At 49.8% G+C, this 69,684-nt stretch overlaps 3 protein-coding genes across 4 annotated transcripts in view; all 3 read left to right on the top strand.

Annotated features, from left to right (window-relative positions):
* EIF3D (eukaryotic translation initiation factor 3 subunit D) overlaps window positions 1-13,802 on the top strand; it is a 15,248-nt gene extending 1,446 nt beyond the window's left edge. The window contains exons 2-15 of the mRNA XM_004279433.3: window positions 1,602-1,734; window positions 2,029-2,074; window positions 2,954-3,090; window positions 4,159-4,244; window positions 4,784-4,856; window positions 5,819-5,931; window positions 7,095-7,227; window positions 7,746-7,893; window positions 8,648-8,778; window positions 9,509-9,594; window positions 9,688-9,817; window positions 12,589-12,731; window positions 12,928-13,211; window positions 13,650-13,802. Coding sequence (XP_004279481.2) covers window positions 1,612-1,734; window positions 2,029-2,074; window positions 2,954-3,090; window positions 4,159-4,244; window positions 4,784-4,856; window positions 5,819-5,931; window positions 7,095-7,227; window positions 7,746-7,893; window positions 8,648-8,778; window positions 9,509-9,594; window positions 9,688-9,817; window positions 12,589-12,731; window positions 12,928-13,211; window positions 13,650-13,663 — 1,647 coding nt within the window. The 5' untranslated portion in view covers window positions 1,602-1,611 and the 3' untranslated portion in view covers window positions 13,664-13,802. The remainder of the gene's footprint in view (window positions 1-1,601; window positions 1,735-2,028; window positions 2,075-2,953; window positions 3,091-4,158; window positions 4,245-4,783; window positions 4,857-5,818; window positions 5,932-7,094; window positions 7,228-7,745; window positions 7,894-8,647; window positions 8,779-9,508; window positions 9,595-9,687; window positions 9,818-12,588; window positions 12,732-12,927; window positions 13,212-13,649) is intronic.
* Window positions 13,803-17,387: 3,585 nt separating this feature from the next.
* FOXRED2 (FAD dependent oxidoreductase domain containing 2) lies at window positions 17,388-32,923 on the top strand. The gene is made up of 9 exons (XM_004279432.3): window positions 17,388-17,471; window positions 18,096-18,644; window positions 20,360-20,611; window positions 20,736-20,999; window positions 21,358-21,524; window positions 24,336-24,501; window positions 26,201-26,442; window positions 27,639-27,809; window positions 30,632-32,923. The coding sequence occupies exons 2-9, from the start codon at window positions 18,097-18,099 to the stop codon at window positions 30,883-30,885; spliced, it is 2,064 nt and encodes a 687-aa protein (XP_004279480.1). The 5' UTR covers window positions 17,388-17,471; window position 18,096; the 3' UTR covers window positions 30,886-32,923.
* A 21,790-nt stretch (window positions 32,924-54,713) lies between these two features.
* Window positions 54,714-65,082, top strand: TXN2 (thioredoxin 2). Of its 2 annotated transcripts, none has more exons than XM_004279431.4 (4): window positions 54,714-54,867; window positions 55,347-55,609; window positions 57,446-57,569; window positions 64,453-65,082. In XM_004279431.4, exons 2-4 carry the CDS (start codon window positions 55,347-55,349, stop codon window positions 64,564-64,566), a joined length of 501 nt encoding a protein of 166 aa, XP_004279479.1. In that variant the 5' UTR covers window positions 54,714-54,867; the 3' UTR covers window positions 64,567-65,082. The 2 variants fall into 2 exon arrangements, with proteins under 2 accessions (XP_004279479.1, XP_033260864.1); XM_033404973.2 differs by having other exon boundaries at window positions 54,801-54,821.
* The last annotated feature ends 4,602 nt before the right edge of the window (window positions 65,083-69,684 follow it).

The following is a 69,684-nucleotide window of genomic DNA, read 5'->3' as shown; positions in this document are numbered from 1 at the left end:
CATCTGACACGTGTAGGAGCCTGATAAATATTTAATGTGAATTGTTTTGAGACCACCACTGCTTCCCTCAGTCCGCTTCCTGTAGTGTAACTTAAGTTCAAGCTGCAGGATGGAGCTCCCAGGTCATTCCCTGTTGCTGTCACCCAAGTGTCCCCTCTGTAGGAAGCCTTAATCTCCCTATCGTTGAACAATTAAGAGAGTTTCCTAAATTTAGTACCCTGCACTCTTTGATTGCTGTCCAGACTCCAGAAATGTTTGTGTAATGAATTTTCCCCTGGGAACTCAGCTTCTGAGCATTTGCAGGGGATTACAGTGGATGATAAATGCGTAAGCTTTTGATAGGACCTGTCAGGCGAACATCTGTCTGGAGCCAGTTTGCCTGGGTTCAAATTTTTCGTCCATTAGTGTTGTGACTTCGGGCAATTTCTTGATTTCTCTGTGCCTCAGTTTTTTTATCTGGAAAGTGGGGCTAATACTGGCCCTACCTTGGGATTGTTGGGAGGAGTTAATGAATTTATGTGTGGTAAGCACTAAGAACGTGCCTTGGGCTTCCCTGGTGGCGCAGTGGTTGAGAGTCCGCCTGCCGATGCAGGGGACACGGGATCGTGCCCGGGTCTGGGAAGATCCCATATGCCGCGGAGCGGCTGGGCCCGTGAGCCATGGCCGCTGAGCCTGCGTGTCCGGAGCCTGTGCTCCGCAATGGGAGAGGCCACAACAGTGAGAGAGAGGCCCGCGTACCCCAAAAAAAAAAAAAAAAAAAAAAAAGAACATGCCTGGTACTCATAATGTTTATGAACATTGGCTGTATGGCCACTTTTATGAACTAAGGTTTCTGGTGGCTTCCTCAGCCTTCTGGCGGGCCTTTTACCTGACCCTGTGTCTACTTGCTCTGCATAAGGATTTTCATTGACAGAAAATCAGAAGAACAACAAAGGAAAGTTACATTTCAGGATATATTCACGGACCCTTGTTTTCTTCTCAGCACTGTGTGTAAATGTATTTTTGCAAGACTCAGGAGTAATTGTGCAGTGTTTTACAATGGAATCATTTCCAAATACGTTAATTAATACATACGGCTTTCACAATGATTCTCTGATAGAAATAAAACAAGGATCTTATGTATTTGACAGATGAAGAGACTGAGGCTTAGGGATTAAATATTGTATGCCTGGTGAAGGTGAGAAGGAGAACTACAACATACTTATTACACTTGAGAAAAAGTTACTACGTTTCGTCAAATATGTGAGGTACCACTCATTTTAAGAAGCACAATTATTTCATGTAACACCAAGAAAGAAAAACTGCCAATTACGATATGACACCCCATCAAGCAGAAGGTGCAGACTCATTTCAGAGGTGGTACAGTGAAGAAAAAATCAATGAAATATGATACCTCAATTTTGTTAGCAGTCTTCTGAGTTTTAAGTATTCACAACATTATTTACACGAAGACATTGAATGGGGAGTAGCTCACCAGTTGAGGGTTCTGTTTTACATTCTTAATTTTGTCATTCATGTCTTAGCTTACCTCAAATGGAAGGCTTTTTTTTTAGTTTGAGGCTGTTCTTCATGGAGCTACTTATATTATTTGTATTTTTAAGGTTTTAGAAGATGGCAAAGTTCATGACACCCGTGATCCAGGACAACCCCTCAGGCTGGGGTCCCTGTGCGGTTCCCGAGCAGTTTCGGGATATGCCCTACCAGCCATTCAGCAAAGGAGATCGGCTAGGAAAGGTACTTTCCTGTCAGCAGGGGTCTGAATCTTTTAACCTGTGGCTGCTCCTCCAAGTTCGTTTCAATTTTATTCTCTCAAAAGCATCAGGGTTATATGTATCCATTATATAGTATATATAGTATCCATCTGGATACTTCCAGCGATCATAGAAGAGATGGGCTCTTAAAAAGCCATCCTGAGCCAGTCCTGACACTTCCGCACACCGTGTCCTCACTTTGGGGGGTTTCTGAGTGAACAGAAACCCACCTGGCTGACCCGTGCTCCATGTCTTCTTCCCTTGTTGCTCTCACTAGGTTGCAGACTGGACGGGGGCCACGTACCAAGATAAGAGGTACACAAGTAAGTGTCCTCCGCCTGACTGCCCGGATCAGGGCCTTGGGGGATTGTTAGTTTTTCTAGTAACCTCCACCTGAAAGCATTCGAGGATGGGAACAAAAGGCTGATAATGATTCATAGTATTTCAGGGCATATTCTGGACTGTGGAAACAATCCACATTCTTTTTGGAAATATCCTCAACTTAGACTGTTCATTAAAGAGGTTCGGCCTATTATAGTGGGTTCCCCCCCCACTTTTGGGGAGCCACGGCCCCTTTTACAAATCTGGTGAACATGTTCCCATTTTTCATTTCACTGCAGTTTATTGAACCTACGAGGCCAATCAATGCATCCCAGTTTTAAAACTCCGGGTGTTAAGATCCTGGTACAGTAAATTGGTTTCTTCCCTCTGTGCCAGTTGAGAGAGCTGGAAGTGGCTCCCTGGAATACCGAGTTAAGATTATCTGAGTCTGAGGTCAGCAAGAAAGTCAGTCGTAGCCCATTAGCCACGTCTGCCTTGGGCACCTGATGATGACAGTGACGATACTTGGACCGCATACTTGCCTCTCCTGAGAGAGTAGATTTTAACTCATATTCTTACAGACTAAGGCAGAGAGTGAAATGCGCTTGACTTAAGTTCCTCAGACTCTGTCTTGACTTAGAAAGTTCTTTGGACCAGAGCTTTTCAAACTTGAATGTGCATATGAATCAGCTGGGGATCTTATTAAAATGCTGATTCTGATTCCGTGGGTCTGGGGTGAGGCTGTGAGTCTGTACATCTAAGATGATCCCAGCCGATGGGGCAGGTCCTGGGACCACACTTTAAATAGCAGGCCTTTAGACCACCATGTATTTGTAAAATCTGTAGGCAGCGTTGTTACACGCTGTCACCTTTGCCTCCAGATAAGTACTCCTCTCAGTTTGGAGGTGGGAGTCAGTACGCTTACTTCCATGAGGAGGATGAAACTAGTTTCCAGCTGGTGGATACCGCACGCACACAGAAGACCGCCTACCAGCGGAATCGGATGCGATTTGCACAGGTAGGCCAAGAGCCAGCAATCTGACCGTCTTGGGGCTGTCACCTGCTGCTAAAAATGCTACCGTGTAGTGCTGCTGAGAGGAGAGCATGTTATTGTGGGTCTTCTAGTGAATTCCAAGTAGCTATTCAGTGACAGTTGTGCTAAAATAAATGGGTACTAAGTCCAGGGATGCATTTAAATAGTTTAGCTTTCTGTTGACCAGTAGCAAGGACATCTGTGCTAAGGATGGATGTTAGCGCTGGATTAACAAGGTGATCTGTCTGTTGCCTCACTTCATTACTATGTCCAGGATTTATTAAGTAGATCGTCCAGTTGGGCTGCATCTTCTTACATAAAGAGGCAAACTCAACAACTCTAATAAGAGCCAGTAAACCTACTTCAGTAAAAACTGCATGTGGATATAAATCTAATTCCAAGTACAAACATACGTCATTTTATTGTGCTTTGCAGATTTTTTTTTTTTTTTTTTTTTTACAAATGGAAGGTTTGTGGCAACCCTGAATTGAGCAAGTCTTTTGGCGCCTTTTTTTCCAACAGCATTTGGCTCACTTCATGTCTCTGTGTCACATTTAAGTAATTCTCACGATATTTCAAACTTTTTCGTTACTATTACATTTGTTATGGTGATCTATGATCCGTGATGGCTAATGTTACTACTCACTGAAGGCTCAGATGGTGGTTAACGTTTGTTGGCAATAAAGTGTTTTTTTAATTAAGGTGTATACATTGTTTTTTTTTAGAAATAGTGGTATCGCACACTAATAGTCTGCAGTGTAGTGTAAACTATACGTATAGCATAACTTTTACATGCACTGGTAAAGCAAAAGATTTGTGTGACCGGCTTTATTGTGATACTTTATTGTGGAGGTCTGGAACCAAATCCAGAATATCTCTGAGGTATGCCTGTGCATACTTGTAACCCCCCGGATGTTGATTCTATAAAAGCAGAGTAAAATGTGCGATTTGGGTTTGCATCCTAAACTAACTCTAATGGCCTCCCATTAGGCACTGCCAGTTGTAAGCCAGATCTCCAAGATTTTAACATGGATGTTTTTTCCTGCTTCCCAGCGGAACCTCCGCAGAGACAAGGATCGACGGAACATGTTGCAGTTCAACCTGCAGACCTTGCCTAAGAGCGCCAAGCAGAAGGAGAGGTGAGGTGCCCATCCTGCCAGAACAAGATATTCTTCCAGGACCGACTGCACTCTGACGGCAGGAGGCCAGAGCAGAATAGTCGTCTTCCCCACCGTTGCAGGAAAACCAGAAAGTCTTCCCAGGGCCAGTTAAGCCACTGTCTCAGCCCTGGGGTCGTTCTCGAAGAGCTGTTAACAGCAGAGAGCATGGGCAGGAAACTTGCAGAGGATGTGACTACTGAAGGGAAGCAAAGGCAGATAGGAGGCAACTTTGGAGCTTACCTAGGCTTGGGTCTGCTGTGGCACAACTCCGGGGAGCCCCATTCACGCTGGGGCCTGTGAGTCCCTGGAGCTGTGTAGGATAGTAGCCCTGCCCAAGCTGGGGCTGCCAGTGGACAGGTGGATAGATGGAGTAAAATATATGCATAATACTGGTCAGTAGCGGGGGCAGTATGCCTCTCTAGCATGTCTAGTGTGCGCCCTGTTGGTCTGTTCTTTTTTTTAAGCCCCTGTTTTCCTTAAAAATCTGCACTGAAAGCACAGTTTTCCTGTCTTTCCAGAGAACGCATACGACTGCAGAAAAAATTCCAGAAACAATTTGGAGTGAGGCAGAAATGGGACCAGAAATCACAGGTAGTATATCCATATCAGAATTCTGTCCAGGAATTTGATTTTGTTTATTTGTTTGTTTGGTTTTATAACAGCTTTAGTGAGGTATAGTGCACACACTATGCACGTCACCCATTTAAAGTGTACATTTCGGTGATCTGTAGTGTATTGACAGAGTGCTGCAACCGTTATTACAGTCCATGTCAGAAGGTTTTCATCACTCTGAAAAGAAGCCCGGTACCCTGTGCCAGTCAGCCCCTCTCCTCCCCAGCCCTAGGCTGCCCCTTATCTATTTTCTGTCTCCAGGTTTGCCTGCCCAGACATTTCATATAAATGAGTCACAGTGGAATGATCTTTTGTGACTGGCTCCTTTCACCAAGCATCATGTTTTCAAGGCTAATCCATGATGTAGCACATGTCAGCACTTCATTCCTTTTTATCGCCACGTTCCGTTAGATGGATAGACCACATTGTTTATCCGTTCACCACTGATGGACACTGGGGCGGTTTTACTCTGGGGCATATTAGGAATGATGCCCCTGTGGGCATTCCTGTACAAGTGTTTGTGTGGGCGTGGTGAGAGTAGAAGACATGTAAGCAAGCGTGAAGGTACAACTGTGGAAGTTACATTTTGCTGGACATGGTGCTTGCTGTAACAGCAAGAATAAATAGCTGATACCCTGAGAGAAATATAAAGGAGCTGTTACAGCTCCTGTATAAAATGTAGGAATATAGAAGAGCTGATGTTCCCAGGGTGGCATCGTTACTGAGGAGTAGAATTCCCATTTGTTTCTGAGCTCTTGTCCCTTCGGTCCTCTTCTAGATTGTAAGCTCCTAGGAGTCAGGGACGCTGCTGGAAAACAGCCAGCACGTAGTAAATGTTCTGGATATATTTATTGAGTAAAAGCCTTCGTACTGTTAACCTGCCTTTTGCTTACGTTTTGCACTGGCTGTCATTTTTCCCCTCCAATGGTTTCCCCCAACAGAAGCCCCGAGACTCCTCGGTGGAAGTCCGCAGTGACTGGGAGGTGAAGGAAGAGATGGACTTTCCTCAGTTAATGAAGATGCGCTACTTGGAAGTGTCAGAGCCCCAGGACATGTAGGTGATGTCTTTTACTACTGTCCACCACACTCTTGTGTGTGTGCACCAGCTGGTGATGACTGTTGGCCTAAGCCCTAGTATTTCCAAAGGTGTTGCATAAGATTGACAAACAGGTTTTAAAAAGCAATGCCAAGAGGGGGAAAGCAGAAAGAAGTTTACTGATATTAAAACTTCATCTCCTCGGGAATTCCCTGGCGGTCCAGTGGTTAGGACTCCGCACTTTGACTGCCAAGGGCACGGGTTCAATCCCTAGTCAGGGGACTAGAATCCCACAGGCTGTACGGCACGGCCAAAAAGAAAAAAAAACTTCAGCTCTCTTTGAACTTCCAGGCATTGTGAGCAAAAGAAGAATTAAGTGGGCTTGCCTGGTGGCGCAGTGGTTGAGAATCTGCCTGCCAATGCAGGGGGCACGGGTTCGAACCCTGGTCTGGGAAGGTCCCACTTGCTGCGGAGCAACTGGGCTCGTGAGCCACAACTACTGAGCCTGCGCATCTGGAGCCTGTGCTCCGCAGCGGGAGAGGCCACGATAGTGAGAGGCCCGCGCACCGCAACTAGAGAAAGCCTTTGCACAGAAACGAAGACCCAACACGGCCATAAATAAATAAATTTATAAAAAGAAGAATTAAGTTACAGAAATCTTGTTGGCAGAAAGAAATTTGCTGTTAAACTCCAGATTTCTTTCCACTTCCTGAAATCCTGAGCAAAAGGAAAAATTAAGTTCTATAGCTCTGAGGGCAGAAAGAGAAAGATAGCAGTTCTTCAAGAGTCATGAAGCTTTTGCTTACATTTCAAAGAGCTCCTCACCTCAAAGGGCCAGTAGATGGAAATAACTTAGCGGGGACCTGGGGCACCAGACGGGGTCAGTGTGCCTGCCGCGGGCTCTGTAACTGCCGCTCTCCCTGTCTTGGCCTCAGCCTCCCTGTCTTGGCCTCAGCCTCCCTGTCTTTAAAATGGGGAGGCAGAGCAGAATCAGTTGTGTCCTCACTGTTCTGTGGAGCCACATCAGGAGCTGAGGGGGCAGGGCCCGGAGCAGGCACTGAGCCGAGTCAGAGAATGTTTTCATCTCTCATACTCTAGACTTTGGATCCGTGTCTTAGCAGAAAAGAAGTAGGTGGTCTTCTTCCCCTTCACTTAGCGCGTGTTGCCTGCTCTCCCCTCAGCGAGTGCTGCGGGGCCCTGGAGTACTATGATAAAGCCTTCGACCGCATCACCACGAGGAGCGAGAAGCCGCTGCGGAGCATCAAGCGCATCTTCCACACTGTCACCACCACGGACGACCCCGTCATCCGGAAGGTGGGCGCCCCCTGCCCCGCACCTGCCCGCCCACGGGGAGCGTTGAGGCCTCAGGACAGAGATGTGGGGATGTGTGTGAATCGGTTGGGCCTCGGAAGCCCCTGTAGATACGACTCTTCTGAATCGACTTAGGATTAGATGAAAATAAGAGCACTTTGCTGGCCAGACCATAAGTGTTGATGTTAGGTGAAGCTGGGCCCGGGTCCCAGCTCTGCCGCGCTTCCTGGCTTCACCTCTCTGAGGCCTTAGCTTTCTTACCTGTAAATCGGGGTAAATGTACTTACCACGGGCCGCTGGGGTGAGGAGGGCAGCATCGGGCAGTGCTCTCCTGGGATACAGCAGGTGCTCAGGGAGCTGCCGTTCCTTGGACCCCAGGACACAAGTTTGCTGGCTGGCTTGCTGCGGCCTTGCTCAGACAAGGGTGTGGGTGTGAACGCACCTTACAGAGGAGTCCTTCCCCTGCTGTGAATGGCCAGTTCAACCCTGAAGTAGCCTCATCTCTCTTCTGTCCTCTGCAGCTGGCAAAAACTCAGGGGAACGTGTTTGCCACCGATGCCATTCTGGCCACACTGATGAGCTGCACCCGCTCCGTGTATTCCTGGGACATCGTCGTCCAGAGAGTCGGGTCCAAGCTCTTCTTTGACAAGAGGGACAACTCTGACTTTGGTAAGAAGCCTGTTTGGGAACAACACAGAGGTGCTGAGTGTCCTTGTTGGTTCAGAGCCATTCCCTGGTCTAGAGAATGGGTAGAAGAGGGTCTGTCTCCTCACAGGCGTCAACAGCCATGTCAGAATCCCACTCAGCCTCCTCAGCGACAGGGGAAGGGACTGTCACCGCAGTCCCTCTTGGGGCGTCAGCCTTCGGAGGCCTAATGGTGCCCAAATACCGTGCTTCTAGTTTTTACTCATTTGAATAGCACTTTCCTGACTTCTGTCATCTCTCTATACCACCTTTAGTACATACTTAATGTTTTTCTTTAGATTGATGCCTTTTTTACTTCAGCATATTTACGAAGGAAAAAATACGTATGCATGTATCTTACACCATACGTGTGTGTATGTGCACACACACAATGAATGAAAACCACTCAGAAATAGCAGAGTGAAGCCAAACGTGATTATGTTGCTTCTCTTTGTTGAAAAACTAATAAAATCAAACATTCTCTTGAGGAATCCAAAAAGAAGGAAAAGGTATGGCTTTCTTCCACGTGATCGTGACTGAATTTAACGTTAGTGTCTCAAGTTATCCAGAAGCGCACCTGCTCCTCCCCAGTGTGTCCCATACTCAGGGGACCCACGTTAGCAGGTGGCGGTTCTTTGGAGGAAGGGTGTGTGTCTGGATCGCCACTGCTCCCCAGAGGGCCATGCACCTCTTCGGTGACTCTGTTTCGTGAGTGGTTGGCTGTGTCACGCTCTTGCAGACCTCCTGACGGTGAGTGAGACAGCCAACGAGCCCCCGCAAGATGAAGGCAACTCCTTCAACTCACCCCGCAACCTGGCCATGGAAGCGACCTACATCAACCACAACTTCTCCCAGCAGTGCTTGAGGATGGTGAGGCCCTGGGAGCACCTGGGCGCCCATTTCTAGCTTGTCGACTCCAGCTGCTGTCGACTGAGCATCTGCCGGGTCGTCAGCCCCGGGGTTGTGGGATTGGTGAGGATAGACGGGGTCCCTGCCTGTCACAGAGGAGATCCGAGCTTGGGCTTTAAGATCAGACAGCCTGACTTTGAACCCTAGATCCACCTGTTTCTAGCTTTGTGGTGTTGGGCATGTTTCTTCTCTGTAAAATTAGAATACCAATAATACTTGTTTCACTTAGCTACATTGTGACCTTTTCTTCAAATATCTGTGTACAAGTGCACTCACTGTTTCCCAGCTGGGGATACAGCAACCAGCCAAAGCTGCAACCCTTCAGAAGCTTTGTTACAACAGAGGAGGAAAGACAGTAAACCCTGGGTACACATGTTGTGACAAGTGGCTGTGTGTGCCATGGAGAAAAACAAAACAGGAGGGACGAGATTGCTATTTAAATGAGACACCTAAAGCGCATGGGCGACAGACATAAGCGCGGGCTGAACGCGAGCTGTTACATCTGTGTGGTCCGCGGGCTGCTTGCTTGCGCTCGGAAGGGATAAAGGGATGCACAGCACGTAGTGATCCCAGAGCCCCCTCAGGAGCTAGGGACCTAGTCAGGGCTGTGACAGAGCAGAGGTGCAGGGTCTGGCTGATTGCCTTGGTGACAAGTTGCTGCCGTCTCGTGACACCTCTGTCATGCTTGCAGGGGAAGGAAAGATACAACTTCCCCAACCCAAACCCGTTTGTGGAGGATGACATGGATAAGAATGAGATTGCCTCTGTGGCCTACCGGTATGTCACCTCCCTGGTGCCCGTGCCCTGTGTGGGTGGTGCGTCTGAAATCCAGGGTCTCAGCTGACCGAAGGAGCTCCTCCTTCCTTGCAGTTACCGCAGGTGGAAGCTCGGAGACGACATTGACCTCATCGTCCGCTGTGAGCACGACGGCGTCATGACTGGCGCCAATGGGGAGGTGTCGTTCATCAACATCAAGACCCTCAACGAGTGGGACTCCAGGGTGAGTACCATCCTATGTCTGTCTGCCGCTCGCCTCACTTAGAGAGCTACCGAGATTTTTTTTGTCTTCTGAGTTTTTGCCCTACTTACTGAGAAAGAGATCATGTATTTGAGGTAATTACCTTCTTCCAGTGCTTTCTGTCCCTCTGTTCCATTCCCACTTCCTGTTGATTTCTGCTCTTTGCAAGCGTGATTTTGATCTTTCCTTATGAGCCGGGCTGGCAGGTTTCCTGTACGCCGCGCAGCTCTTCTTTTTGACCTGTTCTTTCGCTTACTGCAGCCCCTACCTGGTCTTCAACCTTCGGACGCCCTTTTTCCAACTCCTTCACTTCCTGAAGTCAGAGATTCTCAGATAAGCCCAGATTTCGCTCTTCAGGGGGCATCTTGAAAGAATCACGTGTCCTTCGCTTTTCCTCCTCTTTCTGTTCTCTCTCAGGCTGGTGCGCTATGATTATTGGGTTGTCATCCTTTCTGAAAGTCCGTGGGCTACGTGCCTGAATTTGAAATGGGTGGCAGAGCTCCTCGGTGCTGCTGTGTAGAATAAAGGGTTCTTGGTGCAAGGACAGGAAGGCCGGGCCTGTGTTGAACGAGGGTCCAGTGAGATGGAGTTTGGGGGCTGTTGTGCTCTGCTTTCATTAGAGCCAAGGGATTAGCATTCCAGGCTGCTGAGTCTCACCCCCAGATGCTCCTCAGCCTCCAGCACCTGCTGAGAGCACACCGGAAGGTTTGCTGCGAACTTAGCTCTGGGCCAGTGGCCTTTTCTTAGACTTTCCACCATGCCCTCCCTGTAGCATATGGTGTCGTTATATTTGTATGGCTGTTCCCTCTGTGTTAGTACCTTAATCTAGTCTTACAGGTTTTTCAACTTCACATGTTTCCTTTGCTGGTTCCCCTCCTTTTTGACCCCCAGTGGAGCCTTCTCTTAGGGTCAGTCCCCTTTGCAAGTCATTTTGCCATAATCACTTCTTTATATAGCATGTATTCATCTTGTTTGGCTCCATAACAAAGTAACGGAAACTTGGAGGCTTAAAGTGACATCCATTAGCTCATAGTTTGGTAGGTCAGGAGTCTAGCATCGTGTGGCTTGGTTCTCTGCTCAGAATATCCAAGAACTAAAGTTAAGGTTTCAGCAGAACTGAGTTCTCAGCTAGAGTTTCTGGAAGAAAATCCACTTCCAAGCTCATTTTAGTTGGCAGAATTCAGTTCCTTGCAGTTGTCAAATTGAGGTCCCCCGTTCTCTTGCCAGATGTCAGCTGGGGCCGCTCAGCTCCTAGAGGCCACCCACATTTCTTTCCATGTGGTCCCCTCCACCTTCAAACCAGCAACATAAGATTCTTTTCGTGCTTGAAATCTCTGGCTTCCTCTGTGTCCGACCTCTACACCCAGATTTAAGAGACTCGCGTGGGTAGGTGAGGCCCACCCAGATGGTCTTCCTGTCTTAAGGGACCTTAACTCCATCTGCAGAATCCCTTTTGACATGAGATAGCGTGATCGCGGGTATTTCATCATACTCACACGTTCCATCCAGACTCCATGGTAGCAGATTCTGCAAGAGCAGGGTCACCGGGGGTCATCTTAGAATTCTGCCTACCCCGAGCCTCATCCTTGAACTCTAAAAATGATTCCCGAAATCTATTCTGACTCCCATTCCATTGTTGGTTTTTTTCTTTTTTCTAAAATACCTTGTCCTTGCAACGTCCTTGTTTGTCGCTCCCTCTGGCTTGGCCGTCCGTCAGCTTTGTCTCTCCTGCTCTCTTCGGCTCAGAGCCGCAAACGTCTCCTCCTTTGCACTCCTGAATTCTGCTGTCAGGTGCAGTCTGTCTTCTTGCTCAGCTCTGGGTCTCACTGACATCATCCCCCTAGTTTAGGGCCCTCCTCTCCGTGATGCCTATTGTTAGCTGACCTCCCTGACTCACTCCTCCGTCCTTTCAGTATCTCTGCCAGTTAATTGTCCGAAACACTGCTTCCTTCAGGAAGCACAGATTTGAGGAAAGGCCCTTAAAATGCCACAGCAAACTCACAAGGCTGCTGCAGGATAGTTTTAATTTTTGAAGAAAGCCCAGAGACATCTGTCAGAATACTGCCCCTAAGTGGTTTGCACCTAACTACTTAATAAAAGGAACTCTTTAGTATTTCTTCTGGCCTAGGGTTGCCAGGAACCAAGAAAGTTTAGGAGTCTCTGCCGTGTGCCCTTCAGCCGTCACTTCACTCTGAGGCCAGGTTCCCACATCTGCAGAAGAGGTGGTTGGAGAAGGTGGTCTCCGGGGTCTCTCTGCTTTTTGTCTGTCTTTGTGTGTGAGCACAGCACCAGACCCTGACCTCGCTCTCTGCGGGCCTCCACGCCCACCGGGGCTAAACCGGCCTGTCTCTCCCCACATCCCTCTCAGATCACTCCACCTCCAGCTTCTGCCAATATCCTCCATGGGGGAGCTGCGAGGCTCCCATGCAAAACCCTTCCTCTCCGCCCAGCATGTGATAAACACGTGCCCTCACCACTTGTGTGGCGCTTGTTGTTTTAACTTGTGTATGTGCGTGTCCTGGTCTGGATGAGCTCTTGTGAAGGGAGGAGTTGCGCTCTGTTGAGCACCTGCTGCGCAAGGGAGGGACCGAGGCCCTGTCTCTTAAAAGATAAGCCTGACCTCTGCTTTACCTGTGGGCTCGCCCCTCCCCAGTCAGGCCCACTAAGGAGTTGCTTCTCTGCCAGAAGTGGCAGCAGGCCGTGGGCAGTGGGAGCCCGCCTTGGCCCCTGTAACCGGGGCTCCCCTCCTGCAGCACTGTAATGGCGTTGACTGGCGTCAGAAGCTGGATTCTCAGCGAGGGGCCGTCATTGCCACCGAGCTGAAGAACAACAGCTACAAGTTGGCCCGCTGGACCTGCTGTGCTTTGCTGGCCGGATCCGAGTACCTCAAGCTTGGGTGAGATTCCTGTCCGGGAGCTCATCTTTGGAAGGGGGGGTCTGCAGGTTGGGAGACGAGGGCTGGCCTTTTCTCCTTTTTCTTGGGACAAGCATCAGGCCAGGTGTCCCATTTAACTGATACTCGATCCCAGGCGTCGCTGTGTCTCTGTGCCCGCCTGCCCCCCCCCCCGTAATACTCCTCTTCCCCTCAATAGTTACGTGTCCCGGTACCACGTGAAAGACTCCTCACGCCACGTCATCCTGGGCACCCAGCAGTTCAAGCCCAATGAGTTTGCCAGCCAGATCAACCTGAGCGTGGAGAACGCCTGGGGCATCCTGCGCTGCGTCATCGACATCTGCATGAAGCTGGAGGAGGGCAAGTACCTCATCCTCAAGGACCCCAACAAGCAGGTCATCCGCGTCTATAGCCTGCCCGACGGCACCTTCAGCTCGGATGAGGACGACGAGGAGGAGGAGGAGGAAGAGGAGGAAGAAGAAGGTTTGTAGCAAGCCTCCCTCCGAAGTCTGGCGTGAGCATGTGCCGGCTGGGGCCCAAGCTCTGTACGCACAGCCTTAACCTCGATGGAAACCTCTGGGAATTCCCTGAGATGTCACTTGGAGTAGCAGTCAGTCTGGCTCCAGGAGCTGCTTCCAGAGCCTTTAGATCACAAGACGGGGTCAGGGAGGAGAGTGGTCTTTTAGAGGCTAGGGCAAGGAAGAAGCATCGAGAGGAAGGCACCGGAAGCCCCTGATGTTAGCCAGTGGTCTGAGGGAGGAAAGATGCTCCAGGTGAGTTACATGGGCTTTAAGCTCTCTCACCTGCTTCACCAGTAGGTGACTGAAGGAAATGTGAGGATCTGAAAGGGTTCACTTCTGAGTGAAGGTGTTGAAAATCATAAGCAATTCACCAGTTTGATGTGGCTTTTGTATCTTTCAGAGGAAGAAACCTAAACCAGACAGTGATGTGGGGCTGGACTCTGTGATTCTGCCGAGCCTAGGAGGGCCTTGGATACCTGGTGGAATGTTTGTCTGATTGTTGCTCTCTGCAGCTTGACAGCTGGAGTAAAGTATACGTCTGTCTAGTCTCTTACCTTCATCGCGTGCCTATGTTATGATTGACAGCCCTTCTCCGAGTAGCCCTTGGGAGAGGGAGGGTGAGATATAGCAGAGTCTCTCCGGAGTTCATAATCTGGGTTCCATCCTTTGTTCTTGAGCATTAGTAGTTTTACATTCCTGTTAGGAGGTGAATGCCCTGAATTTTTTTGTTCTTGAAACCCCTTGAAATTATCCTTTCCTGGGGAGTGTTGTCCATTGTGAGGTCCCCGTAGGAAGTCCATTTCCACAAGTACGAGTGCCTGCTGGCTGCGTGCCAGGCCCAGCTGCTGCCTTCAGAGAGACACATCACTGGTGAAACATGAAGCAGGGCAGTCTTTGAAGGTTGAGGTGGGATGGCTGCAGGTGCGGGAGGCTGTGGTGATCGTAACGGTTCGTAAATTGTTTTCAAGCTTGCCTTGGGCTGGTGACGGGATCTCAAGCTGGCACCCTCAAAGAACTATGTCATGAACAAATCAGAGCAGAGCTACAGATGTTTAGTACTTGTAAACTTTTTATAAGCGGACAGTGTTCTGTCCAATGTACAGAACACTATGAAGTAATATACCGTGCCACGTGTTATACTGCATGTTCTATAAATAATCTCATCAGACCCTGACACAGAACTGTAATGCTGGTGGAAGTCATACCATTATACAGATGAGAAAGAGAAAACTGGCTCAGCTTTTGGGTAACGGTCCTAAAGTTAACAATTTCAATCAAAATAATTGAGCCTCAGAAAGCAAGCAAAAACTTGCTGGACTGTGTTGTCAGAGTTACTAGGAAAATAGAGCATAAGATGTGCTTCTTGGGGACCTTTCATTGTAGGTGGAGCGTCACAAAATTCACTTTAAAGTAGTGTGACAAGTGTCATGGGGTTTCAAGTTCGGGCTGGTACTCCCCGAGCTGCCTCCTGCAGATCCATGATGCAACCCAGCAGGATTGGCTGGAGCAAGTGGGCAGGTGGAAGTTAATTTCAGTCTCATTCTCTAAAAACATCTTATATCAGCCTCCACATGCCTCATGTCTTTCATCTATCCCCTACTTCCATCTGGTCTTGCTTGGGGCGACCAAGTTGACTGCTGTAAATAGTCCTGACTCTAAACTTTCAATCGCATCCTGCGGCCTACAATCCAGGCTCAGCCTAGTCTGAAGGCCCTGCCGTATTTTATCAGTCCTAATTTCCCAATACAAAATACAACCAGCAGCTGTTTTAAGTACTTAATTAATTGCCCACACCCATTCTCATAATCTTCACAACTATTAAGTAGACCTCCCTAACTTTCATTTTTGGTCTGTCTGGTTTCAATGTTTATTCAACAGATTATTAAGGGCCTCCTGTATGTCAGATGCTGATGGAAGCTGTGAGGTCACTATAGTGATCATTTCTGCTCTAATGGAGCTTTTCTCTGATGCTGATATAGGCTAGGAAAAAAATAGATAAATGGCATTCCTTAGGGGGTACTTAGGTCTGAGAGCTCAAGGAAGACTTTTCTAGAGAAGTCCCAGTGATGACTTTGAATGAGAAGAAGCTCCAGCCATGCAAAGCTGGAAGATCACAGGGTTTTTCCACACTAGGCACGGCTGCCTTCCCACCAGAACCCTCAGCCCCATCTCACAGGACTACTTTAACACCCGCTTGAGGTTTCCTGTACTTGCGCTGTGTTCTACCCACGTAAATCTCATGCAGAATCCACATCCCACCTCTGGAAAGCCAGCCCTGGTCATCCAGTTCACTTGAAGGGCAGTTCAGGGTCATCCTGTCATCCTCCATGTTGCCTCCACTATGGCCACCGTTGCTGGGCATGAGCAGTGGATTTGTGTTTCAGTGTCTTTACACTGAACTGTCGTAGGCCACTGTTTACATTACCAATGATGAAATAAAAATTCACATTTTAAGGCAAGACAAGAAAAATTTCAACATAAAACCTTTTCTCTGTCTTTCAACCTCCTGCTCCCCTCTAGTGTGATTGTGCACCCACATTATGCATTGACCACATCTCCCCTACGGCAGAAATGCCTGCTCAACCGTAAGATCAAGTTTTCTTCTGGTGCCAGCAACTCCTTGGAAGAAAACATTCATTTCTCAATCCTGTAAGGGGTCACAGTGACCCTCCACTCGCCCTGTACTCGCAGACATCTTTGGTGAACTTTATGTACAACGCCAATATGCCGTTTCCTTTAAAGGCAGTGATGGGGGCAGAACAGACTGGTCAGGTGACCTGGGGAGATAACGGCCTGCACCTAATGAAAGTTCTTAGCTTAAATACTTATGACCGTATTCATGTTGCTAGCTATATTACACATATTCTGCCTATTTTGTAAGAGTATTGTTTCTTGCACTACCAAATGTGTGACAGAGCCTCCAATAAAAATAATGATGACTAGGCGACTTGAAACAATTACAAACATACAATTCTATAAGATCAATGATTGTAATAGTCTAACTCTAGATATGGGAAGAAACAACAGGCGGGAACCATTTCCTGAACCATAACAGACTAGTAAGACAGGTGGTCCGGAGGCTTTTGGCTACTGTTAACAGGGCCTAGTCCAGCAGCAGCACATGGAGTGCCCTATCAGTAAATTTTGCCTGGCCTGGGAATGAGCATTCCTAGCACCAGGTGACAAATCAGTCACAGAATGCCTCCCAAACCTTGGTCGAAATTAAGACTGAAAGGGAAGCAATTGTCAAATAAAGAATGTAACCTACCACCCAGTCCTACAAGAATCAAGTCATTAGCCACTGCAGTTGCTGACCTACAATATACCCTGAAGGAACTGAGGATGAGGAGGTGCTTTTTGCTCTAAAAGTGGCAGAACCAGCCTTCAGACGTATTTTCAAGAGAAAGTCTTCTGAACCCAGTTTCTTGCGTTTTCCCATACTTAGAGAAGAACTAAAACCATTAACTAAGCTGTTAATTCCTTGTGAACAGCAACCTTCTACCAAGATGTGTGCTTGACTGCACATCCCCTTCATCAAAATCACAGCTATGCTGGCCTCCCCTACCGCTTCGTTACAGTCCTCGAGCCTTCTGGAAGAGCTCATAATTTGGAGTATAAATGGGGGGTTTTCATGTCACACTCCACTTCTTAACTGTGTGACCTTAAGCAAATCACCCCTAAATTACATTTGGCCAGTCAGCTATTTACATTATATTGGAAACAATCCCTGGCCTTCCTCTTCTGGTGGAAGATCTAGTCAGTCCTGTTTCTTAGTAAACAACAGACTGAATTTGTAGCGAACACACCAGTTAATTTGTTTTTCCGTCCTGGCTTCATCAACCTGGTTTCCGGTCCCAAAGTACTGAGTACCCAACTAGTCTTTGGCTACAGTAATGGAGTGGAACAGCTGCGATTATCCCCAAAAGTCGTCTGCTCCCGTGCCTCCCTTACACGTGGAAAGACACAGCTTTAAAGAGCCCCAACCCACTTTCCAGATTTGATCTTCAGTCGGGCCACCACGCGCCGGCACGCGCCGGCCGGCGGAGCAGCACGTGCGCGGCTCTCGCGAGCGACCCGGAGCCCAGAACCCGACAGCCCAGCCCCTCATGACGCGCGCCGCCACGTGACCCCGCCCCCTGCCATGGGCGGGGCCGCCGCGGTGGCGCGGGCAGGCCGAGCGCGGGCTGACTTGGCTGCGGGCTGTCTACGGAGCGGCTGGGAGGTTCGAGCTCTGTGCGGGGGGTGGACTGGCGGGCCGGGGAGGCGGGAGCTGCGGGCGTGGGCACCGCGCACGCGTGGGGAGCGGCTCCCGTATTCAGCGCGCCCGAAGGAGGGCGGCCTCGCGCTGCTCCGCGGGCAGGTGTGCTGGGGCTTCCCTGTCACGTGACCGAAGAGACCCGGGTGTGGGACGGGGGCCTGCAGACCACACCTCCTTCAGGCTGGAGGCCGGAGCGCGGGGGCGTGGCCAAAAAGACGTGACCCTCGAGGGTCTGGCCTTGGAAGGCCCTAGGGGGGTGTTGGGCATCCCTGGAATTAGGGGAAATTGGAGAAAACACCCAGCCTCTTATTACCATGGCAATAAGGAGTCTGGCGCCCTTGGGAACTAAGGTCCTGAGGGAGATGGAGGGGCTCGGGACTCCTAGGGGGAGCCCAGATCCGAGCTTGAAACGATGGAGTCGGGGCAAATGAGTTCAGAGGTCCTTGGGTTCTGGTCCTGGCTGCACCCCAAGTCGCAGTGAGCGCTCCGGCAAGCCCCTGCCTTTCTGGGCCCCCAGTTCCTGGCTCACCTCCGCGGGCGTCAAGGGGCCTTCGTGGTCCGAGGCCTCACCTCTCTGGTCTGCCGCAGGATGGGTCTCTCCGCCGCGGCCCTGCTGTGGGGCCTCCCAGGGCTTCTCCTGACCATCGCCCTGCACCCGGCTCTCTCCCCGTGCCCCGCCCAGGCCTCCGTGCCCGCGCACCGGGACTACTGTGTCCTGGGTGCCGGGCCCGCGGGGCTGCAGATGGCCTACTTCCTGCAGCGGGCCGGCAGGGACTACGCCGTGTTCGAACGCGCCCCGAGACCGGGCAGCTTCTTCACGCGCTACCCGCGGCACCGCAAGCTCATCAGCATCAACAAGCGGTACACAGGCAAGGCCAACGCCGAGTTCAACCTCCGCCATGACTGGAACTCTCTGCTCAGCCACGACCCCCGGCTGCTCTTCAGACACTACTCCAACGCCTACTTCCCCGATGCCGGCGACATGGTGCGCTACCTGGGCGACTTCGCAGACCGGCTGGGGCTTCACGTGCTGTACAACACAACCATTGCCCACGTCACTCTGAACAAGGATCAGCGGGCCTGGAATGGCCATTACTTCATCCTGACCGACCAGAAGGGCCAGGCATACCAGTGTAGGTAAGGAACCGGCCTCCAGGGCTCACCTGCTGAAGCCAGTGCCTTCCCTGGAAGAAGGAAACCCATTGGTTGGCCCGTAGATGTGGGAGAAAAGAGGCATTTCTGCCCATCCTTGCTCCCACTGAAATCCAGTGCTAAGAGGTTCAGTTCAGCCATCATTTCCCAAGTGTTTCCTAGAAATGTATGTACTCAAAGATACTTGAAAATTCTGACCATTTCTTTCCTCCAGGGTTTTTCAGACTTCCGTATCTTCACATTCACTGAAGGACTCCAGCATTGGGTGTTGAGCATTGTCTGAGCTTATGCACCCACAAAACCCTTTTTGTAGAGCATCTCCTAGAACTTGTGTTCCCCAAAATACATTCTGAGAAATACTGGCAAGTGTCCAGCAAGTGTTAGACAGGCTCAGTAGGATTTCTGAACTGAATGAGAGGGAGGGTCAATAGGCAGTGCTGCCAGGATTCAGTTTTAGCTCGCTTTGACTTGGGAGAAAGCTTAGCATAGTCTAGAGAACCCAAATTCAGAGTTATATGTTATACCGTGCTTGTCTAATCCTCACAAGGATCCTTTGAGGGAGGTTCACTGATGCCCATTTTACGGATGAAGAACTGAGGCTCAGAGAAGTTAAGTAACCGGTGCCGTGTCACACGGCTAATAAGGGGTGCAGCTGCCACTTGAGCTCACATCTTCCTGACTCCGAAGCCTGTGTTCTTAACGCTGTGCCCGACTGCCTCTCCGTTCCCGGCCGTCAGCCTAGCACCTGGCTCCAGGCAGGTGCTCGATCACGGTTCATTTTCTCATGCCTTTTGCCAGAGGCTCAGCCTTGCTCCTTGCTTGTTACAGCCCAAGGAGAGAAGGGTTGGGCCAATTTGGACCCTCGCATCTTAGGCAGCAGTGCTACAGTGTAGGGGATTCAGATGTGAGCAAATGGACAGGCCAAAAAGCAAGGGGCCACAGAGGCTGCCCAGGCCCCTTCTCCAGGCCACCCGGTCCTGTTTTCTAAACTACCTTGTGATCAAACCATTCCTCTGCAGGCTGGCAGGGTCCAGCTCCCAGCCTGTCCACCACGGGATTGTAATCCCCACCAGTGGAAAGAGCAGGACTCTGGAATTAGGCTGACCTGTGGTCAGATTCTGGCTCTGCTGTCTAAGGAGCTCTGGAGGTCGTGGGCCCACGTGGAGCCTGCATCTCCTCACCTGTAGAGCAGGCGGAATAACACCAATGCAGAGCTGCTTTGAGCCGTAAGATGAGGCAGAAAGCACTTAGTACAGGGCCTCGCACAGAACCACCACTCAGCAGATTCTGCATCTGCCACGCAAGTAAGAAAGGGGGAAGCAGAACGTCTTTCATTTTCATGACTAGGGTGGTACTTGGTGAGGCTGCCATGTTCAAAACTAAGTGAATTAATCCATTTCTCATGGCGTCACCCTCTCCAAAGTCAGAAAGTAGAACTAATTCTCACGTTTGGTATAATCCCAGGAAGGTGTAAAGGAAACTGCACCCACTGGATCACTCAGTGAGAGGCCAGGGTAAGGTCTCAGATGCACTGGGACAGGTCAGGAGGTGGGTGAATAAATGAACAACCTGCTTTCTTTTAGGAGCCAGCAGTCTGGGTGAGGCGGGCGAGCCAGGCAGCAGGTCCAAAGAGGGATTTTTCACTTCGTGGTCTCATAGCTAAGAGGCTAAGCCACCCTCCCTCTGTCCCCCACCTGCAGCGTCCTTCTCGTGGCCACTGGCTTGTCAGTGCCCAACCAGGTGGACTTCCCTGGCTCCGAATACCTGGATGGTTATGAGTCCGTGTCTGTGGATCCCGAGGACTTCGTGGGTCAGAATGTGCTGATCCTGGGCCGGGGGAACTCGGCCTTTGAGACGGCGGAGAACATCTTGGGTGTCACCAACTTCATCCACATGCTGAGCCGCTCCCGGGTCCAGCTCTCCTGGGCCACCCACTACGTCGGCGACCTCAGGTATGCTGGGCAGGTACTGTGTGTGCTGTGCTGCCAGCCCCTGCCCCCCGCCCGACTAACCACCCTGGCCCCTGAGGCTTCCTTACCCGGCACAGTCTCTCCTGACATTCCCCTTGGGCCCCAGGGCCATCAACAATGGCCTGCTGGACACCTACCAGCTGAAGTCCCTGGACGGGCTGCTCGAGTCTGACCTGACGGATCTGGCCATTGTGAAGGACCTCGAGGGCAAATTCCACGTCACCCTGAAGTTCTTCCTGGAGGAAGGCAACCGGAGTGCCGACGCCGTCCCCCTCCCCCAGGACGATAACGACAACTTCGCCTTGCGCGTGGGCTACGACCGGGTCATCCGCTGCCTGGGCTGGAACTTCGACTTCTCCATTTTCAGCAAGTGAGTCCGAACAGAGGGGAGGAGCTGGATCTCTCAGCAAAGCCCTCTGGTCAAGGCCCAGGTGGACAAGGAGACGCCAGAGGGCTTGAACAGATCCTCCTGTGCCATCAGGTCACACAGGGACCCAGAGCCCGGCCTCCAGTGCGGCTTGAATCCTGGCTCTGTCCCTGACCCACCACGTCTTTAACGCGAACCTCAGCTACTCTGTCTGTTAAATGGACATCATCATACCTGCCTCCTAGGGTCACGGTGTGGTTTAAATTTGAGCAGGAATGTAAGCACTTAGCTCAGTGCCAAGCCTGTAAAAAGTGTTTCATACATAGCAGCGATTTTTATTCACAGCCCTTTCCACTCACAGGTCCCTCCGACTCTCTGCAGGGGGTGAGCTCAGCAAGAAGTACCCCCTGGTGAAAGCCAGCTATGAGTCCAAAGGGAGCCGGGGCCTCTTTGTCCTGGGGACTGCCAGCCACTCCGTGGATTACCGGAAATCTGCTGGGGGCTTCATCCATGGATTCCGATACACAGGTGAGCCCGGGAGAGAGGGCCGCTGTCCCCAGGGTCTGTAAAGAGACGCCTGATTCCCTGAAAGCAGCCTTAACAGCAGTTGATTGTCATAAATTCCCTGTGGGGCAGGCAGCAGTGGGTTTTCGTGGTCTGAGGACACATCTAGAGGAGTACCAGTTAAGGTGTAAAAGTAAGTACATCTGGGGGTGGCGTGTTACCCGCATCACCATGATTGGCAAGGACTGCTAACCTGGGGAAGCAGCTGCATGGTCTCAGGGGTGCGGCTTCATAACCTCCCCAAGCCTCTGTTGGCCCTCCCAGTTGTCAGAGTTGTAAATGAGGTGAATTCTTCATCCCATAGAGCTGTTGTAAGGACTAAATAAGGTAATATCTGGAGACCGTGGAGCTGTGAAGTATTATGTACACATAGACTCTTTGGGTACCAACAAATTTCAATAAAAGTTGCAACTAGATTATATCAGCTCTTTTTCAAAACTCTCAGTACTAAGGGCACCAATTTTCTGCGCTCTGGGTAGCCCGTTGGATGGGTGCTTTATTGCATGACGAGTGTTACATGGGCCAGTTAATTTGACCATAAAAACACCATAAGGGGGCTTCCCTGGTGGCACAGTGGTTGAGAGTCCGCCTGCCGATGCAGGGGACACGGGTTTGTGCCCCAGTCTGGGAAGATCCCATATGCCACGGAGCGGCTGGGCCTGTGAGCCATGGCCGCTGAGCCTGCGCGTCCGGAGCCTGTGCTCCGCAACGGGAGAGGCCACAACAGTGAGAGGCCCGCGTACCGCAAAAAAAAAAAAAAAAAAAAAAAAAACCACTATAAGGATCCTTCATCCTGATGTTTCTATATTTAATGTGATGCCTCACTTGCCTTAATGCTACTTTTTGCATTTCACTCTCCTTCCAGTTTGACAGGGAAAGATAATCATGCTTTGCTGTTGATTTCCGGGCGGTATGTTTTATACCCTTTGCATGTTGTCAGGGAGAGAAACCGAGAATGTTAGCTGTCTGTTTACCAAAATATTTGCAAATGGAACACACACATGTACACAGAATGGGAAGAGTCTGTCTCTCTAGCTGTGTCCCCAGGAAGAAACCCTCCTCATGTTCCCGTGCATGTCACCCTTCCTGCACCTGCTGTCCTGACAGGTACTGCCCCATCCCTCTTGCTTCCCTCTGTCCTCTCATCTTTCCCCAGCTCACATTCTTAATTCTCCCAACAGCCCCATAAGAGACATCTTGTTATTTCAACTCCATTTTTCGTAGAAGGAAACTGGGGCACAGAGAAGTTAAGTCACTTACCCAAAGTCACCCAGCCAGTGGATGGCAGAGGTGGCATTTGAATCCACACCTGTCTGACTTTGAGGCTCCCAGCTGACCGCTAAGCTTCAGGCAAATGGGAAACAATCCTGGATGGACAGGCCACCAAGAGCTGTGATCACTCCTACTAGCTGGGGACCCCACTAGAGGGAGGGGCAGTGTGGCTGTACACAGTACATCCTGCCCGACCTTGCTCATCATTCAGCCGAAGAAAAGGCCCCCAAGGGAGACAAGTAAAAAACAGCAAGGCAGAGGAAAGCAAGATGAAAGATGGTAACCTCAGAAGGTAGGGCCTGCTGGGAACCCTGCCCCTCCCCCTCCTGTCTCTCTCCAGTCCATCCCAGCCTCACTTGCCTGACTTGGGACCTCTTGGTCTCTCCTGACTGGTCTTCCTGCCATTGGTCCCTCTGGCTTCCCATCCAGCCACTCCGGTACCCACCAGAACACTGTTCTTTAAACAGGAAAACCTCCAGGGGCTCCCCAGCCAGGTCCTCGGCATGGTATCCAGAGTTTCGTGCAGCCGGCACCAGCTCGCCTGCCCAGCCTGGCCCTCGCCTCCTTTACAGAATGTGCCAGTTTCTCGAGGTTTTATGTCTTTGCACCGATGCTTCTTTTGTCAGGCCCCTTCCCACCCTTCCCGAGCTGTGTAATTCGTCATCCTTTCCCAAAACGCAGCATAACCTTGTTTCCTCCAGAGAACCAGATGTCTGTCTGTCTGTCTCGTGAGGCTGAACATCCTTTCCTGTGACCGTTGGTCGACCCAGTCTCCCATCATGTGAACTGTCTGTCTGTGTCCTCGCTGGTACTGGATTTGAGTGTTGTGTTGGTTCATTTCGAGGAGCAGGCACCTGTGTGTGGTGCCCCAGTGTCACCGCTGTGTAAGGGCAGCCCCAGGTACACAGAAGATGTCCCCCTGTTGTTTGAGATAGCTGTTGCTTTTCTATCCTTCCAGAAATATACAGAGCATCTCAAAGTAGAACTCAGTAACAGATGTGGGTTTCGGCTGTGAACAAGAGAGGGCAGTCAGAGGGTTTCCATTTGGGAGTCTCCCATAGACATGGGGACTGTGGGGTGGGGAGAGATTGCAGAGGAAGGCTCTGGGTCTGGTTTGGACGCGTCACATGTGAGGTGACAGTGGCAGGACTTCCATATGCAGATGGCCTAAAGCAGAAGTGGGCAGTCTCGGGCCTGGGGACCAAATCCAGCCGTGCCCGTTCATTTCGCGGTCCTCTATGACTGCTCTCCCACCAGAGGCAGAATTGAGTCAAGTGAGAGAGACCGTCTGGGCTGCAAAGCCAGAAACACTTCCCATGCAGCCCCTTTCAGAACACACGTGAGGACCCTGCTCTAAAGGCACCTTCCTGGAGCCGCGCAATACAAGCGTGTCCTGAGTGCAGAGCTGGTGGGGCTCTGCGTCCCTCCCCCCCACCCCCCGCCCCGGAGGTGAAAGGTAACATCTTAAGGGCAGCGTGCCATTCCTCCCTCTGGCCATTTCAGTGCGTGCCGTCCACCGGCTGCTGGAGCAGCGTCATCACGGCGTCACCTGGCCCTCCACCAAGCACCCCATCACACAGCTGGCCAGTGCCATCATCCGGCGCGTCAACGAGGCTTCTGGGCTCTACCAGATGTTCAGTGTGCTGGCCGACGTGGTCCTGTTGGAGGAGTGAGTAGTCAGCCCTCGCCTTCCCACTGCCCCTCCCCCTCCCATGCCGTCGTGCTCTTCTCTGCCTGTTGCATGTGTGGAAGAGCCCAGTGGTTCTTTCCTAAGATGAAGATGGCTGGTGGGGTGGGCAGGGAGGCTGGGGATCAGTCTGTTCTGGGGAAACCAGTGACATCAACACCACAAGCTCTGCTGACAGACAAGACGTGAGTGTGACTGCAGCTTTGCCACTTTCCACCAGTGTGATCTGGGGCAAGCTACTTAGCCTCTCTGAGCCTTTCTCTCATCTGCAATATAGAGCTAATAATACCTACCTCGCAGGACTGTAGGAAGGAGTAAAGGTAACTGGTAGAAAAGCATGTGGTACCAAACAGATGAGCAGTGAACTGCAGTGATGACGGATCACCACCTGGGTGGATTTAAGAGCTCCTTGGGCCAGACCATGTCGGCTCCTTGTCAATCAAGTGATGAGCAGCAGATCACAGAGGACGCTCCCTGAGGAAGAAACCACGCAGAGCAGGGAAGGGAGAAGAGCTGGGGGCGGTGAGCAGTGGGGCTGGTTCTGAAAGGACACGGGGCAGGTGAGACGCCTCAGAGGGAACAGTCTGCTCCAAAGCCAGTGAGTGCAGCAGCACATCGAGTTCAGGGACCTGCAGGAAACTCAGCGGTGCTCAGAGCAAAACCCCCATCACCCTTGACTCCTCTCTCTTTCATACCCATTCACAGCATCCGTAGGTCCCATCAGCTCTACCTTCAAACTGTGTCTAGCATCTGCCTCTCACTAGCCCCCCACTGCCACCTTGGTCTGGTCCACAAGCATCTCTCACCTGCACTAATACAGCAGCCTCTCACCTTTGACCTCATGGTCTGCTCTCAACATGGTGGCCGGAGTGATTGGGTTTTTTTTTTTTTTGGCTGCTGGTGCATGCGGGCTTTTTCTGGTTGCGGCAAGTTGGGGCTACTCTTTGTTGCAGAGCACGGGCTCTCGGCTTGCAGGCTTCAGTACTTGTGGCACGCAGGCTCAGTAGTTGTGGCTCGTGGGCTCTAGAGCACAGGCTCGGTAGTTGTGGCTCATGGGCTTAGTTGCTCCGTGGCATGTGGAGTCTTCCTGGACCAGGGCTCGAACCCGTGTCCCCTGCATTGGCAGGCGGATTCTTAACCACTGCGCCACCAGGGAAGATCCAGAGTGATTCTTTTAAAACTTGAATCACTAGAATTCAGTTCTGTTCACTATCTTACCAAGGCCCGCAGCTTCCCTTCCCAGCCCAGATGACACCCAACATTCCCATCGTGGCACACATAGCCCTCCTTGACCTGCCCCCGCCGACTTCCCCTCCCCTCCCCCTCGCGCCACTCCAGCCACACTAGCCTTTTTCCTGTCCCTTGAACATGCCAAGGTGTTCACTCACTCCGAGGGCTTCTGCATCACCGGTCTCTCAGCCTGGCTCACCCTCTCCCTAGATACCCACTCAGGTTACTCAGCGTCTTCTGTCTTCTCTCCCCAGTGTAAGTCAGGGCTCCGCTGTAACAGTAATATTCAAGGGAGACGCGCAGGCCTGATCAGTGTCTGTACGCTGTTTGACGGGCGCTTCTAGGCAGGAGAGGCAGGCGCACACACACACCACACGCACGCACACCCACGTCTGGCACCCCTGCCGCAGCACTGAGGGTCTTACCCACGCTGTGTTGCCCCTGTCCTCAGGAATGCCACTGCTTTTGAGTACCTGGAGGAGTTCCCCATGCAGGCGCTGGCCCAGCTGGAGGCAATCACGGGAAGAAGGGCAAGGCACGGGCTCTTCGTCATCAATATGGAGTACGGCCGGAATTTCTCTGGGCCCGACAAGGACGTCTTCTTTTATGACCGCTCTGTGGGGCACACGGAAGACGCCTGGCTGTCGAACTTCCTCCATCCTGTCATCTACTACTACAGGCACCTCCCCACCGGTGAGCTGGGTCTCCGCTCTCCCCCGAGCGAGGGCACTCCTCGGACCCCAGCGCCATTAAGCTGTCATGCAGCACCCTCAGCTGACAGAAGGGGGGCCTCTTGGGGCTCTGCCTAGAGCCTAAATGGGGCAGATGGTCCAAGAACGATAAATGCTATTCCCAGATCCTGGCCCACACATCGACCTGGGTGGGCCACGTGTGGAGCGGCCTGATCACCTCCAGGCACCACGTCGTCAGAGGGACACTGTTGTTGCCGTCTCCAAAGGAGGCTGACCGTGGAGTGGGGAGCGGGGTCTGGGGACTGACTCTTAGAAGGAACAGGAAAGGGAAGGGGAGCTGGTTAGCACAGGAGGGGAGTGGGAGAGCTGGGCAGTGTTCCCAGGGCTGTCCTTTCCTCGCTGTGGGACCTTGGACCATTACTTAACCCCGCAGAGCCTCCGCTTGCTCGGATGTGAAATGGGGGTGGCCATGGTACCCTCCTTGTAGGATGAGGGTTAATGAGATGATACAGCACAACGCCAGCATGGCGCCCAGCACGGAGTAGCTACCGAATGATGACCAACCTGGGGAACACGACTTCTGCTTCCAAACTTGAAGGGATGTCCCCTGGAAGAGGATGATCTAAAACTAGAGGTCGTTCCAAAGGGCGGAGGTAGCGTCAACAGGTAGAAATGACAGGAGCGCAGGTTGACGTTCACTCTAAAGGAGCAGCGCATCGTGAAGGCTGCCGAGGGTGGGATGGGCCACCTCCCAGAGTCTCCCGATGCAGGGATGGCCATGGCTTGGTGCCCTGTGGCAGGGACACACAGAAGGGCACCCACCAGGTAGGAAACTGGACTAGAGGGGCCCTAAGACCCCTTGGATGCAGGACCCCGAGTCTCCTCACAGAAAGGCCAGTTTCAAAGCAGCCACAATAGACCTCAGCTCACGTAAGTCTTAGAAGCAAACCAAGTTCGAGTGACTGGTCCTAGTTCTGCCCGCTGACAGTGCAGGGGATGAGTCTAGTCCAGTCCCTCTCCCTCACGTCCACCCTCCAGACATTTGGAAGGACAGCTGAACAGGCTGACCATGGCTCATGCAGAGGTGCATCAGGAAGGCCGAGCGCGAGGGGCTGGGGGGCAGGCACCTGGGATGTGGCCCTGGGAATGGAAGCCCCGCGCTCGGCTCTGACATGGCGCCCTTTCTCCTCCCCACAGAGCAGGAGGTGAGGTTCCGCCCTGCAGGCTGGCCTCTGCCGCGGCCCACGGCCATCCACCACATCGTGGAAGATTTCCTGACGGACTGGACGGCCCCGGTGGGGCACATTCTGCCCCTGAGGCGCTTCCTGGAGAACTGCTTAGACACCGATCTCCGGAGCTTCTATGCAGGTAACTTAAGTTTCCCGAAGGACAAAGGGGCTGAGCTGGAGGGTGAAGAAGACCAGGTAGATCCGTGCCCTGTGGAACTTTAGGATGTGCGTCTAGAAACCCAGACCCAAGACTTCCATCTCCTACGACGGGAGGACTCGGCGTTCACAGAAACCCCCTCCCAGTACAGCACACCTGCAAACACTGAATAAAATGTCTTTTTTAAAAAAACGGCAGGAAAATAAGGGAACTCCCCAGAGGCTAAACACCAAGAAAAGCACAAACCCACTGGATGAGAGATACCTGCTGGTTGTCAGTGGCCTAGAGCCCGGGTAACTGACCAGCACTTGGAGCTGGGAAGACGAGGCTGGAGCAGGGTAGGATGTCTGTACAGAGACCTTTAAATAGAGCTGGGATCTCAGTAGGTAAAGGAGAAGGCAGAAAGCACTCCCGAGAGAGAGAGAGGAGACGCACGCTTTTTGGCTCTGGGTAGAGTGGGGGGAAATCTCCCCTGAGAATTTCCATCCACTAGGCCTCACTCATGTGAGTTTGGGGCCAAAGTTCACACTATCGTTGTGGTGCAGAAATCACAGAAGTCAATGTGAGTCTTCTGTGAGGACACATACCTTAAAACTAGTCCTCAAAGAATTCCCCCAGATAAAGTTCCCAGGAACATGAACTCCCAAGCAGAAATCACTTCACACATAAGGATACAAACTACCATGAGGGAGTGTCAGCAGAAGCAACACACTGTAGGATGAAACCTACAAAGACTGTGGGAAATGGAATGGTCAGAGAGAGGATGTAAAGTATGTCCAAAATCTGTAAGTAAATAAAAGAGAGATTACTGAAAATAGAATGAAAGGGCAGGACTACCAGAATTGACTGGGCAGATTTGAGAAAGGTCCAAATAGAACTTCTGGAAATGAAAATATAAATTTGTAATTGGAAACTCAATGTCAGGGTTAGTAGCACATTAGACAGAGATGAAGGGAAAATTGGTGAACTGGATGGAAGATAGCTCTGACAGTCAAACCCAGAGAGGGACTTGGGGAGAGAGAAGTCTCACGATCCCCAGGAAGAACTGACCAAAACAAGCCAAATTTTTGTCTCTTTTTTTTAACCCCCTGAATTACCAGGATACCCGCTCCTTTTTTCTGTCCAGCAAACATCTGTTGAACAGTGATTGTATTTCACACACTATTCATATCAAACCAGGTTAGAGACGGTCAGTCCTCGGCCTACGGGTCAGAGAGCAAGTGTCCTTCTTTCATCCCTCAGTCTACCTTGAAATAAAAATGTATATATTAAGGGGGATGGCTTAAAACAATACTTCAAGTTAATAGTCTAAATGCGTGTAGATGCTCAAACAGGGGTAGTTCATAGAGCAGAGCTAAGCAGCTTTGAAGTACTAGCATTCTGCAGACATAAACTCTGACCATACACTTACACATGAAATTACCCACTATAGATCTGGAGACCTCAGCTGCAAAACCTGTCTGTTTCTCGAGGTTTCAGGAGTACACGGAGATGCCAGTGCCTGTTAGGGAGTGTATTCCTACCCTGAGTTACGGCTCCTGCCGACCCATCGTCACAGGCCCTGCAGCCTCCTGGCTCCTACTCCCTAGATAGACTCAACAGTACAGGCCACTGAGTGTCACTGCCTTGAACTTGAAGGAATCCTCCCCACAAAGGGCCAGCTGGCAGAGGGTGGGCTTTCCCTCCACCCGGTTAGTGGATGTGCAGCCGCTAGTTCTGGACCCAGATCTGCTGGGCTTCTCCACCCCCGGCCCCTGCAGAAGGGGTGACGTATGTCATAGGAGGAGGTGCTTGCCGAAAGGCCACCTCACTGCCCCTCTCCATCCTCTCCCACATCTGCTGCCGTCCCTGCTCAGAGAGGATGGTCATGGACCATTCTGGCAGGGACCCTCTGTACTACAAGTCAGAGGTAAGGTAGGAAATAGTTTTCCTGTAGCACCTCACAGCCTGATCACTCGTGTGAGCCTTACAGCGTCCTTTGGTAATGTGCCTATTCACTGAGGCGAGAGACTCAAGTTGGTTTTCTGACACTCACTCCATCTTCCCATCCTGTCTAAATCCCTTAGAAGATTGAGCCCACCTCTGTTTCATCCTTTCTATTCTTTAGGTCAAAGTTATATAAGTGCTTGGCTAAAAGGCTTTTTCACCCACTTCCGTTCCCATTCCCCAGAAGGAATGACTTGTAGCTCTTCTGGTTGTCTCTTAATATTTCTAAATAACACGTCTCCACAGCTCTTTCTTCATTGATCAGATTTGACCTACACACCAACTTTCTGCTGTGGCGCAGACGAGGGTCTAGCAGTTTTATCTTTACGTCCCCCACAGTGCTTAGAATCGTGCTTTACAAACAGTATCTGCAGCTCAGACATTGTTGAGGGGATAAATCTTTGCAGGGAACTCTGAGCTCAAAATGGAACCGACCACCAAGTTCCCAGCCCCCCGGGGTGGCTCCTGGAAGAGAAGGCTGAGGGGCTGCTCCTGCGTGGCCGAGCTCCCACCCTGCTAGCGCCACGCACAGCAGCATGCGGGCCTCCCACCTCTGGGAGCTGAGCCGTCTCTTTGGTTTGCTTTCCTTTCCTTTGGAGGCTTGTTTTTCCAAAATGTTGAGGCAGCCTCCCAGTCTTGGAACCTCAGGGAGGGATAAGATCCACGGCTACCCAGGTCAGACATGAGATACCCAGAAAAGTCAGCTCCCAGGCTCAGGGGATGGAGGGAACCGGGTGAGGCCCCTGGGGCATTGGCACCCCCTCCCCTTGCACCTCTCCCCACACCTCTCAGCCCGGTCTCCTCTTGCTTTTGTGCAGAGTCCTGTTTCCTATTCGCCCTAACACGCCAGAAGCTGCCACCCTTTTGCCAGCAGGGATACCTGAGAACACAGGGGCTCGTGGGAACTGAGAGCCTCCGCCAGCACGGCGTGGAGAGCGGGCTCCTGTGGGACTATGCCACTGTGGGCCGGGGGGACAGCGGCCAGCAACCTGGCGACCACGGGCCAGGACAGCACCCTCTGGCTCCAGGGCCTCCGGTCTCGCCCTTCGACAGCAACAAAGAGGAGCTCTGATGGCCAGGCTTCTCCCGCCCAGGCCCACAGTCGGCCCTGCCCTTTCCCCACGGTTCAGTGCTCCCACCAACGTGATTGCCAGAGACACCTCAGATCATCGCAGTGACCGCACCAAAGCCACACGGAGGGCACGGAAGGGCTGAAGGGCGGCCACTCGGTGGTCTCCCCTCCTGTTCGGTTCAGAGGTGCCTGAGAAGTGGGGACCAGAGAAAGCATCTTCTGCCAGATGGAAGGGAGCTGCCTTCCACACCGGACTTGTCTGCAAATGAGCTGTCACGGAGCACCAGGCTGGCCTCACTTCTGTCCCCATCAAGTGCCCAGTGCTTCCTTTTCCTTCCAGTTGTCGACTTAAAAAATATTCACAACCTAAAAGTTGAGAGTTATGTTTTATTCAGCGGGAATTCTTAAGACTTCAAACCCAGGAGGCAGCATCTCAAATAACCCTGAAAGAACTGCTCCGACGAGGTGAGCAGGGAGCCAGGTTATACAGAAGTTTTGCAACCAAGGGCAGGTGGTCTGAACATCAAAAGATTATTGTTAATTAAAGAAAACCAGATATCCCAAGTTTAGGAACTTAGTGCCTTTCTGTGTATGGGAAGATGCAAGAGTCTGGGCTCACTGAAATCTTTCCTTTGATATGCGCCTCAGCTGTCTGGGGCCAATATCCTATGTTTTCACATCCTGAGTTTCCTCAGGGCTCACCGTGGGGAGTGGCTGCAGTCTGATGGCTGCTCAAAGGCAGGTATTCTTTCCTTCCTGAGCTCCCTCAGGGCTCACCAGCTCACATCAGTGGTGGCTGCCATCACTGATGAGTGTGGCATCCTTTGTTTACTGATGTAGCGGGAAATACTGCATTTCTCAGATCCTCCTCTTGGTTGGAAATTTGACCAATATTTGGGAGACATTTCATGACCAAATTTTGTCCCACGGCACTGGGAGGCGCATCCCAGATCGGGTGAACATTTTTGTTGATGTGTCACTCCAGGTGCTAGTTTCCAGATTAGGCCCTGTTGATAACTAAAGATTCTCTGGATCATCTGTCTTACTAGTCTACTATGATCCAGGAAATGTTTTCCCTTTTTGCTCCTTCCCGTACCTAGAATCACAGTATTACAGTCATTCTGTAAGAGTCATAAATGTGATCTGTTTCGTCAGGATGTTTAGCCATCATCAATTTTGTTGGAGGCCTGGTTACACACTGGGTACTGTAAGAGACAACAATCTTATAAAATAGACAGGATATAAGTAATGCAGCTAGTAATATTGACAAAGTCTTATTGCAGCAGGGAGACACGAAGTACAAACAATTTGGAAACAAAGGACAAATTAAAACAATTATTAGTATAACTAGTTCTAATCCAGTTGCAATAAACCATCAAGTCCACAGGAGGGCCAGCTGGAGAGGCCAAATTTTGGCAGGAACAGGTAGAGAGAAAAAGATAAATGTTTCATCTTTGTTTACAAAGGTATACCTTATCAACTTGTTGTACATCATAGCATAAGAGAAAAGGTTTTTTTTTGAAAAACAAAGATTAAAGCTAGTATATTTCCCAAAGTCATAAAGTTATAAATCATATTCATCAGTTCCTTCAGTCCCATGTAATTGATTCCTGTTGATCTGGATGAAGTAATCCGGTTTTGAGTTTTGTCATTTGTTACAGAGTTCAGTGGTATTATCTAAAGGCAATCAGAAACTTATATTTGGGGACTTCCCTCCCTGGTGGCGCAGTGGTTAAGAATACGCCTGCCAATGCCGGGGACATGGGTTCGAACCCTGGTCCAGGAAGATCCCACATGCTACAGAGCAGCTAAGCCCATGCACCACAACTACTGAGCCTGTGCTCTAGAGCCCGCGAGCCACAACTACTGAGCCTACGTGCCACCGACTACTGAAGCCTGTGCACCTAGAGCCCATGCTCTGCAACAAGAGAAGCCACTGCAATGAGAAGCCTGCGCACCACAACGAAGAGTAGCCCCTGCTCGCCATAACTAGAGAAACCCACGTGCAGCAATGAAGACCCAATGCAGCCAAAAATAAATTAATTTAAAAAAAAAAAGAAACTTGTATTTGTTTTTTATGAGTCTTCTTAAAAATCTTCATTTTGTAAAGGCATCAGGACAAAACTTAAAAAAGCATGGTTAAAGATCTGAGTACAATGCAATGGGCAGGAAACTTGGATATTTCTGTGACATAACATTTTAGGATAATAACTAGAATTATGACTGATAACATTATATCAGGGCATATCAGATGTTAGGGATTCCATATAAATTTTGGAATATCTATATTAATGACATTTATCCATACACTGTAAGCTAAGGTTCATCTCCAATCACTTGACAATGTCTCTGAAGTAATTAAACATACCCGATAAACTTAATTAGTTTAACATTCATCTCTGAGATGTCTCAGGATGTTCCTTCAAAGCATCCCAGAGTCGGCTGTAGGCTAAAAGAGCTTTGGTTGGATTTTAATATTGGGGAAGTTTGTTAAAAATATCAAAACTGTTTTAAAACACAACAGGATCACAGGTCACTGTGAATCAGTACTTACTCATTTAACCAAAGTCACAAAAAGATGAAAAACAAATACAGATCACTTAAGCCAGGTAGCCAGTTGTCTAGGTTTATCCAACTAGGTTTTAACCTTTGATGTGGTATTAACACATAAACCAAAGCAGTTGTCACCGTTAACAATTTTAGTGTTTTTCTAGGTATGAGAAGATGCAAGAATTTGGGCTCATGAAAATTTTTCTGAAAATATCTATCTGAAGGCCCGCTCTGCCAGTTTTTCCCAGAGCACAGAGGGCCTCATTCCTGATCTCCTCACTGAACTGCTTTCAGGGGGTGTTGAAGGTCACCAGCTGCAGTGGCCATGATTTAATCTTTGTAGAGGTAGGTGGCAAGTGCTAGTTTCTAGTCAGCAGGGCCCCTTCATGGTAATAAATTTGACCATGGTTTGGGGGCAGCGTTTCATGACCATTTCATCCCACTGTGCTAGGAATGCTCATTCCCAGGTCTGGCGAAGATTTTTCTGATAGGCCACTCGATGTGCTATCACGGGACTAGGCCTTTACTAGCATCCCAAAGTCTCTGGACCACCTGTCTTCATAGTCTCTTATGGTCCAGGACAATATTCCTTCTTGTAGCTTCTTCCCATATCTAGAGTTACACTATTTCAATCATTGATCTCATATGGAACTATATATCATCGTTTTTTTGTTTTGTTTTTTGCGGTACGCGAGCCTCTCACTGTTGCGGCCTCTCCCGTTGTGGAGCACAGGCTCTGGACGCGCAGGCTCAGCGGCCACGGCTCACGGGCCCAGCCTCTTCGCACGCATGTGGGATCCTCCCGGACCGGGGCACGAACCCACGTCCCCTGCATCGGCAGGCGGACTCTCAACCACTGCGCCACCAGGGAAGCCCCGGTCTGTCTACTCTGATTGTCATCTTTTCATCCTGGTGTGAGTACAGTTTCCTCGTTTGAGCATTGTTTTAAGGTGATTTTGAGATCAGGCATCCTCTCTAAAGGTCAGTCCAGTACAGTGGTACTTTGTGAGTGAAAATTAATCCAAGAGTTAATTCCCTTTAGTTACACTGTGAATGAGCTAGTTAAGACTACCTGATAAGGGTCCTTCCATCCAGGTTGGAGATAGTCCTTTAAATTATGTCTTTTCCAGCCTGTGCTCCGCAACGGGAGAGGCCACAGCAGTGACAGGCCCACATACCGCAAAAAAAAAAAAAAAAAAATTATGTCTTTTCCAATATGCATAATCCCCTGGTTATAGGTCTGGGGCATCTGATCTTCATCCAAAGATAGATTACTGAGATAAGCTTTAGAAACAAACTTAAGAGTGTCCTTTAATAATTCTGTTACACTTTTTAGCAGTATAACATAACAGCAAGGAACTATCAGAAAGTGAGTCTTGGTAAACACAGACCTTAATTAACAAAACTAGAATTTAATATTCATTGAAGCATAATTTTTTTGTTTCCATTGTGAGGGCATTAACCCTGCAGCCAGGGAAGGCTTTAACCCATCACATAAAAATGAGGTTTGTCATGGAGCTGGAAAAAGCCAAGCAGCCGTCTTGGATTTTCCATAGCCCTGACTCTGATTTACAGCAATTTTTAACTCCTTTTAAATTCTCTGACTTACGAGTAGACCATCGCCATGTTACAAAGACATCAGGATAGCAAAAGTCTGACAATGGGGGGTTAATTTTTGTAGAAGCAGGATGAACTTTATCTACATGTGCCAAAATCTTCATAGATCATTGTGAAATAATACTTATTTACTTTACCAAAGTAACAAAAGATTTTAAAAGCAAATACAAATCACTTAAAGGCAAAGAAATTTACATAGTCTGTTATTAAAAGCAGCATTCCAAGAAAATTTTGTTCTCTTAACAGAGAGAGAGAATCAAATTTCAGTCTACTCTCAATTAACATGGCCTGATGTTTTATATAATTGTAATCGATCATACAGTCTTTTTGCTCACTGAAATTTTTATAAGGAGTCTCAGACTGAACTTTTAAAAGACCTCTCAGGACCAGGAAAGTCACACCAAGGGCTTGTCACAGATTTCACTTACCAGATCTAGGTGAATTCCTTCCTTTTCAAGGTCCCCAAAATAACTTGAGATTTCTGTACCTGTTAGTGATGTAGCCTTCCTAATTTATCTGATAAAGCTGTTGGGAACCTAAGAGTTTCCAATCTCTGGAGGGAGCAGGCAGAGAGAAAAGATAAATGTTTCAATTCTGCTTACAAAAGTATAATTTACCAAATTACTGTAAGCCATAATTTGCTTGATGGGAAGGTTTTCCTCACACCTGGAAAACATAGATTCAAACCAGTAATTTTTCAGATAGAAACCATAAAATTATAACCATATTCACCAGTTCATTTTGTTCTTTTGTTAACTTTTTATGAAGCCATCAGGTTTTTTCTAGAATTCTTCAATTTCTTGCCCAGTTCAGTACAAGTCAGAAACTTGTATTTATCAAAAGTCCTTTCTATAAATCTTCTTGAAGAGGAAGTGTTTTTGCAAAGGCATCAGAATAAAACCATAACTGTCCATAATGATAAAAGACTTAAGAAGACACCTTTAAAATCTGATTACAATGTAATGTAATTTGACAAAGTAACTTGGCTACTGCTGTGACATACAACACCTTAAGATAATAACTGGATTTATGACTGATAACATTTTACCAGGACATATCAGAACTTTAGGAATCCCATATAATTTCTAGAGTATCTATATTAGTAACATTTACCGTACAATATAACCTAAGAAGATTTATTACTCATTTGACAATACTTCCCGTGTAATTTAACATACCCAATGAACCTAATTAGTTTAATATCTCTCCTTGGGATGTTTTAGTATCTTATTTTGTTTGGAAATGGCCTAGTTATTCAATAAACTTCCATCATTTAACTTAATTTAGCACAACTCTAAATTTTCAAGTTGTGGAGCATCTGGAAGGATTATTCTTAAGTTGACATTCCTAAAACATACTTATTCCTAAAAAGTTTACCCAGAGCTCTTATCTCATTTGTATTTTCTTGTCTTAAAAATTTCTTCACATCAAGTTACTTTCATTGCTGACAAATTTGCAACAGATATAATAGGATCTTATTTAGTTCATATTAAACCTAGGCACAATAAAACTATTATACTTGATGACTCTAAAGACATGTCTATATTAATTGGATCAAGAAACATTAACACCAGGTATTAATTTAATACTGAATATTTCCCAGTTCACGAGAACCTAGAATTCGGTTAGCTTAATTTCTCTTGTATTTAGTTGTTTGATTTGTAAGCACTTACTTTTCTTTTAAGTCAATGAAATCGAGCTCATTTACAAATTAACGTCAGCAGTATTATCCAAAGACAAAGACACATACTGAGATATACACATGTATCAAGACAAACACAGATCTCACAGTTTTCCACTTGGGGCTTAAAATGTCTCTGCCCCTTTCTTTCCCCTCGCTTGAAGTTCTACTGATTAACCCAAAGCTGAAGTCTCAGGCAAACTGGGCTGTGTTTGTATCTCAAGGACATGATAAGAATTCACTTCAAGATTTCTCCTAGGCAAATTTGTGTTCTCTCAGGGTCAGGATTCTGAAAAAAAAATATTTCAACAAGCTAGCTTTTTCTCGTTGCACATGCAAAAAGAACCGGTTTTTCAATTTCAAAAAAAGTTTATTTTAACCAATTTTCTCTGGAGTCTAAAGAATATTGTGGCCAAACTGTCAGAAATCATCTTTCTCTTTCTGTAGTCATAGTTTCATAGCTAAAATATAGACCAAATAGTGCTCAAATTGACCCTAATAACAGGGGCAGACTGGCTGATTAAATGTCCTAGCAGGGCTTGTCTCTCTGGGGAGGTGGGGTCTCAGTTTGATGAGAAGATTCTGGAGGAGTGAGGGAACTTGCCGGAGCTGGGGAAGCTTCGTTCCCTCCTGAGAGCTGGTTGAGTCGGAAGGGGATCATTTAGAACGTTAGGAGAGATTTTTTTTGATCCCTCAGGCTTTTGGTTGTGGAGCCTCCTAGAGCAGGATTATAATAAAGGGAAAAAGTCCTGAACATAAGGGAACCTCGGTCCATTTTCCCCATCCTGTGGCAATAAAGATCTACTTATAAGAGACCCATTTTTTTTTCCCCATTGGATCATAGCTATAGGTCGACCAGTCATTTAAATTTTTCTCCAAGTGTTCCCAGGTGGGTGTGGAACCTTAGAGGAAGCGCTTCCCATTTTAGCTCAAAAAGTTAGTAACAGATGTCTGTGCGCTCAAACCAAAGTAAACAAACCAAACCAAAACCTCGCCAGCGGGAAGTCACAAAGTAAAACAAAGAGCAAAGGGACACCCCAAAAGGATGGCAAAGAGATGCCCAGAAATCAAAAGCCAAACGGCAAAATGCCCCAAACGTGACTTCCACGTGACGTTTGTCCAAAACGGTGCCTTACAAACAGAATTTCCCTTCACGGCGAGAATTCCCCAAATTGGAACCAAAGTTCCCCAAATGGACAGAGTCAAAAGGCCTCAGCTGTGTGCCCTGGGGCACTTACCAAAATGCTGGCGGGCGTGTCGCGACGTAACAAATGTAATTGCGAGAATCTTCCTGATCCTCCGAGAGGATCAAAGTCTTCTCGGAGTAGAAGTCCGGGCTGGCTGGTGCGGGGAAGGGAAGAGAAGGTGTCCTTAAGGCAAAAAAAAAAAAAAAAAAAAAAAAAGCCTCTGCAGCTGCTAGGGCAACGTCCCCCCTGTTCTCCGCTACAGCTTTGGAGATCTGCAGCCTTGACGGCGGATCGGGTGAGGTGGGACACGGCCCTGCAGCAGGGAGTCCCTGGCGATCTGGCCTCAGAGAAACCCCCAGCCGTCTGCTCTCCTGAAGGAGGCTGGCAGGCTGGCATGGAGAGAGATCCCCGAGCATCCGATCAAGCCAAGGGGCCCTGCGGGGCTGCCTGCCCGCGGGCATATCCTGGATGAGCCCCCAAATTTTGTTGCCAAAAAAAACCACCTTGGCTCTCTGCACCAGTGCCGAACAGAAATACAGAGACAGAGTTTATGGAAGAAAAAGAAAGATCGCTTTAATTCTTTGCCAGGCAAAGGGGAAAACACAGCAGGCTAGTGCCTCCAGAACTGTGCCCCCTTCTCTGGGGAATAGGGCAAGGTTGTAGAGCTGGGACTCGTGGTCTGAGGCAGGTGATAAGGCTCAGAGTAATTAAGGTTTTGCATTTCTTTCTTTTTTTCTGCAAATTTACTGCCAAAGGTGGCGTCAGGCGGCGGCTCAGCAACCGGGTCTGGTGTCCCTGAGGTTATCTGCCCGTGACCTTTCTGAAATGAAGAATGTTACAAGGGAGAGTAGAGGGACAAGAATGCCAGGCGTGGAGTGTAATTCATATGGAGTAATTAGCTTTGCGAAGGACAAGTCTAGCTACAAGTGTTTCTTAGTCTAACAGCTAAAAACTAACCAAGATTGCTTAACTCTTTCAGGCCTGTTTAAGTTGCTTCCCTAGCCTGTTCATTGTTCCCTTGTTTTCTCTGTTTATCAGAAAAGAAAACTCTCATTTCTATTTTTGCTGCTACAAGGGTCCCAGCCAGGAGTCCCCATCCGGGCAGCCCTAAAGCCTGTCCGGCTTCACCACACTGCCTCTCCCCGCCCCCATCTCTGCTTTCAGAATCCCAGTGAGGCAGCCGGGTTGTCCTAGGCCCTCGGGCTGTTGTCAGGCCGAGATAGGACAGCTCCCTGCAGGGCTGTCTTATCTAATCAGGTCTCTCGCAAGCTGCTGTCTCCCCAGGACTGCCCTCCCTCACTTGCCTTCCACCTCTGTGTTCTCTTCTCTTTCATCCTACTCCCCTTTCCTCTGGCATCCTGCACAGCGCCTCGCCTCTGCCCTGCCCGATCAAGTTTTGTAAAATTGTCACCGTGCTCTCTTTCAGTGGGGGATTCTTTCGGAGGTGATTCACGCCACTGTTCGTACGGAGCCCGGCTCAGCATATATAAGGAACCACTTATAAATGCAGTTGTAAGATAACAGTGATGAATTTAGTTTCTGGTTCCCTGAGCTGTTCTGGCTCTTTTATTGTCCTTCCTCACCAGCAATCTGTCCCTTCTTACTCTCCCATCAGACATTTTAGTCCCACTGATGAGTAAGCCATGGGAAAGCAGTTGCACATAAAATAATCATGGTGGTTTTTCAAAGCCCAGGATCACAGGTGATTGCTTTCTCACTGGTCCTTTTTTTTTGACTGTGTGTTGGGTCTTCATTGCTGCGCGGGCATTTCTCTAGTTGCGGCGAGCGCGGGCTACTTTTTGTTGCGGTGTGCGGGCTTCTCATTGCAGTGGCTTCTCTTGTTGCGGAGCACGGGCTCCAGGCGCACGGGCTTCAGTACTTGTGGCTCTTCGGCTCAGAGAAAGCCCACGTGCAGCAACGAACACTCAACACAGCCAAAATTAAAATAAATAAAATTTTTAAAATAAATAAATAAATCTCTTAATTAGGACCATACCCATAATATCAAACCCTGTTACACACATCTCACCTACCCAGTTACTGAAGGCTGGCTGACCCCCTGGTTCCAATAAACTTTCGAGGTGCTGTAACAAATAGTTTACTGATGCCTAACCACGTGACATCTGCTGCTTTCCCCCCGTCATGTGCCAGATTGTTACTTCCATCAACATATCACCAGCCTTATTGTGCTTAATAAGACATGACTCAGCTCTTGCCCAGCCGATGAGAGATACACATTCCCTGGTATTCTTCCTGCAAATGAATAGTTGGCTTCAAACAAAGAACTACTTTTTCCTGTGAAGACCGTTGCTGCATTTGCTGGAGTCCTGTCCTGTCTAGAGCTTCCCTTCTAGCAACTGCCCCACCCCCGGCCTCTTTCGTAAATCCTGGCCCCCTGCGGTGGCCTTACACATGCCATCTTTGGTGTCTGCTGTCTCCCCACTGTGTTGTATGAACTCACATTTCCTACTTCATTGCCTCAGTTCCTTTTCTTGTCAAGTCAGGACAGCCTTCTAGCAGATCTAGCTGTTTCCAGCCAGAACAAGCTCTTCTTCTAGCCAAGGCTTGACTTCATTCATTCCTTCTTTTTTCAATATTATAAAGCTACTCATGCAAAACAGACAAATCAGTGAAACAATAGGCCAGAAGTAGAACCTATTCTAAGTAAGATGGCGGTGATTTTAAAAGGGAATCACAGGACTGCCCTGGTGGCGCAGTGGTTAAGAATTGCCTGCCAGTGCAGGAGACGCGGGTTTGAGCCCTGGTCCGGGAAGATCCCACATGCCGTGGAGCAACTAAGCCTGTGCACCACAACTACTGAGCCTGTGCTCTACAGCCTGGGAGCCACGACTACTGAGCCCACATCCCACAGCTACCGAAGCCTGCGTGCCTAGAGCTCGTGCTCCGCAACAAGTGAAGCCACCACAATGAGAAGCCCGTGCACTGCAACAAAGAGTAGCCCCCACTCACCGCAACTAGAGAAAGCCTGCACGCAGCAACGAAGATCCAACACAGCCAAAAATAAATACATAAATAAATTAATTTTTAAAAAAAAGAATGATGTAAAAAAATTTTAAAGTTTAAAAAAGGGAATCACAAACCAGTAGGAAAGATTGTACAGGACCATGCAATAAGTGATGTTGGACCAATGGGTTAGTAATTGTGGGAAAGAAAATAAATCTCATTCTAGACCCCTATTTCATACTATACTTCAACATTAATTCCAGGTGAATTTTTCAAAGCTATATAGAAACTGGAGGTGAAGAGGGGGTGTTATAAAAAAAAAAAAAGAAAGGGCTTTCCAAGTTTAGAAGCAACAGAGTAATTCCCCAGGAGAAAAGTTTTAATATTTCTAGGTACACCATCTAGCCTGTACCAAACTAATGACTAATGTGTCTATTTTAAAGAAAATGGTAAAAATTAAAAGGTAAAATAATTATGGCAGAATACAACACACATAAAAATAATAAATAAGCAAATATCTATTATATTAAGAACTGATTGAAATAAATGAGAAAAATGGAGAATAGTTAAGTAAACTATGGTACATTCAGCCAGTGAATATTATACAGCCCTCAAGAACTCTAAAAAGTGGTAAAGGACTGTATAATACAAATACATGTGTGACAGTTAAGTGAAAACAGTCAGGATATAAAATTGTAGTTGCAACTGCTTATAACTATATAAAAATGGAAAATCATATACAAGGGAAACTGAAAAGAGAATATCATAAAGTGTGGTAGTATTAGGTTTGTAGAGGTCTTTTTTTTTTCCTTTTTCCTCTTTTGCCTAAATTTGGGTTTATGCTCTATGGTGAAATAAATTCCTTTATCTTTAAAAATCATCTGTTTTTGGAATGTAAAGTCACTGGGGGCAAGAGGGCCTGGGAGCCCTTCCCAGAGGGTACGCTCTGCCCCCTTGGTCCAGGTGGTCCCCGTGGCATCGTCCGTTGGCCCCAGCTGGGGAGACACTGCACTGAGTGTCGGGGAGAAAATGTGCTTGATCCTGAGAAGTGAATGTTTTAAGTAGTGTGTGTTCCTCTCCTAGACTCTTTGGACTGACAGACCCAGTACAACAGAGATCTCCGGAAGAGTTTTCCCTCCCAAGTGACAAGAAAATGAATGTCATCTCAGGGTTAATATGAGCCCCAAATTCCTTTTGCTTGATAAAAGTGGGGTGTCCCTAAAGTCTGCCTGGAAATCAACTCACCAAGATGTGAATTTGTCTGCTAAGCTCATCGTAACATCTAATCATTGATTGAGTATCTACTACGTGCCCAGAACTGTGCTGTGGTGGTTTTAAAGATATGTCCACAAATTCTTGGATACTTCTCCCGCAAAGAGGTGGAGCTTAATCCCCCTCCTGTTAGGTGTGGGTTGGACTTAGTGATTCACTTCTAGCAAATAAAATACGGCAGAAGTGACAGGATGTCATTTTCAAGATTAGGGTATAAAAAAGACTGTGGCATTCATCTATCAAGAGGTTGTGCTTTCCCTCTCTCTCTCTCTGGAGTCCCTCACTCTGGGGGAGGCCACCTGTCATTTTGAATTTGAAAGGACATCCAGTATGGAGAGGCCCACATGGCAAGGAACTAAGCCCTGCCACCAGCCACGGGAGTGAGCCTGGAAGCAGATTGTATTCCAGTCCAGCCTTTGAATAACTGCAGCTCTGGTCACCACCTCACACACAGCCTCATGAGAGACCCTGAGCCAGAGCCACCCAGCAAAGCAGCTCCCGGATTCATGATCCACAGAAACTTCGAGATAAATTTGTTGTTTTGAGCTGCTGAATTTGGGGGGTTATTTGTTACACAGCGATAGATAACTAATACATGCATGAAATATCTTGCCTACATTAATTATCACCACAACCCTAGGAGGTACTAGATATTACTCTCCCCATTTTACAGATGAGGAACCTGAGGCTGAAAACGATGACACAGCAAGTCAGTGGTGTGGTGTTTTGAAAATCCACCTCCTTTGAGCCATCCTCTAAATATTAAACCATTAAAGCAACCATCTCCTCACCACCATCCCTATGAATTTCCTTCATGTGAACACTGGGTTACAAGAAATTAAGAGACCAAGCAATTGCCAAACCTAAGAAAGTGTGTGGTTCCCACAGGAAGGCAGAGAAGCGTTGAGATGCTGATTCCACAAAAGGTACCCTCAAAAAGAGTATTGATCCACCAAACCAGATGTCTTGTGATACAGGTAGGGTGGGATGACTCAAGATGAGAAGAGGAAAGCTCTGGAGTCTAGAGTGTCAGCCCTGATGAGGCTTCACCCTCAATCAGGATCCTCAGTTCTCTGACCAATTACAACATCATCCCCAAAAGTCAAGTTAGCTTCTTCCCTAGAAAAGAAACCAGAGCCTGCATCATTTCACTGCAAACACTTATATTTTTAAATACGGTAAAAATGCTGACTGGGGAAAGATTTTTGTTAGGCTGTAGGCTTTAAAAAAGCATTGAAGTCAATCCGGCATCCCAGACGGAATGTAAATCTGCTACAAAGTGAAGTTGATGGACAAATATAAGAGGTGCTTTTGCCCAAGTATTTAATCCAAGGACATCATAAAACCGATCCATCAACCCTGAAATAAAAAATAGCATGCAACAGATGTATTTAAGCAGGGAAGAAAGGACCAACAGACTGTCTCACTCCTCTCTCAATTCTGCATGAATAAGACGGATTTGCCCGCCCTTCTGGAGAAAGCCTCAAGCTGAGAGGCCAACTACAAAATCTTTCAAAAGTCTGTCACCTGCTTTTTCATTCTTTTTGAGATATTCCATCTCAGACCAGTCTCTCAAGGCATTCCCAATCATGAAAATTAATTGGATGCAAAGAGTCCCACCAACAGAAAAAAAAAAAAATGGTAATGCAGTATCAAAATATTCAGTGTGTTATAATCCACCACTGTAGTCTAGAAATAAAGCAACTACAAAAATGTATGAGATGAGCCCCTTAACACCAGCCATGTTTAAGTTTTAAATAAGTCAGTCTATCAGGAGAAGAGGTGCCCAGCAGCCTCCGCTGTGAGACACTGTGGTAGAATAAAGATGACCCAAAATTCTACAAAACTCCTATCAAGATATGAGGTCTGGGGGACTGGCAGTCCATTGGTTAGAACTTGGCGCTTTCACTGCTGCACCCCAGTTCAATCCCTGGTCGGGGAAGTAAGACCCCACAAGACATGCAATGCGGCCAAAAAAAAAAGAAAAAAGTGAGGTCTGCGTCACCTCCCCTTGAATTAGCGTGGCCTCTGGGACTGCTTTGAGCAAAAGAACATGGTGGAAGTGATGTCACACCAGTTTCTGCGTACAGAACAGTAACAGTAAAGCGTCTGTGCTGGGCATCTGGAGGCTAAAATGGAGAATAAGAGAATCAGAATCTCTTTCCTCCTGGAGCTTCCAGTCCAGTAGAGAAGATAGACATTAGACAAGCAATAAGTCCTCAGGACATAGAAAGGAGAAGTGTTGAGGGATCATATCCTGGTCCACTCCCCTTTATTGATTTATAATAAAAAATATATATATATTGGTCTTCATCCCTGTTTCTAGCACAGAGTACCCAAAACCCTGGGAATTTCCTAAGAGAGAAGAGTGATAAAGGTGTCTGTATTAAGAACAACAACAAAAAAAGCCAATTTCTTTTCCTCCTGTGTGTCTTCTTTACTACTCACACCGAACCCTTCACCCCACCAAGCAATCCTCCACGACCCCAGGTGGTGTCCTACAATTTAACCCAATTCTGACACTATCTGCCTGGAGACGGCGTCAGATCCCACCGGTTGCGGGCTCAGTCCCGCAAGACTGCTCCCGCCCCACCTTAGAGGCCAAGCACAAGGCCAGGCTATCACCTGTGCTTCTGACCAATTGGCTGTCAATCAGAGTCCCCAGGACTTCTCCTCAGATTTGATTAATTTGCTAGAGTGGCTCACAGATCTCAGGAAAACTGTTACTTACACTTACCAGGTTTTTTTTTGTTCGTTTGTTTTTTAATTTATTTTTGCTGTGTTGGGTCTTGGTTTCTGTGCGAGGGCTTTCTCTAGTTGTGGCAAGCGGGGGCCCCTCTTCATCGCGGTGCGTGGGCCTCTCACTATCGCGGCCTCTCTTGTTGTGGAGCACAGGCTCCAGACGCGCAGGCTCAGTACCTGTGGCTCACGGTCCCAGTTGCTCCACGGCATGTGGGATCCTCCCAGACCAGCGCTCAAACCTGTGTCCCCTGTATTAGCAGGCAGACTCTCCCAACCACTGCGCCACCAGGGAAGCCCCATTTACCGGTTTTTAAAGGATGTGATAAAGGATACAGATGAACAGCCAGATGGAGAGAAACAAAGGACAAGGTATGTGGGGAAGGTGTGGAGCTTCCATGCTCTCTCTGAGCACCCCAATCTCCCAGCATTTCCACGCATTCACCAACCTGGAAGACGAACACATAGATGAATTCACTTGTATTTTCTTGTTTATATATGCACAAGGCATAGCTATTAAATTTTACTAAATAAATTTAAAAAGCTCTTTCAATAAGCATAAAATAAAAATTGTGATAAAAAAATTGTGTCATAGTGTAATCATTGACAGTTTTTGTTATCCTAAGTTCCATCAGAAAAACAGAAGCCACACAACATATTTCAAACGAGGAAATTTAACGTAAAGAATTTGTTATACAGGTATTGGAGGACTTAAAAGGCACAGGGGATGCTGAGAGAACTCAGAGATAATAAATGCAAAATCCAGCAGCACCCCTAGGATGGTGCGGAATGTTGAGAGTGGCTGGGACGCAGACTTTGCAGAGGAGGCATTGCTTTGCTGGTGCTGGTACCTCTTGAGAGGTATGATGAATCTGGTTCTGGAGGGTGGAATCAACAGCTGCTGCCCGGTTGAGGAGCCCTTGCTTCTGGACAGTCGTAAGAACAAATAGGAAGCAAATAGGAAGGAGCAAGGCCCTTCTCCTTCCTCCTGCCTACTGGTCTCCTTCGAATGGCCCTTATTGGCAGAACCTAGCCAGCAGGCAGAGGCCAAGTGCAGTTCACAGATTTCTAGCCCTGTTATCGTAAAGCGGAATATAGAAGAGTGGACCTGGGGCTGAGAAACAAGAGCTCAATAACTAGCACAGCAGTGTTTTTATTTCTTAGTGACACGTAAAATAACAGTGCAACTTGTATTTGATGGTCTTGTAGGTTCTGTGAAATAAGACAGTTAAGCTATTAATATGGCTGCTGTGACAATGCCCAAAGTACTAGTGACCTGTACGAGATATGCTTAGTCCTCTCCCATGGACCAGTCTGGGCACGAGCGGTCTGGGGCGGGTATGCGGCTCCACAGGGTCAGGGACTCAAACTTCTACCTTATTCCTCTGCCATTTTCAACTCCGTGATCCAAAATAGTTACTCCAGTTCCAGCCAACACATCTACATTCCAGCTAGAGGGAAAGGGATGGTATTCTCCAACCTTTTAAGGCAGAGGCAGGCAAACTACCACCCAGGGACCAAATTTTAAAGCAGCTATTATAAATATACAAAAGGGCATAAAGGAGGATATGCACATAATGAATAAATGAATAGAAAATCTCAATAGAGAAATAGAAACTATTAAAAAGAACCAAATGGAAATTCTAGAACTGAAAAAGTGCAATATCTGAAATTAAAAGTTCACTAAATGGGAAAAAAAGTTCACTAGGTGGGTTTAACAGCATATTGGAGATGACACAGGAAGGTATCAATGAATTTCAAGAGAGCTCAGTAGAAAGCATTCAATCTGAAGAACACAGAATAAAAGAATTGGAAAATCAAAGAGCCTAAGTGATCTATGAGACAATATGAAGAGCTCTAATATATGTGTAATTGGAGTTTCAAAAGAAGAGATAAGAGTAATGCAACAGGAAAAAAATTTTTGAATTTTCCCAAATGTGGTCAAAGACATAAATTTAGAGTCCAGAATCTCAGTGATCCCCAAGCAAGATAAACACAAAGAGAATCACACCCTAGCACATCACATAAAATCTGAAAACCAAAGATAGGGAAAAAAAAAATCTTGAAAGTAACTTAGAGAAAAACAACACTTTGCACACATGTAACGACAAAACAGATAACTGCATACATCTCATTGGAAACAATGGAAACCAGAAGACAGTGAAAGGATGCCTTTAAATTGCTAACACAAATGGAAAAAAAAAAAACCCTATCACTCATAATGCCATATCTAATTAATTATTCTTTAAGAATTAAAGCAAATAAAGACATTTTTAGATCAACTAAAATGCAGAGAACTGATTTCCAGCATATATAAACTATAACAAAGGCTAAAATAAGTTATTCAGGCTGAAAGGAAATGATATCAGATGAAAACCTGGGTCTCTTCAAGAACTGAAGAGCACCGGAAAGGGCAAATATATGGGTAAATATTAAAGATTGTATTTTCATCATAATTTCTTTAAAATATATATATGACAGTTTAAAGCAAAAACATCAATATTATATTATAGGGTTCTTAGCCTGTAGATGTAGCACATATGAGAAAACAGCATAAAAGACAGGAAAGGATGGTAAATGGGCCAATCTAGTTGCAAGGTTCTTACATTATTTTATGTGTACAATATTAACTATGGAAAATTAAGGATGTACACTATAATCCCTAGAGTAGCTGCTAAATATAATGCGAAGAGGTACAGCTAAAAAAACCAATGGATAAGTTAAAATGGAATTCTAAAAATACATATTCAATTAACGCAAACAAACTGTGGAAAGGAAGACCAGAAGAACAAAAGACACACAGAACAAACAGAAAACGCAAATACTTGAAAACTAATAGTTGACCTAAATCAAAACATATCAATCATTATGTTAATTGTAAGCAAACTAAACATTCCATTTAAAAGGTGGAGATTGTCAAGATGTGTAAAAACGCCAGACCCAACTATATGCTGTCTATAAGAGATGCACTTATATATATAATCACAGGTAGGCTGACAGTAAAAAGACTGAAAAAGATATATCAGACAAACAGCAATCACAAGAAAGTTGGAATGGTTCTATAAATAGCAGATAAAGTAAACTTCAAGACAAAGAGTATTGCCAGAGTTAAAGAGAGACATTTCAAGATGAAAACACGGTCAATACATTAGGAAGATAAACAATCATGAAGGTGTAGGCGCCTAATAACAAAGCTTCAAAATAGATGAAGCAAAAATGGACAGACTTAAAAGGAAAGTTAAAAGCAGACAGACTTAAAGGGAGAAATAAATTCACAATCATACTGGATTTTAACAACCCTCTCTCAACAACCGATAGGATAGCTAGACTGAAAAATCAGTAAAGACACAGAGAATCGAAACAACATCTGTCAACCCCCTTGACCTCACTGACATTTAGAGAACATGCCACAGAGCAACTGTAGAATAGCTATTCTTTTCAAGTGCCCATGGTACATTCACAGACACACCACAGGGCGGGCCATAGAGCAAGCCTCCATACATTTCAAGACTGAAATCTAAGAGCGCTTACGATGAGCTCTTTACTTGCACTACCCCATTCAATTCTTCACAATAACCCTAGGATATTGGTAAGTATTATTGTAAGTCCAATCATACATAAAGAAGCAAAGGCTCAGGAAACGAAGTCACTTTTATTCACTGGACTTCACTGTAACTTTTGGCAGTGACACTTTCACCAACTAAAGACAAATACACTTAACATCAGACCACCACATCCTTGTAGGTCAGTGGGAAAAACTTAGGACCTGTGGTCAAATGATCTGAGATGGGCCTGCCCTTGCCTCTAACTAGCTATGTGCCCTTGGTAAGTCACTTTTCTAAAACTTGATTTGCACATTTATAAACGACATCTGAGGTACATCCTGCAAGCCCCATTTTACAGATGAGAAAACCAAGCCTTCGATGGGTTACATCATACTGCATGTGAGTGGCGGAGCCAAGATTCCGATCCAGGTCCATCTGACTCCAAAGCCCATGTGTTCACCAATCTGGGCTCCACCAATCTAATGCCAACACACCTGAGACATGTCTTCCCAGCACAAGTCTGAGATTTGCACCACCAGGTGAAGCCTATAATAAGACCAAATATTTACAGGGAATTCCCTGGCGGTCCAGTGGTTAGGACTCGGCATTCTCTGCCTGGACTGCCTGGGGTCCAGGTTTGATCCCTGGTCGGAGAACTAAGATCCCGCAGGCCGCGTGATGTGGCCAAAAAAAAAAAAAAAAAAGACCAAATATTTACATTAAAGGGTAACCTTTTCAAAGAGTATTTACACGTTAATTTTTATTTAAAGATAATATGAAAGACATAGAGCTAAGTTGTTAAGCATACATACACCTCCTGGGGCCAGTCTGCCTGGGTGAGTCTCGGCCCTGCCACCTGCTTGATTCATGATCTAGGGTAAGTTATTTATCCTTTCATGACCTCAGTTTCTCTCAGGTAAAATGTAAAATGCAAGTGTAACAGTATTTTGCTGTAAAATGTGACTAATGACAGTATTTTGCTTACTGTGAGGATACGATGAGTTGAAATGTGAAAAGTGCTAGAACATTCGGGAGGCATGTGTTCAGGACCACAGCTGTGCTGGCCGTGATTTCATTATTACGAAAGTTCTTAATCCTTCTGCAGAGTAAGCACTGTTGGAGCCTCATACAGCTAAGGAACAATGCAAGAAGGGTGGACAGATGTGCTCAAGGGCACTCAGTGGGTTAGGGGCAGAGCTAGTGAGGAAGTATATAGTTCCAGTTCTGGACCAGGGCTCATTTTTCTACCCCATATCTGCCCCTATTCAAGGATGGGAGCAGGAGAGCTCCGAAGGGTGAGGGAGGCAAAGGCATTTGGCCAAGAGGAAAGGTCCTTCTGTGGGTACCTCCGCCAGCCTCTCGCAGCTGCGAGGCTTTGCCCAGCAGAATCTGAGCCACCAGGACCCAACCAGGTGGGAACACGTGAGGAGCCTCACCCCAACAGGGGGCGGGACCCGGAATGAGCCCCGGTGCCCTGGTGCCCCGGCCCGCATGTGTCTACTGAGAGCACTGGCGGGGGCCAGGGAGATGACAGCATATGCCCCCCTACATCACAGCCATGACAGTCGGATCTACCGTCCCAGGAGGGAGCAGCTGCCAATCTAGGAGTCGAGGGTCACGTCACTGTTCCAGTGCCAAGTCTTTATGTTCAGAAAGGGGTGAGGGGACATTGTGTAATTGCTGGAAACACGGCGAACACATTGTGCAATTGCTGGAAACACGGCGGAACATGAAACACAGGAAACCAGCTTCTTGAATTGCACAACGTAAATCATGGTTCCAATTGTCCTGCAACAGTGTTTCAAAACAAACCACAAAAAGCAGCAATTGCTATCAAGATGGGAACTGAAAACAAAGATACTCCGGGACAGCGCTCTCCAACCTTTTTGGCACCAGGGACCGGTTTCGTGGAGGACAGTTTTTCCACGGACGGGGGTGGGGGTGGGGGTGGGGAGAAGGGGGAGATGGGGAGCGGCAGGTGAAACTTTGCTCCTTGCCCGCCGCTCACCTCCTGCTGTGCGGCCCCGTCCCTAACAGGTCCCCTGCTCTAGGGGCATTACCTCTTGAAGAGAAACTCACTGGCAGCTTACACGTGGCCCACCATCTCTCTCTTGTTTTTGTTTTTATTTTTTTATTTATTTTTTTATTTTTTTTGCGGTACGCGGGCCTCTCACTGCTGTGGCCTCTCCCGTTGCAGAGCACAGGCTCTGGACGCGCAGGCTCAGCGGCCATGTCTCACGGGCCCAGCCGCTCCGCGGCATGTGGGATCTTCCTGGACCAGGACACGAACCCTTGTCCCCTGCATCGGCAGGCGGACTCTCAACCACTGCGCCACCAGGGAAGCCCTTGTTTTTGTTTTTTAATGGCCGCCCCACATGGCTTAGTGGGATCTTAGTTTCCTGACCAGGGATCAAACCCGGGCCCTCAGCAGTGAAAGCACAGAGTCTTAACCACTGGACCACCAGGGAATTCTGTGTTGTTGTTGTTGTTTTTTAATTTTTCATGTTTATATTCACTCTCAATTACATTTTTTAAAATAAAATTTTAAATGAATTTACCTACTTTTGGCTGCGTTGGGTCTTCGTTGCTGCACACGGGCTTTCTCTAGTTGCGGAGAGCAGGGGCTAGGGGGCTACTCTCGTTGTGGTGTGCGGGCTTCTCACTGCAGTGGCTTCTCTTGTTGCAGAGCACGGGCTCTAGGCGCACGGGCTCAGTAGTTGTGGCACGTGGGCTCAGTAGTTGTGGCTCACGGGCTCTACAGCGCAGGCTCAGTAGTTGTGGCACACAGGCTTAGTTGCTCCGCAGCATGTGGGTTCTTCCCAGACCAGGGCTCGAAGCCATGTCCCCTGCATTGGCAGGTGGATTCTTAACCACTGCGCCACCAGGGAAGCCCCCCTCTGGGTTTTTTGAAGGTGCCTTCCTCCAGCCGTGAAATCCTCAGACACATGGTCACTGAAATGTACCCATCCCACAGCCCTGTCCCCTGCAGACTTGAGGGAGCTGGGATCCCAGGACTGTGCCCAGCTAGTGGCCTGGCTTGCCCTGGAGGAGGCTGTGAGACCACACTGCCACCATGTGGGCACCTCTGCTTACAGCCACAGCTGAAAATCGCTGCTGCCTGCCCCGCCACCAGCTGCAAGGGTTTGAGCCCCACATTGCCCTCTGGTGGCCTAGATTGGCTGGCTGGCCCTAGAGGTTGGTGGGAAAACGGCAGCAGCCTAGGGTCAAATCAGATCCTTGCTCGGGGATCTAAAGTACAACTTTAAGCTTCCACCTCCTACTATCTGGGTGACCCTGGACAAGCTACTTATCCTCTATGTGTCTCAGTCTCTCTATCCATAAGATGGGGGCTGTAACAGTAACAACCTCACAGCGTTGTAGGATTAAATGAGTTAATATAGCGGGTGTTTGGAACAGTGTCAGATGTCTGGTAACTCTTCAGTAGATCAGTAGCTTTCAAACCCTTTGACCATGATCCACAGTAAGAAATACATTCTTTATCACAACCTAGGACACACAGCTATATATATATACATAACACTAACAAATATTTCACAAAATAATACTTATAACATGCAACATACTCTGACAATTCTGATTATTTTTTTAAAAGCTGATCATAACTCAGTAAATTGATTTCTCAAACCCACTGGTGGCTCACGTCACGCAGGCTGAAAAACACTGCAATAAATAAGTAAGTAAGAGGTAGCAGAAGCTTTACCCTAGCTCAGGCTGCCAGTCCTGGCTTCCTTCCCTCCCCTCGCACCTGTGCCCTGAGCCTGCCTTGTAACTGAGCCGGAGCCAGGCCAGGTCAGCTCTGGCTGGGCAGATGAGCCACCATAGAGCTGAGGAGACCCTCTGCGGCCTACTGTGAGTGCAGCCTTCTCGCAGGTTCTCGCCCTGCAGGTGGGAAAGATATGCCTTCACTCTCACCAGGCACTAACAACATGGCAGGTCCTGTGCTCTATCCTTCCTGCAACCTCACAGCCCTCTATGAGGAAGGCGTCATTCTTCCCATTTCTCAGCTGAGAAGCCTGAGGTCAGCAGAGGTAAAGTGACTATGGACTATGGATAAACAGGACTGGTCCTCCTCTGGAATTTGGAATGTGAATTAATCAGGGAAATCGGCCTTCCAGAAAATGCTGTGAAAATGCTAAACAGGGTTAATCGGAGGCTCTGAAAGAGAAAGCACTGGAGACACAGGAAAACCGAAATGGAAAGAGGCAGGGTGGCAGTGCCCCTGCCACATGGCATCTGGCATTAGCAGGAACAGCTGCACCAAAGGACACTGACCTCAGGAGAGGCAGGGGCACCGGTGTCCCACTGTGGATCACCACTGTTGGCTCCAGTCCTAGGCCGGGGCATTGGCAAAAGGAAGAGGTCAGACAAGGTGGAGGAGACCATGCCTGCCCACGCCCTCCCCTGGTCTCCTGTGATGGATGAGGAACTCTATTTAGCGGAAGGCTGAGCAGGGGATGTGAACCTGTTCCAAGGAGTCCATCACCCCATTCCAGAGGAAGGTCCCTGCACAGCTGTGGCTGTGGCCCTACCTGCCTGGGGAGTGAGGCAGTGAACCTGCCAGTTGGACAGAGGACAAATAACAGCACGATGTGGCCAAGATGAGCTGGAGAAAAACATGGCAATGATTTTGGAAGGGCACAATGGGCCCATGCAATGTGGTGGGGGAAGTAGGATTTGGAGTCAAAGATGTGATTTGGGTCCCTGCTCTTTGTTCACGGAAGAAATAATCACTGAGCACCTATTACGACGCTCCAAGCCCCAAAGTAAGCATTGACGCACTGGTGACAGAGTGGTGAGCATAGCTGCCTCCCAAGTAAGCAATGGAGAGACACAGACCCCCAGGTGCTTATAGTGAGTGAGGAATAAAGAAACTGTAACAATCCAGGGTACTGAGTCTGGTGATTGATAGACACACAGGGGCTGTGGAAGCTCAGTGGACGGAATCTACCCCTGCTCGAGGAGGATCAGGTTTGTGTCTCCAGAGACGATGCCTCATCTGGTACCTGGTAGCATTTTCTCAGATGGACAGTAGAGGGAAAAGCCTTCCAGTTGTAGGGAGTAGCAAGTGCAAAGCGCAGGGATGGGAGAGACATTTAAGTGAACTATGGTTCTGTGATTCCCACTGGCTGGAGTGGAGGTGTGAGATAGGGCTCTGCCAATTTACCTGCCTCATGACCCTGGACAAGTCCTGGAACCTCTCAGACTATAAACTGCTCCCTGGGATATCAAAAGATACTTGGTTTAATTAGCATCTATGGAACATCCTCTGTGAGCCAGGCACTGTATCAGGTTGGTGCTGGGCATATGGAGATGTGTCAAAGCTACAAATCCCTACTCACAGGAAGCACATGGTCTCGTGGAAGAGACAGACACTATGCACTGTGTTACTAAGAACCATGAACAAAGCACCGGAGAGAAGGAGGCAGTTAACGCTGCTCAAAGAAGAGGTGATGAGTAAGTGCTCTACCAAGTGGACAGAGAAAAAAGCATTTCAAATTAAGCAAAGGCAAGGAGGAAGGAAAAGGCATTGATGTATTCATAGAACAGGTCAGGAATGGTTGTAAGGTAAGGTACAGGGTGCAGGGGAGACAAGGGGTGACTGTGACACCAGCCTGGGACACACAGGTGCCTGGACCCCTGTTGTCCATGGCAGTGACAATGGGTGGGAAAGCAAGGCCCAGGCCCAAGCAGGTTCACAGGTCACCACACTTTCTGTGGGGTCTCAAAGGCAGGCCCTCCAAGTACTACCACCATCTGGCAACTTGTCCGGGCCCAGTTCCCCAGCACTCCAAAGAGACAAGCTTGAGGAGCCTGGGTGGAGGACAAGCCCAGCCATTTATGTCACGTATTGGGAAACAGAAGCCCCCAGGGGCATGGTGACTTGCCCGAAACCACGAGGTTATACAGTCGCAAGTGACAAACAATGGCCACAAAGCGTCCTCCTGTTGCTCCGAAGCCGCACTGAGACAATGAGACAAAGGGGTGCGATGCTGGCTGACATATACCGCAACAAGAGTTTGCAAACTCCAGAACCAGCCCTCCCTCCCGCCCTTCTTCTCCAACTAGTACCTCCCTGTCGCTCCCTCCTCCTTCACCTCCTCTTCCGGACCCTCCTCTGGGGCCCGCCTGCCTCTTCCGGTCCCTCCCCCTGAGGACCCGCCCCTCTCGCCGGTCCCTTCCCTAAGGGCCCGCCTCTCTTCCGGTCTCTCCGTCCAACAGCCCTTCTCTTCCGATTCCTAACTGAGGCTTCGACCCCGCCTCCCGTCACGTTGCAGAAAGGTTTGCTCTAGGTAGCCTGTGCCCGGAAGTGACGCCTAAGGCCCTCCCCTGAGGAAGTGACAACAGGAGTGCCCTTGACCGGTGGGGAGGGCCGCGCTGTGCATGCCTCCGATCTCGCTGCAGGGAGGTAGGAGGCCCGTGGGGGTGGCGCGAGGTGGTGTCAAGGCGGCTGAGGCACTCTGCTGGCGCGCTCCTGTGCGGGCCGGCGGCCGAGCGGACAGAGACCTTGGGCTGGGGGAACTTGCTATCCGGGGAGCCGGGGTCCCTGGTGGCGTCCAGTTCCTTCCACACACACGTTCCTCCTTTTTTAGTTCCCCCCTCCTACCCCGTGCCTCTTCGTTCCTCCTTGAATTGTTGCGGTTCCTCTTTCCTGATCCTTTGACAGCCACCCCCTTTGTCCTAAATTTCCCATTAAAACACTTTGAAAAAAAGTAATCGATAGAGTAAGGACTTCTCAGACCGCCGTGGGTTCCAACGTTGATTCTCATTTAATAATTGGGTTATTTTGGACATGTCACGATTTACCTGAGCCTCGGAGTTTCCCGTATACCTCTCTTTTAATGGTGTATTGACTGCCCCTACTCTTCCTGCCTCTTCCCCTCACAGATGGCTCAGCGGCTTCTCCTGAGGAGGTTCCTGGCCTCCGTCATCTGCAGGGAGCCCTCTCAGAGTCGGTGGGCACCCCGTGCGTCCAGGGCCCTGCAGACCCCACAGCGCAGTCCCAGTAACCTGACAGTAACACCCAGCCAAGCCCGGTCAATACACACCACCAGAGTCTGTACAACGACCTTTAACATCCAGGATGGACCAGACTTTCAAGACCGAGTTGTCAACAGTGAGACACCAGTGGTTGTGGATTTCCATGCACAGTGAGTCCTGGGAGTTGGCAGAAGACTGGGGTATCACTCGTTCAGGTGTTTGTTTATTGAGAGCCTGCTGTGTCTCAGTGCTACATTTGATTCTTCTCATACGTAGACTCATTCCAAAGATTGATGAGACCCAATCCCTTCTCTCAAAGATTAAGTATAGTTTGGCAGGAGACAAACTAGTAAACAATCTTCAGAACTCACTGTGATCGGTGCTGCGAAACGCTTATGTTGTGTATCTCACTGCCCGAATGGGCCCGGTCATCTTCAGCTTGGACCAAAGCAGGAAAAATATGACTCCAGCATCATCTGACTTGTGGTGTATACCAGTTCCTGGCCCGTTAGAGAGTTGATTTTGTTTTAACATCTTGCCACCTAACCTGGGAAGGGCTGGCAAAAAGTTATCAGTGCCACCGCAGTGGTGCCCAGGCATGCAGGGGATAGGCAGGAGTTTCTTTCCAGTGCTGTGTGAGTTTGTTTTAGGGATATTTAAATGTCTGTGGCCTTCTGATTGTTGGCCTGGCCTTCTTCATTTCCGGACCTTTGAGGCCTGGCTAGACGCCTGACTCCAAAACTACTGGACAAACCCCTCAGAATGGGGCATCCTGAAAGAAGCCAGAGTTAGAAGTTGGAAGGCCTTTTGCGCAAACCAAACCACTGACCGATTCTTTTGCTTTCTTTCCCATTCTTTCTCTGACTCACTGTGTTGCCTTGGGCGGGCCATGTGGTGTCCTTCTGCCTCCCTCTCTTCACTTTGATAGGAGATAAGGTCTTGCAGACTGGGTTTTTAGGTGTTGTGAGTTCATTAAAATCTCTGAATGCAAAGGGTTTAAAGGCTGAGAATAAAATAGGAGTCACCAGTCGGGGGTTCGTGAAAGGCAGAGGCTGTCCTGCCCTCCTGGTCTGATGAGCATACCGGAGAAGGCTTCTAAAATGGATGAAAAGTGGGGTGATGCCTTATCTTCTTCCCCATAAAGGAGGCAGGGGGTGAGTTTGTTCATTCAGTGCCAGGCACTGTCCTTAGTGGCACGTACTTAGAGATGACAGTCTAGGCTTACCATCTAGAGGGGAACACCTGTGTTAGTGCAGTGACGGCAGTTGACAGAGGGCCTGGGGGATCACAGGGTAACCTGGGGCTAAAAGAAGACACTTGGAACACAACCTTGGATGCAGTCCCAGACCTTGCACAAGTCTCGTAACTTGTTTGGGCCTCAGTTTCTCAGGAAGACGTTTTCTTTTCCTTTGCAGGGTTGACGGTTCTGTGTAGTAGAAGCTGAGAAGGTCCTGGCACAGTGGCTGGCAGTCGTAGATACTCCCTAGCTACCGGTTTCAGTTCCCTTAGTTCCGAGTCCGTGAGGTATTTGAAGTAACTCTGCAGCTTACAAAGCATGTTTATCCACATTGTCTTAATTGATTTCTCATCATAGCTTCTGGATCCAGAGTCTCGCTTTCAAATGAGGAAACTGAAGCTTCAGAACAATCAGCTGGTTGGCAGGAGCCTGTCTTTGAGCCTAAACCTTTTAACTTCAAATCCCGTGTTCATCTATATGACAGTGTATTTCTTTTAGATATAGTGAAATACGTGAAATGACCTTTCTAAGAGTCTTAGGATGAGGCCCGTGTTTTAGAAATCCAGGACCTGTAAAAATTTCCCAATTGCAGAGTCTCCTGGAGTTACCTGGCATGTCAGCATTACAGGTTAATATCCAAACACTGTAAGCAGAGGTGATGAGGCCAGACAGTCCCTCGGAAAGATGTGGGTCAAGGGAAGGTCCTGGGAAACCATAGACTGATTGGCGAGCGCTTTTGTGACGGGTTGCTTCTCCTTCCCCTTCCGAGGTGGTGTGGTCCCTGCAAGATCCTGGGGCCAAGGTTAGAGAAGGTGGTGGCCAAGCAGCATGGAAAGGTGGTGATGGCCAAGGTGGATATTGACGACCACACAGACCTCGCCATAGAGTATGAGGTATGTTTCGGCAGGGAATGGCCACAGGGCAACTGGTGTGGGGATGCTTGGGGCCACAGGGTAGCTGGAGACGTCTTGGGGGCCACCAGGAAGCCAGTAAGGGGGTGTCTTGATTCTTTCTAGAGATCTCAGGGGTTCAGAGCACTTCAGATGTGACTCCCTTGGTCCTCTGAGCCTCCTGTCTCTCTTCACCACCTTTAGGCAGTGGGATGTGTGACCCCAAACACCAGGTTTTTCTCGGAATCTTGGGAAGTTGATGCCCTCCCTCATTAATGGATTCATCCATCCATCTGTGAGCCCTACGGCGTGCCAGGCGTACATGATTCTGGCGCAACTAAGATGAGCTCCTTGTCCCCGGGGTTGGGGTGGGGGAGTAAAGGGGATGGGGAATGTGTCACGGTAGAGGGACCCTCTGAGCAGAGCCATGAAGGATGGGAGAAGAAGGCAGGGCCGAGAGCACAGCGAACACAGAGACGTGAGCTGTTCTGTGCCTGACTGGTTCGTGCGTTCCTTCAGCAGACACTGTGTTCAGAGTCCCTTCAAGGCCAGGGCTGTTACTTCGTGGTGAGGATGTGGCAGTGAACAGAGCTGACAGAATCCCTGCCTGTGTGGAGCCTACGTGCTGGTATTTTAGGTTGGGCATCCACAAGCTTGTTCTCTGAAGGACGAGGTGTACGTGTTTGAGGCTTTGCAGGGCATTGGTCTCCGTTGCAATACTCACCTGTCTTGTAGCACGAGAGCAGCCATAGAAAGTATCTACACAAATGGGCGTGGCCGCGTGCGGGTAAAACTTCATTTACGAAAACAGGCAGCGGGCAGCAGGTCTGGCTCGTGGGCCACCGTTCGCTGATCCCTGCTTTAGATAATAAGTGCCGTGGAGAAAAAGAAATCAGGAGGGGGGGTGGGAGTGCCGGGCACAGGGCCGGGGAGGGTTTCCTTTTTTAAAGGGCGGGCTCGGGAAGGCCTCGCTGAGAAGCTGACAGCTGAGCAAAGACCTGGAGGGAGTAAGGGCCAAACCAGGCCGCTCTTCGGAAGCGCGATCCAGTGGAGCAGACATCCTTTGCAAAGGCCCTGAGGTCAGGGTCTCACACGTGTGCGCACAGAACATCAGGGCCTGTGTGCCTGGAGCAGGGCTTGCCAGAGGAAGAGGGGCAGGAGATGCGTGGGATGCGGAGCGTCCTCTGGGCCTCGGAGGCCACTTTGTAGTTGGAGAAAGGGGAGCGGTCCCTTGTGGCTGGATGGCCACGGTGAAGGGCCGAGCAAGCGGTGAGAGGACAGCCAGCTGGGAAGGCCGACTGCCGCCCAATTGGAAGGGGCCTGGATGGCATTATTCCGGAGCCAGGGTTGCCCCTGGTGGCCTGTGGGCCACATCTGGCTCACTAGCTTGATTGGTCTGGCCCTCAAAGTGTTTTTGTTTTTTTTTTTAAATGCTGAATCAGATGCTGTTATTTAAAACTCAGAAGATTTTTCGGGAACATCCTGATTTCTGGTTCTCTTGAAACATCTAGATCTGGCCAGAGTGAACTACATCCCTCCCTGGTAATAAGTGATGGAAAGAGGTGGCATCTCTCTTTTCTCAGAGTTTGGAAGTCCAGGTTTGACTCTCTAGACCAGGCAAAGTAGAGATGCCCATCCTCCAGCCAGTCCCTGTGGCAGGAGAGGGGTGGGGGTGGGGGTGAGAATAGGCTGGCTGCCCACGGAGCTGGGGCTGGGGTGGTCACTCAAAGGAAAAGCTGGCTGCGCTGACCGGAGGCAAAGGAAAAAGATGCTGGGCAGGCAGAGCCACAGATGACGACTGCAGGTGGTTGGGGGGGTATCACCAAAGTAAGACCATCCATGGCACTGGGTGACCGGGGGCCGCTTACAAGGGCTCGAGGGAAGCAGTGAATTGTACTTTTTTTGTTTTTGTTTTCAAAAGCTCTCCCACTGATTGCCCAGTCCAGGGGGTACTTGTCTGACCATTTAGGGGCCCCTAGCTTTTCACTGCTTGCCCCTCCCTCCCCCAGAGACCCACGGCAGCTGTGGGAGTGAGGGTGTGGTCTTCTGGTGTGAGCTTAGGGCTGGAGCTTCTGGGCACCCCAGGGTGATGGGCAGGCTCCAGGCTCCCTCCCTCCTGAGCTTCAGCTTCAGGCAGTGGAACTTAGGCCAACACATCCTGAGCCCCGACCGTGCCTCAGCAACTGGAGTAGCTGTAAGGATACAAAAAAGAAGAACCCAGTTCCTCCAGCTGTGGCCACACGGGTGGCGAGAATCCCCAAGACCACCCCACCTGCATTCCAGGGAGCCTGCATTCCAGGTGATGTACGGCCGGGCCCTGAAGCCCTGTGGTTACGCCTGGGAAGTGTGTGGTGGGGGAGAGGTCCTCTTGTAGGGTCTTCTCCCTCCGTCCACTGTCCACATAGTACGGCGTCATATAGAAATTCCTCAAGGCTGCTGGGCCCACGTCCCCTGGACCCGGCCTCCTGGTTTTGCCAGGTCCTGGGCTGATGTCATTGCAGGGTTTAGGAAGCTCCAGTGGGGATTCTTCCTGACCCCTTCCCGACCCCTTTCCTTCCTTCCTTCCTTCCTTCCTTCACACCTGTTGTTTTGAAGAGAGTCTGAGGAAGAAGTTTCAGCTAAGAGGTCCATAGTGCCTCCTGGGACAGCTTCCTCCGAAGCCTGAAGGCCTTTTCCGAATGGTGGGTGGACTTGGAGAGACTGCTTTAAGTTATTCAGGGAATATAATTCTTCCCAAGCTCTCCTGCCACCCCCAAGCCCAGCACACACCCTCTTCCCCTCCCTCCACACTCTATGCTTCAGTCAACTGTCCACCCTAGAATTTCACCATCTCCCAAAGGAAAGGGAAGGGAAAGTGGCCCGGGGCCTTGGGGTGCCCCCTCCCACTCTGCACCGCTTGGCTTGGCGGAGTGAAGAGCTCTCTGCTCCCCGTCGCCTCAGGTCCTCTGCTGGGTGCCCCCCAGTCGTTCAGACCCTGGGGAGAGAGCGGATCGGGCTGCGGACCTTCATGCTTTCTTCTGGGGCTTCTGCTGCTCGCCTCACACTTGGAGTTTCATCCTTTTATTTCTCATCTTACAGAGAATGCCCTTTAAACAACATTATAAAAACAACCAAGTAGCAATAATCTTAGCATAGAAACAAACCACTGTCAATATTTGGGGTACCTCATTTGAATTTTTTATTTGAATTTTTAATGGTCCACATATCCTCATAGACAGTTCATTGAATAGTATTTCAGTATTATTGAAATAACGCATAGCTGGAATGCACAGTACTTCCGTTATTACCATATTCCCTTATTTTGAAAGTTTTCTAAATCAGCACTTTCAAACATGAGTATGACCTGGGATATTGTTAAAAAGCAGATTATGATACAGTGGGTCCGAGAAGGGTCCAAGATTCTGCATTTCTAACAAGCTTCCAGGTGATGCCACTGCTGGGAGTCCAGGACCCAACATCGAGGAGCAAAAGCCCTGAAGCTCTGGGCCGGCCTTCTAGGGGAGGTGCCGTCAGCGAGTGGGTTTGGACAAGTGGATGATGACACGTATCCACCGTTACCGTCTCACACAGAAGAGTTTCACCGTCCTAAAATCCTCTCTGATTGACCTTTTCCTCCCCTCTCCGCCTGAACTCCTGGCAGCCACTGATCTTCTTACTATCTCCGTAGTTTTGCCTTTTCCAGGATGTTATATAGTTGAATTCGATTCTTTCAGTAATAGTTTTTCCAAGAACCCTCCTGTGTCCAAAAGCTTCTACAAAGCATTTGGCCTTTCTCATTTGAAGCATGAGATCCTTTTAATGCTTCCCCACACATCCCTCCCTGCCCTGCTGGGACTCAATGTTTTTATCTCCAATCCCTTGCTCTTGGGCCGAGGTATAACGCAGTTTGATGTCACGACAGCAACGTCACACAGATCTTGTTTCAAATTCCAGCCCTATCGCTTAGTCACTCAGCTTTTGAGCCTCAGTCTTCTCATCTGTAAAATGAGCCCACGTTGAGGCAGGAGTTGATGAGCCAGCACACACAAATGGTCCGGGTTGTCCCTGACACGTAAAAAGCACCAGTATGTGGCTGCCGGGGTGACAGTGACCTTTTCCTTTGTGTTCTGCAATTGTCTGAGGAGGAGGTCACCAGTCTCCTGTGACAACGAGCACTGTGCCTGTCCGCCTGTCCCTCGGGAGGTCCTTTGCATTTCACAAATGGAGGAAATTGGGGTGAGACGGGAGAAGACCAGGCAGGGACACCAAGCTCAGTGGCAATGTGGGCTGGGGGGCTGCAGGTTGGTGGGAAGACACACACGCACACCCCTACGCCTCCTGAGTTCCCGGGGCCTTCAGCCAAGCATGGAAGCCTCCAGGTGGCTTCACGAGCAGGAGCTTAGCGCATCTTAGCGCATCTTTTCATCTCTTCTCCGGCCTCTTGGTTCCCTCAGTGGCACCAGAATTGAGAGGGGAGCTGAATTCTCGCTCCACCGCGATCCCCTTACACTTACATTGCCTTTCCAGAAGAATGTGCCGGGGACCTGTGCACTTCCATTTAAGGCAGTCTTTACAGGCACCAGCCCTTCCAGATTTGTGAACCAGACTCAGGGTCAGCAAAGCCACATCCTCCTTGGGGGTAAGGGAAGTCCAGTCACAGCCCAGGTATCCCTGAAGTGTCCTAGAAAATCCAGCTTCTCGCAGGCCCATGACTCTGTGTGTGTGTGTGTGTGTGTGTGTGTGTGTGTGTGTGTGTGTGTGTGTCTGTCTGTCTGTCTGTCTGTCTGTCTGTATATCTAGGCTCAAACCTCAAAGACTCCCTTGATCAGTAATGACTAGATTTTGGTTGTCATGAAAATACAGTTGCAGTGTGTCTGCTGTACACCCAACTACAGCATGGTCTGTGCGTGTGTAAGCACACGTGTGAGTTTACACAAATGCGATTGTAAAGGGAATCATCTAGAATTCTGGAGAAGAACTGAGTCTACTCCAAGCCACCTCAGTGAGCACAGCGTCCTGCTCAGAGGGAGGACGGTAAAAACAATTAGACCACTGCTCAGACATCGAGATACAGTTTTACCTCAGTTAAAGAAGCACAGGACAGCATGGGATCCAGCGTGGGCGAAGTGGAGCAGTTCGTGCCTGAGCCTTGGGCCTCAGTTCAGAGCTGCCGGATGTGAGGCCGCTGCCTCCACAGACCAGTAGAGGGCGCAGGAGACTGCATGTGCGGGCCCGGGGGCACCTCCAGGGACTGCATCCTGGAAGGACCCCTTCTGGGCCCGCAGACGGGGCAGCCATGTGCTCAGCCTTGCACTTCGTGCTATCACACGTGCCAGGGGCGCGAAGGACGGAGCCAGTGGTGGCGCCATGAGCAGGGGCACGTGTGGTGGTCAGCCCACCACCAGGTGGGTCTGCCTGCACATTGCCTCTGGGAAGCATGTCAGCTGCCAACAGCAGCCCCAGGGCAGCCTTGAGGGCACCTAAAGGCACTAACAGGGACAGGGACTCTTGTCATCTTACCTGTTGTGTTTGTCCCCAAAGCCCGTTAGAAGAGAGGCGCACAGCCTGCCACATACTGAGACTGGGCCGGTCAGGCCCGCGCTTCTGTTTTGTAACTGACATATGCACAGTCAGAACGTTCCAAATCTTAGGCCTGGCTTCCCAGGGTGACTCATGGGCAGGACAGCACTCAGGACACCTGAAGAACTGGTACGTTTGTAGAAATAGCTACAAATGTAACTGTAAATGTAACTACTTTGTAGTTACAAAGTAACTACAAGTTACTTTGTAGTTAACTTGTGTGTTAGAAAAGTCTGTGTTTATTTTGTTCTGTTTATATAGTTTTTTCAAATGCCATCAATGCCAGGTGGGGAGCCCAGGCAGCAGAATGCACGATGCCAGAGCAGGTCTTGGGCCTCATTTACATACCACGTGATCTGTACAGGTCCCCTGGGGGAGCTTGAGAAAATGCTTCACAGACCAAGAATGTCCAACCCCCCTAATAAATAAATTTAGGTTCACAAGGCTGAGCCCCTCCTCCCACACTGCCCAGTGAGTCATTGAATTTCTGGAGCCTGTTAACCATCGTGGCGTGGAGCTGAAAGAGGTTGCGCGGGGCCCTGGGTTTTCCTTTTGTGACGTGCCCTCTGTGGCCTTCATTTGTTGAGTGCCCACTGTGTGCCGGGCACCGTGCCGAGTGCAGGGCGCTGTGCTGAGACTTTGCAGAGATGAGCCCGTTCAGCCCCTGTGCCCGCTAATATAAGCCCCAGGAGTATCTCCATTTGCTGATGAGAACACTGACACTTCGAGTGATGAAATGGCTCGCCCAGAACGGCCTGAGATTGGCTCAGCCGGCCCCAGAGCGTGAGTTCCTGACTACGCAGCTTTATATCCAAATCTTTAATCCCTGTCCTAGACCTGCACCATAGAAACTCATCCTCATTTCACAGAAGAGGGCGCCAAGGCTCTGAAGTTGGCGTGACCCGGCCAAGGCGCCCAGCTAATGAGTGGCAAGGCCAGGATTCCGATTCTCCTGGTCCCCGTATGCCAGGCCGCCCCTCGGGGCGGTTCTCTTAGCCCCTCAGCTCCTCCCTGCCCACAGCTCTGGCCTGCAGCTGCACGGGTTATTTTAATCTCTCCTGTCATTCCAGCCAAACCACTGGGACAGTGAGTCAGGCACACAGTTGGGGGAGGAAGGGTACTGCTGGGAGCCCGCAGTGGAAAAGTTTCTCCAGGAGCGGACCTGCAGGCCCTGCCGTACCCCTGCGCAAAGGGAAGGGGCCCCACCCGTGGCTTTGGGCAGTCACTGCCCTGCATGAACCACCAGCCCTCTCCCCACAGCTTGGGAATAACGGTCAAGAGGAGCTCACCTCTGAGTGACTTGGCCTCCTTTGTCCCCTCCACCTAGGTGTCAGCTGTGCCCACCGTGCTGGCCATCAAGAATGGGGACGTGGTGGACAAGTTTGTGGGCATCAAGGATGAGGACCAGCTGGAGGCCTTCCTGAAGAAGCTGATTGGCTGACAAGCAGGGAAGCGTCCTGACTGCCCCTCCCGCCTGGGCCCCGTGTTCCCGTGGGGACCCCGATAGCACTCACAGCCCTTCTGTGCTGGCCCTTCCCGCCTCCTCCCTCTGTCTGGCCCCCGTGGGCCCGTGCTTTGGAGACCAGGCCTCCAAACACAGGAGCCTCAAGTGCTCCCAACCCGGCTGACCGCCAGGGTGGCTGCCCAAGGAGCAGTGCCGCCGCCGAGCTGGGACAGACGTCTCCCCACCCATTCTCTGTCTGCTCCCTCTAGGGCTGGTCGCCACGCTTCCAGGTTGCAGGGACAGAGTCCCGGGGCCAGCCTGCAGTAACGGCTTGGTCTCCCTGCTCCCTTCTGATCTGAACCCCGGTGCCTGGCTCATCTGCCTCCTGCATTTTTCTTTCCTGCTGCTGTTTTGTAAAAAGAAGAAGAAGGAAAAAAGAAACCCAAACAAGTGAGAGTAATATACATAATTCCCTCATTTTTTTGTAGGTCTGTAATAAAGAACTTTATGTGGTCCCGTCTACCTCCCGCTGTGAAGAACAGACCCTGGGCCCTGCACTAGCTTACCGTGTCCACCCCCCACCCCCACCCCCCAAAGAGCCACCTCCCTCTTTCCTCCCAGGCGCCGGGGCAGCGGACGTGTGTTGGGCTGGGGGCATCCTGCAAACCCTCCTTTACCATCATCTGGCCCTTCGGTTCTCCGAGCAGGAGACTTCACGGAAAGAACTGGACCAATAAAACTAGGGTTTGCACTGTCGACGGCTTCCATTCTGTCTGGGCCCTGGGAGCACCGTGACCCCTTCCCAGGCTCTGCCCCTGTTTTCTCCTCTGACTCCCACAACCCTCTTGCCCTCGACCAGCCCCTCCTGTGACTAATACCGGTTTCAGTGGTGGCCACTGTTCTGAAGACGCCTTTACATACAAGTAAGGCAGAGGGGTGTCTGTTGTCCCCATTATGCAGATGAGGACACAGAGGCTGTCAGGGTACAGAGCCCAGGTTTCTACCCAGAGCTGGTTGCCTCTGTAGCCTGAGCTCTTATAACTGATCCTCGGGGGGCCTCTTCTGCTGACAGGCCCACACTCCTGCAGAAGCCTGGCCTGCCCCACTCCCCACCCCAGCCCATTGGGAGGTGGGCTGTCCTTCCTGTGTGTGTGCGCACAGGAACTCCGAGGCCTCAGGGCCAGGCTCTCTGCCCCTTCTTGTTCCCAGCCCTGCCTTGGCCCTTGGAGGAGGGTGTCAGGCACACCAGGCTTACCAGCTGGGAAAGCCCACCCCTCTTCTTCCTCATGTGGCCAAGCTGCCCTTTGGCTCACTTGCCCAGCTCAGATGCCCGCTCACTGGGTGCCAGGCGGCAGGGGTATCCCGGCACCCTTCCCTTTGGCCCTGGGGTGCTGTGTGCACTCTTCTCAGTGTCCTTGGTGTCCCTATTGGAACTGCCTGTGTTACCGCAGGGTCTTTGAGGGGGCGGCCCCAGGACTGCCTTGGGAAGGCTGCTGTGACTGGCGCCAGAGGGCGGAGTTGGCTCAGAAGCAGGGCCTGTGGCCTCTGGAAGGCCGCAGGCCTGGGCTCTGTCACAGGCATGTGGAAGGGAAGTAAACCAGCAGCTGGCATTCGTGGAGAAAGGCCAAGAGCCGTGTGTAGGATGAATAAGAACAGCCAGTACGTAGAGGGTACTTCCTGGGTGCCAGGCTCTGTTCTAAGCACCGCCCCCCCCGGCAGCCCCACAAGGCAAGCACTGATCATCGCTCCTGTTCACACACGACACCCACTCAGGGAGGGTGGGGACGTTGTCCAAGACAGGAAGTCCACAGGCACCTGGGCTGGCCCTGCGCCTGCACCTCCCCCGCCGCCTTACGGAAGGTAGCGTGTGATCCTAATCTCACCGCGGGCTGACAAGGCAGGCAGCTTCAGCTCATGTTAGAGAAAAGGCACTGATGCAGAGTTGGGTAGCTCAGAGACGCCCAGCGGGTAAGGGTTGGGACGAGAATTCAGAGCCGGGCCGCCTGACTCCCGAGCCCGGCCGTTCCCGCTGTCCTCTGCCGCTCCTTCACAGCTGCCCACTGCCAAGCGCTTTGCATACACGCTGCCTCCTTTAGTTCCTCTCTTCTCTTGCGAGGCAAGAATTATTTCCACGTTACAAGTGAAGGCACCGGTTCCAGGAACTTGACTTGCCCAAGGTCACGTCTGAAACGTGCCAATGCCGGATTTGAACCCGGGTGGGGGTCTGGCCCCTGTACCCGCCCCGGGCAGGTGTGGAGAACGGCTGGCAAAGGCCTCTGAGCTGCCCGGAGCGCCCTCTCCTTAAAAGGTGTGCTGCGGGGCGAGGTGCGATGGTGCCGCCTCAGCTGGCTTCTCCGCCTGCGAGGCTGGACGCGGCATGAGTCACTGGCTGTGAGTGCAGGATCCTCAGGGTGATCCCGTCTGACTAATTCCACGGCGCTGATCTCACCAGGACACCGCTGCCTCTGCATCATCGGCCCCACCGTTGCCCTCTGGGTGCCTCGGGCTCCCGGGCCTGTGGAAGAGGGGTTGGCAGTGCAGCTGTGGGGCCTGGCAGCTCTGCTGGGGTCAAGGGGACACCCCCCTCCCCTCTGAAGCACAGATACGTGCAAAGCCCAGGAAAGGGGGCACAGCCACGGGCTCCCCCTCAGCCCCGAGACGTCCTGGGGTGTGGCTTCTGTACACTTATTCTCGTAATACCAAGTCTATCCAGTTGATCCGGAGGCGGGGGAGGGGGGGCAGAGGTGGAAGCTTCAGTTTGTAGAGTTTATGTTCTCTCCTGTGACCCCTACAGCTCCCCTGCCAGGCAGTTCTCCCCATTACACAGATGAGGAAACAGCGCTGAGTGACATCAGCGGAATGGCCGAGACCCTGTTCCGGATGGGAATGCTCACTACCAAAGAGCCTTAGCAGGTCTTAGAAACATTTGGATGGAAGAACGGTGGTCACTACTGTGGGTTCCCTCTACGCCGATGAACATGGGAGGGAAACTGACCACAGCCCCAAGAAGCTCATGCTCTAAGACAACAGAGCAAAGGGCAGCAGGTCACCCTAAACGAATGTCAGAGCACGAGGGGGCCTGGGGTAACTTCTAGACTCTCAGAAGGGCACGGGGAGGCGGAGGCTTGCCCAGGTTGCAGAATGTTTGTGACGAGGACCTGAAGCCGAGTGCCCTGACTTCAGCCAACCCTGAAATGAAGATGAGTCACGGCCTTTTCTTCCCTGGGCTCCAGGAGCGGGAGCGAGGAGGGCAGCCGTGTCTCTGAGAAGGGCAGTCTCCAGGGTCAGGACCTGAGGTCAAGGGCATGTTATTGGGGCCGCGCCAGTGCCCTTCCCAGCACGCCCTGCCTGGGGCTCGGGGCTCGGGGCCAGCTCAGCCCCTACCCCAGCTGTCTGGCGAAGGCTTCTCCGGAAAGTGAAGGTAGTTTGGCCAGGCTGCCGGAAACCCCTAATGTTCAGCCCCTGGGCTGAGAGGGTCCAGAGAACAATGTCGGCGGAGGGCAGGATGCTGCGGACAAGCCGGGCTTCCAGGCATGCTGCCGCAGTTCCTCTCCGCTGCCTGGAACACCGGCTGCAGGCGTGACCCTGAACCCCAGTCCCCAGGCTAGCTTCCATGTCTCTGCCGGAAATCTGGGAGCCTCCCCTCTTCAGCCACCTCCTGACAGCCTTTTGGAAGCTGGGGGCCACCATCAGTCAGTCCACAGTGGTGTAAGTAGGGCCGGAAGCATCATATCTGGGTTCAGACCCTGAACTTGCCACCCACCAGTGGTGGGCATCACCATTCTGAGGCTCAGTTGTCACATCAGCAAAATGGGGATGATGGTGGCTGGCGCTCGCTGAGTGTGTGTCACCTGTGCCATCTCACCGCGCCCTCACAGCCACCCAAGGAGGTAGGGGCTATCATTATCACCATTTTACAGATGAGGAAACTGAGGCCAAGAGGGCTTAAGTAACTCGGCATGAACAGGTGTCAGAGCTCAGACCTGAGCTCAGATGTGTTTGATTCCAAAGTCTCTGTGTTCTTACCCATTAGCTGTACCATCTTGTCTTTGGGGCAAAGTTTTCCACCATTTTGAGCCCCGATTGCACAATCTGCAAAGTGGGGCTAATAACAGTCACCACGGAATGAGGTCATCCTGAGGATTAGACCTGCTGCTATACCCAGCAGGCTCTTGAGAAATGTCCTTTGCTTTGCTTTTCCCCTCCCCCCAGCTTCCCCCAACTCTAAGCTACATCTTAAACAGGAAACACCAGATTTCCCGAGATAAGAACCCCAGCACCTCACAATGGGAGGGGCCGGTCGCGGTGCCAGGCTGTGGGTCTTGTATTTATTTGGCTGTGTCCTGGCTCTGACCCCCACCTCCACCCCCTCCTGCTCTAGAGCTCGGCTCAGTGGTGCCTGTGGCTCCGGCAGCCTGGGGAGCTAGGTGGTGACCTCACCCTTGGAGAATGCCCACTGGAATTCACCCTGAGTCTGGTCCCCTGTTCTCCATGCCTCCCGGCCACGTCTGACTGGCCTCTCGCTCAGCCTCTGAGCCAGCTGTCCACACACAGCCACGGATGGGAGCACCTTTTGTGAGCAAGGGTGCCACTGTTACACAGTTGCTGATTTCTGACTGAGCTGGTTCCCCACCTTTAGCCGGCATCCCGGGTGACCACAGGCAAGTAGCTGTCCGTCTGTGGTCCGCGGCCTCAGCATTGGCACGCAGGCAATCCGGCATCGGTTCCTTTGTGTCCCACCCTGCCAGGTGTGCCACCCACATCTAAGCCCCCAGCGCCCACCTGAGGTAGCAACTCTTGTTACCATTTCACATATGAAGAAACTGAGGCCCAGAGAGGTGGTGTGATGTGCCCAGGACACACCCCGGGAAAGGAGGGTGCGGTGGCCCGACCCAACCCCTCTACCTCTCCCTTTGCCACTGTGCTACCCCCAGGGGGGTCATAGGATCCCTGTTCTCATGCCAAGAGTGGGGACTTTGGGCGTCTCTTTCATCTACCTCCCCCACCCAGTCCCTGGGCAGGAGGCGGAAGATTGCTTTGCTTAGGATCTACTGCTAAGGCTGGAATATTCTCTCCAGTCCCAGCATGGCAGCTCCACCCCCTAACCTCAGCCAG

The sequence above is a fragment of the Orcinus orca genome, chromosome 11 (genome assembly GCF_937001465.1).
Source record: "Orcinus orca chromosome 11, mOrcOrc1.1, whole genome shotgun sequence".
NCBI lineage: Eukaryota > Metazoa > Chordata > Mammalia > Artiodactyla > Delphinidae > Orcinus > Orcinus orca.
This window is presented reverse-complemented; position numbering and strand designations above follow the sequence as displayed.

Coding starts and splice junctions, on each gene's coding strand:
- TXN2 (XM_004279431.4), top strand. CDS start 55,347: ATGGCTCAGCGGCTTCTCCTGAGGAGGTTCCTGGCCTCCGTCATCTGC. Junction 55,610..57,445: donor GTTGTGGATTTCCATGCACA/GTGAGTCCTGGG, acceptor TCCCCTTCCGAG/GTGGTGTGGTCCCTGCAAGA. Junction 57,570..64,452: donor ACCTCGCCATAGAGTATGAG/GTATGTTTCGGC, acceptor CCCTCCACCTAG/GTGTCAGCTGTGCCCACCGT.
- FOXRED2 (XM_004279432.3), top strand. CDS start 18,097: ATGGGTCTCTCCGCCGCGGCCCTGCTGTGGGGCCTCCCAGGGCTTCTC. Junction 20,612..20,735: donor CACTACGTCGGCGACCTCAG/GTATGCTGGGCA, acceptor CTTGGGCCCCAG/GGCCATCAACAATGGCCTGC. Junction 21,000..21,357: donor GACTTCTCCATTTTCAGCAA/GTGAGTCCGAAC, acceptor TTCCACTCACAG/GTCCCTCCGACTCTCTGCAG.